This window comes from Salmo trutta, chromosome 34, assembly GCF_901001165.1.
Source record: "Salmo trutta chromosome 34, fSalTru1.1, whole genome shotgun sequence".
NCBI classification, from domain to species: Eukaryota; Metazoa; Chordata; class Actinopteri; order Salmoniformes; family Salmonidae; genus Salmo; species Salmo trutta.
In genome coordinates, this window is record NC_042990.1 from 14,022,937 (window position 1) to 14,095,025 (window position 72,089).

Sequence of the window (72,089 nt, forward strand, 5' to 3'; positions counted from 1 at the left end):
ATGTACTAACCAACTTGAAAAACTACAGTTTGTTAACAAGACATTTGTGGAGTGGTTGAAAAACGAGTTTTAATGACTCCAACCTAAGTGTATGTAAACTTCCAACTGTGTGTGTGTGTATATATATATATACTGTTCAAAAAAATAAAGGGAACACTTAAACAACACATCCTAGATCTGAATGAATAAAATAATCTTATTAAATACTTTTTTCTTTACATAGTTGAATGTGCTGACAACAAAATCACACAAAAAGAATCAATGGAAATCCAATTTATCAACCCATGGAGGTCTGGATTTGGAGTCACACTCAAAATTAAAGTGGAAAACCACACTACAAGCTGATCCAACTTTGATGTAATGTCCTTAAAACAAGTCAAAATGAGGCTCAGTAGTGTGTGTGGCCTCCACGTGCCTGTATGACCTCCCTACAACGCCTGGGCATGCTCCTGATGAGGTGGCGGATGGTCTCCTGAGGGATCTCCTCCCAGACCTGGACTAAAGCATCCGACAACTCCTGGACAGTCTGTGGTGCAACGTGGCGTTGGTGGATGGAGCGAGACATGATGTCCCAGATGTGCTCAATTGGATTCAGGTCTGGGGAACGGGCGGGCCAGTCCATAGCATCAATGCCTTCCTCTTGCAGGAACTGCTGACACACTCCAGCCACATGAGGTCTAGCATTGTCTTGCATTAGGAGGAACCCAGGGCCAACCGCAACAGCATATGGTCTCACAATGGGTCTGAGGATCTCATCTCGGTACCTAATGGCAGTCAGGCTACCTCTGGTGAGCACATGGAGGGCTGTGCGGCCCCCCAAAGAAATGCCACCCCACACCATGACTGACCCACTGCCAAACCGGTCATGCTGGAGGATGTTGCAGGCAGCAGAACGTTCTCCACGGCGTCTCCAGACTCTGTCACGTCTGTCACATGTGCTCAGTGTGAACCTGCTTTCATCTGTGAAGAGCACAGGGCGCCAGTGGTGAATTTGCCAATCTTGGTGTTCTCTGGCAAATGCCAAACGTCCTGTACGGTGTTGGGCTGTAAGCACAACCCCCACCTGTGGACGTCGGGCCCTCATACCACCCTCATGGAGTCTGTTTCTGACCTTTTGAGCAGACACATGCACATTTGTGGCTTGCTGGAGGTCATTTTGCAGGGCTCTGGCAGTGCTTCTCCTGCTCCTCCTTGCACAAAGGCGGAGGTAGCAGTCCTGCTGCTGGGTTGTTGCCCTCCTACGACCTCCTCCACGTCTCCTGATGTACTGGCCTGTCTCCTGGTAGCGCCTCCATGCTCTGGACACTACGCTGACAGACACAGGAAACCTTCTTGCCACAGCTCGCATTGATGTGCCATCCTGGATATGAGCTGCACTACCTGAGCCACTTGTGTGGGTTGCAGACTCCGTCTCATGCTACCACTAGAGTGAAAGCACCGCCAGCATTCAAAAGTGACCAAAACATCAGCCAGGAAGCATAGGAACTGAGAAGTGGTCTGTGGTCCCCACCTGCAGAACCACTCCTTTATTGGGGGTGTCTTGCTAATTGCCTATAATTTCCACCTGTTGTCTATTCCATTTGCACAACAGCATGTGAAATTTATTGTCAATCAGTGTTGCTTCCTAAGTGGACAGTTTGATTTCACAGAAGTGTGATTGACTTGGAGTTACATTGTGTTGTTTAAGTGTTCCCTTTATTTTTTTGAGCAGTATATATATATATATAAATAAACTCAGCAAATAAAGAAATATCACTTTTTCAGGACCCTGTCTTTCAAAGATAATTTGTAAAAATCCAAATAACTTTACAGATCTTCATTGTAAAGGGTTTAAACACTGTTTCCCATGCTTGTTCAATGAAACAAACAATTAATGAACATGCACCTGTGAAACGGTCGTTAAGCTTACAGACGTTAGGCCATTAAGGTCACAGTTATGAAAACTTAGGACACTAAAAGAGGCCTTTCAACTTACTCTGAAAAAACACCAAAAGAAAGATGTCCAGGGTCCCAGCTCATCTGTGTGAACGTGCCTTAGGCATGCTGCAAGGAGGCATGAGGACTGCAGATGTGGCCAGGGCAATAAATTGCAATGTCTGTACTGTGAGACACCTAAGACAGCGTTACAGGGAGACAGGATGGACAGCTGATGGTCCTCGCAGTGGCAGACCATGTGTAACAACACCTGCACAGGATCGGTACATCCGAACATCACACCTGCGGGACAGGTACAGGATGGCAACAACAACTGGCCGAGTTACACCAGGAACGCACAATCCCTCCATCAGTGCTCAGACTGTAATAGGCTGAGAGAGGCTGGACTGAGGGCTTGTAGGCCTGTTGTAAGGCAGGTCCTCACCAGACATCACCGGCAACAACATCGCCTATGGGCACAAACCCACTGTCACGGGACCAGACAGAACTGGCAAAAAGTGCTCTTCACTGACGAGTAGCGGTTTTGTCTCACCAGGGGTGATGGTCGTATTTCGCGTTTATCGTTGAAGGAATAAGCGTTACACCGAGGCCTGTACTATGGAGCGGGATCGATTTGGAGGTGGAGGGTCTGTTATGGTCTGGCGCAGTGTATCACAGCATCATCGGACTGAGCTTGTTGTCATTGCAGGCAATCTCAATGCTGTGCGATACAGGGAAGACATCCTCCTCCCTCACGTGCACCATTCCTGCAGTCTCATCCTGACATGACCCTCCAGCATGACAATGCCACCAGCCATACAGCTCGTTCTGTGCGTGATTTCCTGCAAGACAGGAATGTCAGTGTTCTGCCATGGTCAGCGAAGAGCCCGGATCTCAATCCCATTGAGCACGTCTGGGACCTGTTGGATCGGAGGGTGAGGGCTAGAGCCATTCCCCCCAGAAATGTCCGGGAACTTGCAGGTGCCTTGGTGGAAGAGTGGGGTAACATCTCACAGCAAGAACCAGCAAATCTGGTGCAGTCCATGAGGAGGAGATGCACTGCAGTACTTAATGCCTCTGGTGGCCACACCAGATACTGACTAACTTTTGATTTTGACCCCCCCCACCCTTGTTCAGGGATACTGTTAGTCACATGTCTGTGGAACTTGTTCAGTTTGTCTCAGTTGTTTAATCTGGTTATGTTCATACAAATATTTACATATGTTAAGTTTGCTCAAAATAAACGCAGTTAAACCGTGAGAGGACGTTTCTTTTTTTGCGGAGTTAAAACAATGCCAGAGAAATATCACCAATTTTTTTTTTTTATTTAACCTTTATAAAGAATGGACTGCTGTCATACCCTGTCCATAGACTGCTTAAAGGATAAGGAAACCAAAGTGTCATTTTGTAATTTGTAATTTCCATTTCAGAATGAATAATGTTAGAACTAAATGAGTATTTTACTCTTGATATGCTTGTTGTCTAAAAAACTAAAGTGAACTGAGAAAATATGGCACTCACTTCTTCAGAGTTTTAACTTTGATACTAGCAGAACAGAGATCTGGGTCACAATCACCCAGATGATCCTTGAATAAATAAAGCCAGTGTGTGTCGGTAATAGTGTGAACTCCCTAATACAAGGTTTTTCAAATGTTATGAGCAGATAAGGCAGCCAGTATATAGTTCAACCGGCTGGTGCATGGGTTATAGCCTCTGGTCAACAAACAGCCAACTATCTCAAAGTACTTTATAACACTGATAAACACTGTAAAAAACATTAGGGACACCTGCTCTTTCCATGACAGACTGACCAAGTGAATCCAGGTGAAATCTATGATCCCTTATTGATGTCACTTGTTAAATCCACTTCAATCAGTGTAGATGAAGGGGAGGAGACAGATTAAATAAGGATTTTTAAGCCTTGAGACAATAGAGACATGTATTGTGAATGTGTGCCATTCAGAGGGTGAATGGGCAAGACAAAAGATTTAAGTGTCTTTGAATGGGGTACGGTAGTAGGTGCGAGGCGCACCGGTTTGAGTGTGTCAAGAACTGAAACGCTGCAGGGTTTTTCAATCTCAACAGTTTCCTATCTGTATCAAGAATGGTCCACCACCCAAAGGACATCCAGCCAATTTGACACAACAGTGGGAAGCATTGGAGTCAACATGGGCCAGCATTCCTGTGGAATGCTTTGGACACATTGTATAGTCCTGTCCCGATGAATTGAGGCTGTTCTGAGGGCAAAAGGGAGTGCTACTCAATATTATGAAGGTGTTCCTAATGTTTTGTGCATTCAGTGTATAAACACTGATTTATTAGTAAAAAGTAAGTACAGATGTAGGATCTTAATTTGAGCCAGTTTGCTACAGCAGGAAAAGAATCCTGCAATGACAGGAAATGTGAATTATTATGTGGATTATAATTAATAGACATTTTTATAGGCGATACTTTTTTCATTATAACTATCAAGTCTGAAATTTCAACATGGAAATTACAAAATTTAGAAGCATTTTTGCATTTCCTAGATATCTTAAGATGAATGCACTAACTTTAAGTCGCTCTGGATAAGAGTGTGTGCTAAATGACAAATGTAAATGTATAGTGACAAGTCCTCAGGATAGGAAAGTCATCAGAGGAGACAATAAAAAAAACATTACTCCTTTGAGTGATGATCACTTCACTTCCCCTGGGTCCCTTTTTTCCATTCTTTACAAAGAGATTTGCCAATGGAAGCTTCCCTAAAGAACACTGTTCTGCATCCATGCAATCTTTCTTGTTCTCACAAAACTACCTTCCAGGGAAATGCATCTGGTTGGGCGATAAGGGGCTTCTGTTGGAGAGGAGCAACAGATCAAGTTTGGTTGATTACATCTTGTGCCCAGATTCCAGGCATGTGTGTGTCAAGGTTGGGCTCAGTTAGAATTGAATTGAATTGGAGAAGTAAACAGGATACAGAATTGCAATTCGAATTTGAATGAAAGGAAATAGAATTGAATTCAGTGAAATTTAATGAAACTCAAATGCCTCTTCTATTCTATATTAACTTGAACAAAAATATAAATGCAACATGTAAAGTGTTGGTCCCATTTTTCATCAGCTGAAAGAAAATGTCCCAGCAATGTTCCATATGCACAAAAAGCTTATTTCTCTTAAATGTTGTGCACAAATTTGTTTACGTCCATGTTAGTAAGCATTTCTCCTTTGCCAAGATAATCCATCCACCTGGCAGGTGTGGCATATCAAGAAGCTGATTAAACAGCATGATCATTACACATATGCACCTTGTGCTGGGAACAATAAAAGGGCACTCTAAAATGTGCAGTTTTGTCACAAAACACAATGCCATAGATGTCTGAAGTTTTGAGGGAGTGGGCAATTGGCATGCTGACTGCAGGAATGTCTAACAGAGCTGTTGCCAGATAAGTTCAAGTTAACTTATCTGGCAACAGAGGGGGGTGCTGAGGAGAATTTCTGTCTGTAATAAAGCTCTTTTGTTGGTAAAAATTCATTTTGATTGGCTGGGCCTGGCTCCCCAGTGGGTGGACATGGCTTCAAAGTGGGTGGGCATAGTTATATGAAATACATAGATTAGGGCCTAATGCATTCATTTCAGTTGACTGATTTCCTTCTATTAACTGTAACTCAGTAAAATCATTGAAATTGTTGAATGTTGTGTTCATGTTTTTGTTCAGCATAGATATACAAATATACATCTTATGCATAAAACAATTGAGTTTCAGGACAAACTCTTAAAACTAATTATAAAAGTTATTATATTTCATTAATCACTTACATTTTGTTCAATATGGGGAAAATACTACTTTTCCCAGAATGCATTAGCTTAACCCTCAAGTTGACCCTTAGTCCTTCAAAAAGAAGCCAAACAAATGATGTGGTTATTGGGAATATAAAGTACAGCAATTGGCTATTCTAAGCACTAAGGTTAAAAGAGTATATGAACATTGTTTCCAGAGAAAAGTGATATTCTTTGGTATCTGGAAGTGTGAACTGTCAGATACAGTGAAACTCTCATGTTCTATGACTGAGTGGAATTGATTTGAATTGCACTGAATTCAATTCTACTTCCTGCCACTCAAACTTAAATTCTACATCCTGTGGGGTGTGACCAATTCAATTCAAACCAACCCCGCTGTGTGTGTTTGTATGTGTGTGTGTGAGTGAGTGAGAGAGAGAGACAGAGAAAGAAAGAGACAGAGAGATGTGATGGGGGTTGGAGCTACTGCCCCTCCCCCAATGAGGACCAGCTTCCTCCATGCATCTTCAAAAAGCCCTGAACTTCCATGTGGGCATCCGTTGAAAAAAAGTGAGACAGGAAAAAACAAGACCAAATGTATCCAAACGAATATGCAAACTGACATGTTACATAATATTCAAAGAGTAACTACATTTCCTACATTGCTACTGATTATGTAGGAATGATATCCAGATCTGTTGGGAAAAAGTGAGAAAACAAAACTGAAAAATATATGGACACATGCACCTGAACTGATATACATTCATGACATGCTGCAAACCATTAGATTTACAACACTATCTACATACTACTGGTATTGTAGTAGATACAGTAATGGACTCTCCATATGAGTCTCAATGTAGTGTCAGATACACAGCTGCAAAACTACGCTCTACAACAGGGACGTAGGCACGGGTGGGTGCGGGCCCACCCATTCAGATTGAGAAAAAAACCGGGACATTATTTGGGATATACATTTACCGACCAGTTTATTAGGTAAACTCTCTTTTTCACTAAAATGGATCGCTCATGCAGACAGTGAAGCTCGTTGCCGTGGCTTGTTATATAAAGCAGGCAGACAGGCATTGAGGCATTACGCTACTGTTCGATTGAACGTTAGAATGGCCAAATGAGTGACCTAAGCGACTTTGAGCGTGGTATGATCGTCGGTTCCAGGCGCAACGGATCCAGTATCTCAGAAATGGCCGCCCTACTAGGCTTTTTCCGCACAACATTGTTTAGGGTTTTTCCAAGAATGGTGCGACAAACAAAAAAACATTCAGTCAGTGGCAGTCCTGTGGGCGAAAACAGCTCATTGATGAGAGAGGTTTAAGGAGAATCGTGCAAGCTAACAGGCCGGCCACAAACAGACAAATAACGGCGAAGTACAGTGGTGTGCAGAAAGACATCTAGGAACACACAACTCATTGATCCTTGTCACTGATGGGCTACTGCAGCAGATGACCACACCACACAGGGTTTCACTCCTATCAGCAAAAACAAATTCAGTTTACAGCAGCGAATTCAGTTTACTTGAGTGGCCAGTACAGACCTTAACCCAATAGAGCATCTATGGGATTAAATGGAACAAGCTGTTTGCAGCATTACTATACAGCCGTCCAATCTGCAGCAACCGCGTGATACCATCGCATCAACATGGGCCAACATCCCTGTGGAACGTTTCCGGCACCTTCACATATCCCGAAGAAGCCAGACTGTTCTGGAGGCAAAGGGGGATCTGACCCAGTACTAGATGGGGGTACCTAATAAAGTGTAAATTGACAATAATAATAATCAATTGTATTTGTTAGATGCCTTTCAGGATAGTCAAGAACATCTTACATAAAATATAGTGCTGAACATAAAATACATTTAATTTAGGCCTATGTAATGAATTAGAATTATGCTTGATTATTTACTGGGGAAAAAAACAGCAAACGAATTATAGCAAATTAACTTACCAATTTCAAAATAATGGGCAGGTTCTGGCATGTGTCACTTTGCACTGATACCATATGCAGAAAACAGTAGCTATCTCCTCATCGTTAGCTACAGCTGCAGCTAAGACTCAATAGCCAACTTGGCTAGCAAAAACAAGTAAAATGCCAAAACAAAGCTAAGTGTAAACAAAATTCAAGAGACCGTGTATAGAATAGGAGGTTGGAGCATTTGCAGAGTTATTTCATAGAAGTGATTTCGCCATGAAAGGCCTCCAGTCCCCCTCTATATCAATCACTGACTGCTTTTATCTAATTGAGGGCCTTAAATAAAGTTTCAATAGATTCAGAGACAATGATCAGCACTAGAAACACTTTTAGAAATCATAAAACACACTTCTCCACTTCCGACTCACATTCTCTCCTCCATCCACTGAGACATGACCATCAATCCAGTGAAATGTCAATTTATGCTCCAATGTGCCTCGCAAGTAATAGGCTAAAACGAATTACCTATTACCAGTGTTATCATATAGCCTAGCTTGAGACTCAAGTTTTGAAATATACTGTGAGACTCTACGTTCTTTATAATAAATCAGACCCGTCTTAATATACAGTGCCTTCAGAAAGTGTTCATTCCCGTTGACTTATTCCACATTCTGTTGTGTTACAGCCTGAATTCAAAATGGATGAAATGTATTTTTGCTCTCACCCATCTACACACAATACCCCATAATGACCAAGTGAAAATGTGTTTTTAGACATCTTTGCACATTTATCTAAAACGAAATACATAAATATATAATTTACATAAAAATTCACATCCCTGAGTCAATACTATGTAGAAGCATATTTGGCAGTGATTGCAGGTGGGAGTCTTTCTGCGTAATTCTCTAAGAGCTTTCCACACCTGGATTGTGCACCATTTGCCCACTGTTCTTTTCACAATTCTTCAAGCTCTGTCAAGTTGGTTGTTGATAATTGCTAGACAACCATTTTCAGGTCTTGCCATAGATTTTCAAGTAGATTTACAGTACCAGCCAAAAAGTCATTCCAGGGTTTGTCTTTTTTTTTCTACCATTGTAGAATAATAGTGAAGACATCAAACCTATTAAATAACACATATGGAATAATTTTTTTGCAAATTTCATTACATCCCTGTTAGTGAGCGCTTCTCCTTTGTCAAGATAATCCATCCACCTGACAGTTGTGGCATATCAAGAAGCTGATTAAACAGCATGATCATTACACAGGTGCACCATGTGCTGGGGATATTTAAAGGCAGCTGAAATGTGCAGTTTTATCACACAACACAATGCCAGAGATGTCTCAAGTTTTTAGGGAGTGTGCAAATTGCATGCTGACTGCGGGAATGATCACCAGAGCTGTAGCCAGACAAGTTAATGTTAATTTCTCTACCATAAGCCTCCTCCAACTTCAATTTAGAGAATTTGGAAGTTTGTTCACAACCCCAGACCACGTGTATAGTGTCTTGTGGGCGAGCGGTTTGCTGATGTCAAAGTTGTGAACAGAGTGCCCAATGGTGGCGGTGGGGTTATGTTATGGGCTGCCATAAGCTACAAACAACGAACACAATTGCATTTTATCAATGGCAATTTGAATGCACAGAGGTAACGTTACGAGATCCTGAGGCCCATTGTTGTGCCGTTCATCCGCCGCCATCACCTCATGTCACCCATTGAGCATGTTGGTGAGGCTCTGTATTGATGTGTGCAACAGCATGTTCCAGTACCGGTTAATATCCAGCAACTTCGCACAGTCTTTGAAGAGGAGTGGAACAACATTCCACAGGACACAATCAACAACATGATCAAATATATGCGAAGGAAATGTGTCACGCTGCATGAAGCAAATGATGGTCACACCAGATATTGACTGTTTCTTTGATCCACGCCCCTACCTTTTTTTTATGGTATCTGTGACCAACAGATGCATATCTGTATTCCAAGTCATGTGAAATCCATAGATTAGGGCCTAAATAATTTATTTCAATTTACTGATTTCCTTATATGAACTGTAACTCAGTAAGATCTTTGAAATTGTTGCATGTTGCATTTATATTTTTGTTCAGTATAAATAGCCTATCATTTTTACCAATTTAATTGAATTATAAATATAACTTCTCCGCCCATGCACTATAATTAGGCCCTATAAGCTATTAATAATTTAATTAATATCATTCAATACATTGTAGGCACACTTGATCTCTTGCGCCCAACAGAAAATTGCACTCACTTGCATTTTGACTCATGAAGTGATCTCGACTAACATGCTGACCAGACCGCTCGCGTGCGTGCTTGCATGCGTGCGTGCGTGCATCCGCCATCGCGCGCATGTTGATTTTGTCCACCCACACCAGACGTGATCAGGACACACAGGTTGAAAAATCTAACCAAACTCTGAACCAACTATATTAATATGGGGACAGGTCAAAAAGCATTAAACATTTATGGCAATTTAGCTAGCTAGCTTGCTCTTGCTAGCTAATTTGTCTTGGGATATAAACATTGTTATTTTACCTGAAATGCACAAGTTCCCCTACTTGAACAATGAATCCACAGATAACAGGGTAAACCGAGTTTGTTTCTAGTAATCTCTCCTCCTCAGGCTTCTTCTTCTTCTTCTTTGGACTTTATATGGCGGTTAGCAACCAACTTTAAGGTGCATTACCACCCCCAACTGGACTGGAGTGTGGACCTCAGTTCATCTTTCAATCACCCATGTGGGTATATGCTCCTAAAAAACAATGAGGAGATGGGAGAGGCAGGACTTGCAAGGCGTCAAGCTTCACAAATTGAACCAAGTCGCTACACAGGCGCTCATTGACGCGTGTGAGCATTGTGGGTGCAATGATGGAATAACATGTATGTGTACATTTATTTTGCAACACTCGCGCAAGCGACGTGAGTGGTGTGGTCAGCATGCTTCCCCGGGATGATCAGGGGGTTCTTCTCGTCATGTCCGAGTTTTGCTTCTGTGTTGCGACCCCCAACTCTCAGGCTATGGCTGCGTATTGTGATTATTACTGTTATATCAGGGCATTATGTTCTAGTATTAGTCTATTCATTATAGGCCGATGGTTTATAATGTGTAGGTGTACTGTCCTCCGTATGCGTTATTGCGCATATTTTGACAGCAAGATAAAACCCTTCACATCAATAATCCTCAAAGCATGATCTCCATGTTCACAAGATTTATTATTAAGTTGAAACAGCATGAAATGAAAAAGCTTCCTAAGTCATACAACATAAAGGATGGATGAAGATAGTAAGCAGACAACTAAAACAGAGCACTAAGCTCTACATGAGGCAACAATGACCAACTTCTTCCAAACAGGTCACATAACGGATCCTTTTCTAGGTAAAGTAAAATACTCCATATCAACACTAGGGGGAGCCAAATTCAAGGTAAGTAATATAGGTAAGTATTAGAACTAAAACAGAGCACTCCCCACCTGGCGTGATAGAACGCCACTCTGATAACTATGGAATGTCCATATAAGAGACCTTGTTTGTTTAGACCTCTGGAGGGAGGAGAAGGACCGTCTATGTGACGGGCCTAAGAAAGAGCTTAGTCCCTTTTTGCTTGCAGAGTCTAACCTCGACTTTACGGACTTTACCATCCTTGCTGGGAAAGACCTGAGTGATCAGTCCAACAGGCCATTAATTCCTCTTGACTTGTTTGTCTTTGAGGAGCACAATGCTTCCAGGCTCGAGGTTGGGCTGGTTTGACTGCCACTTCCTTCTTATCTGAAGTGAAAAGAGGTATTGTTTCCTCCACCTATCCCAGAAAGTATTTGCAAGATGTTGAACCTGAAGCCAATGCCGCTTAAAGAGGTCCTTGGCGCCGAAGGGGCACTCACTTTCTGTGTGAGGAGAGTAGCAGGTGTAAGTATGAGGAGGTCATCTGAATCTGTAGAGACTGGAACCAGAGGTCTGGCATTGATGATGGCAACCACTTCTGCCATAAGAGCAGTGAGTGTTTTGTGACTTAGCATTGAATGACCCTGTTGGAGGAACATAGAATCCAGGATTCTCCTTGCTACACCAATCATCTTCTCCCAGGCACCAACCATGTGAGAGGCATGAGGCAGGTTGAATATCCAGGTGCAGCCCTGTTCTGACAGGTAGGTATCCACAGAGTCGTCGTTGATTTTCGAGGGGATCTTAAGTTTCTTGCAGGCCTCAATGAAGTTGGTCCCATGGTCGGAACGAATCTGCTTTGCTGGGCCTCAGATCGAGAAGAAAGGCCTTAGGGCGTTGATAAAGCTTGATGTATCCAGTGACTCAAGGACTTCAATATGAACGTCTCTCACGCTCACACAGGTGAATATGACGGCCCACTGCTTACTGTGAGTGAGGCCTCTTCTTGTCCGGTGAGAGGCAACGGTCCATGGACCAAATACATCCAGGCCAACATGGGTGAAAGGCGGTTCGGGGGAGAGACGATCAGCAGGAAGGCTGGCCATCTTCTGTGCCTGTGGAGGACCGCGAAGTCTCCGACAGGTGACACACTGGTGGATGATGCTGTTCACACACCTTTTACCACCAACTATCTAAAGACTGGCTGTAGGAATGGCTCCCTCTTTGAAAAGGCGTCCCTGGTGTTGGATCCGTTTGTGGTAATGCCTCACCAGTATAGTTGCAACGTGTTGCTTCCCTGGGATGATCAGGGGGTTCTTCTCGTCATGTCCGAGTTTTGCTTCTGTGTTGCAACCTCAAACTCTCAGAAGGCCGTCTTTATCAATGAATGGATCTAAGGCTCTCAGAGAGCTTTCTATGGGAATTGTTTCCTGGTTCCTGATGCACTCAAACTCTCTTGGATAGGTTTCCTCTTGGACTGTTCGTATGATTATATCCTTTGACTGAGAGAATCCGTCTGGTGTGCATGCTGTCTGACAGTAGTGCCAGCCCTTACAGTTGCTGTTTTTTTTGTCGCTGTAGTGTTGTTGAAGAGACGAGCAATGTGGACGAGGTGAGTGATGGCACGAGTCAGCGACTTCCACGTGGAGAACCTTGAAAAGCGTAAGGATCCAAGCTGCTTGGGTGAAGTTGTTGTCTTCAGTGTGGACACTTGATGGCGAATGTCAGCATCTGAAGAGGGGTTGATGAGCTCAAAAGCATCCCTTTCAAGACTGAGAGATTGGCGTGTCAGAAACTCTGGGCCAGAGAGCCAGGTTGTGTCTGAGAGGTAAGCTGCAGGGATGAATGTCGTCACATGATCTGCAGGGTTCTGATCTGTAGGTACATAACGCCACTGTTCTGGACGAGTAGATCTCCTTATCCGATGGACTTGATTGCTGACATAGAGGTAGAAATGTTGGGTCTCGTTGTAGACGTAGCCTAACACCACCTTGGTGTCTGTGTGGAAGGTTGTATAGTCAAGCTCGATGTCTATTTCTGAGGTAATGAGCTTGGCCAACTCAACTGCCAAGACTGCTGCGCAGAGTTCCAACCTTGGAATCGTGTGTTCCCTTTCTTGTCTCGTCATCAGAGGACGGCTCTACTCCTGTGATTGGCTTGGGAGTGTAGTAGGATTTATCTTGCTCCATGAGAAACTCCTTAGTTCGCTGTGTGGGGTCGAGTTGGGTGGAGTCGAGCTTGAGTCTGCAGCTACTTTTCTGACTGCCAAAGTCAGCAGCGGCCTCTAGAGCCTCTGCTTTAGCCACTGCTGCTGCCGCTTCCTTTTCCTCTTTTAGCACATCCATAGATGCTTCTAATTGTGCTTTCTTTATTTTCATTCTCCTTTCTTTCTCCACAAAGGAGAAGCAAGCTTTTGCAGCTTCTGCTTTTGCCCTTGCTATAGCGTCTGCGGCTCCTGTAGGTGAGCTGTTTGAATGGTAAGATAAGGCTGAGGCACGAGACCTGGTCTTGAAGGTGCATGCCTGCTCCTCGGCCATAGTGTGTTGGAAGTTGTCTGTACACTGTCGTAATTATCGTAGGCCTCTCTTGGCGTTGTGACGGTTAGCCGTGTCTGTTGCTTGATCCAACTTGTGGTCCTGCTCACTAGAGACCTGTCATTTCATGATAGGCCGATGTTTTATAATGTGTAGGTGTACTGTCCTCCGTATGCGTTACTGTGCATATTTTGACAGCAAGATAAACGCCTTCACATCAATAATCCTCAAAGCATGATCACCATGTTCACAAGATTTATTGAGTTGAAACAGCGTAAAATGACAAAGCTTCCTAAGGCATACAACGTAAAGGATGTATGAAGATTGTAAGCGGACAACTAAAACAGAGCACTCTGAGTGTAACAGTATTGCTTCCGTCCCTCTCCTTGCCCCAGGGACCCTCTGCACACATCGACAACAGTCACCCTCTAAGCATCGTTACCCATCGCTCCACAAAAGCCGCGGCCCTTGCAGAGCAAGGGGAACAACTACTTCAAGGTCTCAGAGCGAGTGACGTTATCGATTGAAACGCTATTAGCGCACACCCCGCTAACTAGCTAGCCATTTCACATCGGTTACATGAGCTCACCATGATGCAACAATGACAAACTTCCTCCTAACAGGTCACATGACAGGTCATTTTCTAGCTAAAGGAAAATCTCCAGATCAACACAAGGGGAGCCAAATTCAAGGTAAGTAATACAGGTAAGTATTAGAACTAAAACAGAACAGTAGGTCTATGTGAGTTGCATTTTAAATGTTACGTAGGCCTACAAGTCTATTTGGTCTGTAATGCAAAATCACATGTTAGATGGTTTGTTGTGTGTGATCAATTACAGTAGGGTAGGCTTTTATGATAATTTAATAATAATTTGAGTTGCCCCATTTTTGCTGGCCCTGCCATCAACAGATTTCTGCATATGTCCCTGCCTACCTCTACAAAAACATGGTTACTTGGAAGCATATAAAGACATTTTGGGAATATTTGATTGTACGATAAAGTAATCGAAACCACTATTGATTATGACCAATGTGTGATTCTTGTTTTGTTTGACCCTCTCCATGGGACCATGGGTAACGCTCCCAGCTATTTGCCCAGTGATTGGGGGGTGGCTGGTGGGGGAGAGATTATGTTTCTGTGGGGTAATTGGAGATTAGGGGATCGTGTGGCATGTCTTTTCAGACACACACACAAAACTGGAGCATTTGCTTAATGGTAGGGCGAGACAGCGGAGTAGGCTTTGTCCTGTTCAAGCGACAGCTGTTGCCCACATTGGTGAAATGATATACTCAAATCTGTACACTCCCAACTGACATGGCAACCTCAGAAGGTTTCATGGACATTCTAGTTGTTGTGGTGTGTTACTTTCATTATTGGATTGTAACTTTGTATTTAACATAATAGCTTCATACTCACATAGACAATTTTATTGTTTCGTAAATCTAAGATGGAACCAAATATGTTCATGTTAATGAATACAAGTAATATTGGACCAGATGGGTGAATGTTATTGTCTTCTCCTTGTCCATTTCCACTGTTCAAATTGTCTTCTTTTGTGTTGGATTTTACATGCCAAGTGTTTGCCTCCTTTTACAAATGAATCTTAATAAAATAATATAATTCTACCTTGTGCTTTGTATTTATTTTCTAAACATTGAAATCAATGTTGCATCCGTGTTTGCACTTGTGACAATACAGTAGGTGAGATAATTGGAGGCATTATTTGAGCAGCTAGTGGCAATAGTAGGTAGCCTACATTTTTTAATTTTACATTTTAGTCATTTAGCAGACGCTCTTATCCAAAGCAATTTACAATGAGTGGATACAGATACATTTCTTGAGCGGTATGATTGGGAAAGTTATGTCGGTCTATTAAATAATTACATTATATTGACACACTAGTTTGAAAAACATTTGGCTTGTATAGCCAACAATGGAAACCCCCGAGTATTCTCCTGTGAAATTCCATTCAGCCCACATAGGATTGCTGAGAGCTGTTATTAGGCTACGTGAGTCAGGGTAGCTAGCCTACTTTATTACACATCCAAAACAGAGATAACGTAACTATCAGCCACTGTGGAGGTGGCGTCACGCAGACATCTTCACTTTGAAGTATGCCATCGATGCACAGTCATCTACCCTGCCCTTAGGTTTTTAATAACATCAACAACGTACAGGTAAGAAGAGAACGATTATAGGCTAACATTACCTACATTTACAAGCGTTTTTATAAATGGTGATGGGTTCGTGGGTTATTTTATATAATTATTTGTTTATTTATTAGCGGTGGATGTCCGTGTAGAGAGGCAGAGTGGAGGGATTATTTCAACAGCGCATTCCATTGAAGAAATTAGATCAAATCTAGCCTAATTTTGTCATAAAATGTTTTTATACCTAGGCTACAGAAACTACGGTCTGGTGGAAGCATAGGGCGGAGCTTAGCTCCTACTTTTTTGTTTTGATGCGTTTTTGTCTTGAAGCCTATTGCTTGTAACTGTTAAGTCTGTCGAGTACTAAGCCGATTCTATTTCAAGGGTAGCGAGTCGAAACGGGACATGGAGACCATGATTAAACGACCCGACTAAAATTTTGCACTTCGGGCATATTGAGCGCAGCAAGAAATCACGCCAGGAATTCATCTGGGAGCAGTAGGCTATAAACATATAATTGGAGGATTATCCCCGCTAAAATAATTGGGCAACTTTTAACGGATGTAGGCTACTGTCATCGTGTTTTTGTTTTTTTAACCTAGTGTGTTAGGCTACTGGAGGACAGAACAAATTCGTTTAGCCCTTGATTATAGTCAGGTAAGGGACTTTTTTAACTTCAAAGATGGAAACAGACTCAAGTGATATTAGGTTATGCAACGAAAGACCATATGCAAATATTTGCCATTGTTTTAATTATTGTTTTTCATGGTGTCCCCAAAACGGTTGAGCACAGTGCATTGTTCTGAAGAGGAGGGGATAAACCGTCCTTCAATGGTTAATTCATTCACAGTACGAACTTGATGTTCAACAGGCAGTTTGGAAGGTTCTATAATATCTATAATGTCTATTGAAGACAACTTGACTTGATTAGAGACAACGTTTCATTTTTCACTTGACTCCACAAGATAACGAAAACAGGCCAGGCCTACTCTGCTGTCACACAATTGCTTATCCTTTTCACATATCTTTCTGCCTCTTTACATTCATAAGGCCGACTATTGGTGCTATCATTGTCAGTGCACATACACAAACTTGTGTTTGTGAGTGGCCCTAACAAGAGACAAGGCGCCTATTGTACGAGACCAGCAGCAGATTACTAGAATTCCTTTTCTCTCCACTCGCTCAATGGCTTCTCAGTCTACTCCATCTGGACTGCCTAAAAACCCACACTGGCAACTTTAATATTTGAACGTCTTTGTCATTCTTCAACTGTTGCTGCTGTTTAACCTTCTCACCACAGTATGTTGGAGACCTATAACGAAGATTTGGACAGTTTGGATAAAGACAGTTAGACCATCTCCATGTTGAGATGTATTTCTGTATTGCAGGTAGGTATCCACACAGCATGCTGTAGAATGGTCAGCCAGGGCCAGAGACACTAAAACACCACTTTCAAATCTAAGTCTCGTGACTAGGGAAAATGTACAAAATCTTTGGTCACCCAAGTAACAATGGCTTGGATGACTTGCCTCCTGGATAGCCCTGCACTTTGAAAGAAAGCATAACAGGGAAGGCCTGATGCAGTGGACATCAAGCTTGGCAAAATAGGATGTGACATATAGTAATCTGATGATTAGAGGTCTGTAAAAGTAATGATGTGTGTGTGTGTGTGTGTGTATATATAGATAGAGAAAGATGCCTGTAGATGGATCTGGATGGTTGAAAGAATGTCTGTCTTGTCTGTCTATCTCCAGGCCATCAGACTGTTAAACAGTCACCACAAGCCGGCCTCCGCCCAGTACCCTGCCCTGAACATAGTCACTGTTACTAGCTGACTACCACCCTGTACTCTACCCTGCACCTTATAGACTGCTGCACTATGTACATAGTCATTGAACACTGGTCACTTTAGTAATGTTTACATACTGTTTTACCCACTTCATCTGTATATCCTTTATTCTAGTCAAAGCTAATCCTATATAACTACTGCTGTACACACCTTTTCTATTCATATATTGTCCATAATGTCTATATACACCATCATGTATGTGTGTATTTACATTTTTGGGATTTGTGTGTATTGTTAGGTATTACTGCACTGTTGGAGCTAGAAACAAGTATTTCGTTGCACCTGCAATATCGGCAAAATATGTGTACGCGACCAATAACATTTCATTTGATTTGACAGACAGATTTTTTTGTACAGACAGATGCAGACATACATATATTGTAGGTAGACAGATACATAGTAACTAGAGATAGATGGATGGATGGGTAGATAATTATTGAAAATACCCCCCCACCCCATACACACACACCATCCCCCCGCGTGTGGCCAACATGTGGGGAGGTAATCCGCTGCTATTAGGGTAATCTTCTCAGCATGGCGATCAATCGGGAGTATGCTCAGCAACTATCAGGCAGGCAGAGTATTGCCGTCCCCAACAAAATTAGGGGCAAGGAAAAATGATTTAATCATACAGATTAAGTGGGAGAGACATGGCGGCGGCGGGGGGGGTTGGGCGGAGACATGGCGGAGGGAGGTTGTGTGTTGAGATTGTTCAGTGATAGGGTTTATCTTGAAAGAGTTGTTTTGAAACCATGTGGATAGGTAGGATCTTGAAATCATTGCAGTCGTGTGTTATTACCACGATGGGGGTATTCATGACGCTTAGTGCTGCGGTCAATGTATGGTACAGGACAACCTGCTTAAAAAAAAGATAACCTCATATTATCAATAACCAAATGGTAATGGTTAACCCCCATCTAAGTCATTGTTATTATGCTGAATAGAAGTAGGATCCAATCTACAGCATTGTAGAAATGTACTGCACTTTACTGTAGGGTCAGTTATCTGAATAACCCACCTCCCGTATCAGGCACAGGGTACAGTAGTGGCATCATTAGTAGTATGCAAATTCTCTGCTGTGCCACTGTGGACCACTAACTGGGAAAACACCACTCATAGTCAAGAATGACAGTTTAGCATAACATCGTTGACATGTTTCAAACTCAAACTGTGAGTGTGCTTTTGCTTAATGTTCTTTGTGCAATAATGTGTGTAAAGGCTGTAGAGAAAATAAGAGGGGTTTTGGTGTGTGTAAGTAGAAGTGTGTTATTTTTACATGCTAATGACAGTGGGCAGTCAACATATTGTAGGTAAGAGAGAGAGTGTGTGTGTGTGTGTGTGTGTGGAGAGCTCACTTGCGGCAGCTGTGTTTAGAACACACATGCTGGTGTCTGGTGAAGACCTTGGCTCTGGTCAGTTGGCAATGCCACAACTGAGAGCAATGTGGGCAGGGGACTTTGTCCTGGCATGGTGTGTGTTTTTTGTTTGTTTGTGTGTGCTTGTGCATCCGTTAGTGTGTATGTGCATCAGAGAGATTTTGCTGAAGGTGCATCTTCTCTTTGGATGTTGGTACTAAATAGAGTGACACAGAAGGATCGACTATCTAACCATAGAGGCTGTTCATGTAACGGTCTTGGCAGCATTCAGGATGCTTACTGTCCCTGTTTTTGGCTTTCTAATTTTGGGATAATTTGAGCATTACCATGCTTCAAATGAAGTCCTGGTACAGAGCTTTCAATCAGGTTAAACAAATAACCAGATGGGTTTGAGCACAATGTATACGCAGTACACAATGGCACTTAAGGGCCAATATTAGGCATCTTTAATAATAAAAAAAATCACTAAGGTCTCCCACTCTATACAGATGGGGAACATGTTGCCTGATTAGTGAATGGATATAGGTGCCAACATTTGTTCTTCTACTTGTTATTCTGAAAATTAGGCCTAGTCATTTAAGAGAACTATATTGGGAGGTGTCATGTAGTTTTAAGCTATTTATTATTCATATGGTTTCATGCAAGTGGTTGCATTGTTACTTTTTAAATCTGCAAATTGTCTTGTGCTACTGCTAATACCAGGGGTGGGAAAACTACAGCCTGTGGGTTTTTGTGGTAAATTATTATTTTGGGTAAAAAAAAACACTCCAGGCCACACTTGAACGTCTACAACTAGATAGAAAGCATGTAGAAATTATAATGGAACAATATAGTTTCAAAATAACTGCCCCTTTTCTGACCCTCATTGATTTTGACCAAAAAATCAGTCCCCAAAAAATCTGTGCAGCACTCTGTTGAATTTCAAAATCCCGACGTGGCCCTCGAGCCAAAAGTTTGCCCACCCCTGACCTATGTGGTACATTGTAGAGACTTTTGGGGCTCTATCCAATCTGTATTGCTGAAGCGTTACGGATTGCGCGATAGAAATGAAAGGTCATTTCTGATTGAGCCTCCGCTAACGCTGGAACATTGCCTTTAAATTTCAATCCCACTGTAATGCTGAACTTCCGCAATACGGATTGAAAAAAGCCCTTTGTCACGAAGGCCGTTATTGTAGCTACACTTCATATGATGAAGTTAATATTCATATCTCTGACTTAATATAGCATTTAATGTGTTATTCATCCATTGCAAATGTGATTACAAACCATTCAGTTGAGTTGGTTATGTTGTTTGGGTTGAAAAGTGACATTGCGTTTACACAAACTAACTCCATCACCCCATTGATTCACAGTCTGCTATAAAAACTAGACTTGAATAAAACCAATGTCCTCTGGAGTTTATTTTTTTTTACCTTTATCTAACTAGGCAAGTCAGTTAAGAACAAATTCTTATTTTCAATGACGGCCTAGGAACAGTGGGTTAACCGCCTTGTTCAGGGGCAGAACGGCAGATTTTGTACCTTGTCAGCTCGGGGATTCGAACGTGCAACCTTTCGGTTACTAGCCCAACGCTCTAACCACTCTAACCACTAGGCTACCCTGCCGTTGCTGAGCAACTGTTCTTTTTTTTCGTCCCATTTGAAATCAAGCTTATGTCACCTTTTCATATCTGAGTTCCTGCCTATTCTGTGTCAGTGCTTCATTCTTTTCTGTGTCTGGCATTAATTGATCGATAAAATACCAAGGGAAGTCAATAAAGCAGTAAGACATGAGTTTACTCATTAAGGCCTGGAGTTGTGCAGCTCCGATCTGTAGTGTTTCCCATTTGAGTGGTAATGTTCTCTTGGTCTGTCTGACTGTGGGTAGATACAAACTAACCAAGATTGATCAGCTGGGAAAACTCATACTCCCATCGTTCTCCTCTCTCCTCCCACTATTTCTGTAGTATTGAGCCCTTAGATGAATTGTCTTCCGACAGGTGGCGTTACTTCTACGTGACGCTCGTCCCTCAACCGACCTGTCTTGAAAAACATGGAACTCGTACTAAAATGTTTGTATTCCCGAGCATCTGCCATTCAAAAGTTTTTTTTTTCCTAATTTGAGATATCACAGCACTCTCGCATGACTCTCCATGAAATAACCAGAATAACTAGCTATATTATTACAGACGTTGTGACAGTGATGAAATAGTTTTCAATTGTGAGAAAATAAAAACAAAGCGGAGCTATCCCCTGCAAAAGTTATGTACAAGGACGTCAGTCGCCAGTGCAGTGACTTACTTGACCAGCGGCTTAGCTAACTATTGTAGCTAGCTTACTGACATATTTACCTAGCTAGCTAGCTCTACATAAAAACCTTGCTTAGCCTTTTTAAATTACCATGAAGTTGTAGACATGCAGGCCCAAAATTAAGAGGGACAGTTATCAGAAATCAGTCCTTTTCTCAGCAATCGCTAACATTACGTTGTATCGTTGGGTCAGCTGAGCACAGCAGCTTCATGAAAACTCATAGTGTAAGCATTAGTACCACTACAGTATATTGCTAGCTAGATTTTATTTGAAAGATTCAATATTGTGTATGTAGCACTAAATAGGTAGCTAGTTGGTTAGCAGCAGGACACATTTATGATAGCTTTCATGCCCATAGTCAAAATTCTGAAATACTGCCCATTGAAGCACAATAATCCTTAGCTACATGTAAAACTGGGTGACTTTCTCCCCCAAAAACATCCAACATTATTTACATATTCATTGTTTTAGCTTAGATTAACTGTTTTGAGGGAGAAATGGGGATCAGCAGACAATGTTACCTACCGTAGGTAACATTTTCAGATCTTATATAGCACATTGTAGCCAAACTACTTTTGATCTATCCCATTACTCTTTGTGAGATACGAGACATATCACTGCAGGCGCAAACGTTGAGTTATCTGAAGTAAGACAATGCCCTTAGATTCTTATTTTCAGAATCACCATCCATTACAGCCAACATAAAACAAGACTTGAAACCAACTGAAGCCAAATTCTCTGAGGTAGGGGAGGGAAACATATTGAGGGGGGTGGGCTGCCTTGTCTGTATTTCAATATACAGATGTAAAATCTTAATTTGATCATCCTGTTGCAGGAGAACTTTCCTGCATGTCAGGACATGTAAAACCTGTAGTGTATTTGAGGTTTACAAAGGCTTTTGAAGGTTGTAATTTCCACTTTGAAATGTCAGACTTGATTTTCAACCCCTACAAAAAGGTCCATGAATTCTAATCCACATAATTCAAATTTCTTATTGCTGCAATATTATTTTCCTGCTGTAGCAAACTGGCTCAAATTAAGATCTCACATCTGTATTGAAAACACTGGTAATTTGTCCAGATGGGAGATGAGGAGGCGAGGCAGTCCTAGATCCCTTCTGTTCAGTCCTCTGAGACAGGGAGAAGACAAGATTGGATGGGTGTCCAGTTACTTATACTATAGTCTTCCAATGAGGCGGTGTTGGAAAAGATGCTGCACCACCTCAGGGAACATGATCCCGATGCAGCCAGCTGTAATTAAATGCACACAGGAAATGAGGACCTATTGGATACCACTTCATTAGAATGGTCCCCCACAAATGATGTGTACATTTAACATTTACATTTAAGTCATTTAGCAGACGCTCTTATCCAGAGCGACTTACTAAATGTGTAAATGCTCAAAGTGTCAACAAACTATACATTTTAAAGCCCCAATATGAATCTTTTTTGGGAGACCCAACCAAATTCACATAGACAGATCTATAATGCACATTTCTTTCTCATTGAAAGCAAGTCTAAGAAGCTGTAGATCTATTCTATGTGCGCTATGTTTATGCTTCCTGTTTTTAAGTTTTTGCATCTTTTACTTTCGGTTTTATACACTAGCTGAAAATACAGTATTTTTGGTTATTGAACATGTATTTCACAGCAGTTTAGATGGTACAATGATTCTCTACATTGCTTGTTTTGTCACATTAACTGAAATTAGGCTAACTATTATAATTTTAGCAACCAGGAAATGGTGGAGGGTTTTCTGCATATTGCACTTTTAAAAATGCAAGGAGGATCAAGGCACTCTAATTAAAATGCATTTATTTGTATGGCATGTTGAAGGGAACAAGGATTAAAGACTGACACGTTTCGGCAGCATGGCCTTCATCAGGGAGTACGCAGATGTACTTTGCACTCAATGGCCAAAGAGCACCTTCTATTTACAAAAATACCTACTATTGTGTACCCTAGCAGTGATCCCATTCCTTCTTTTTTCTACAAACTATTGGTTTTATTTAGTGACTGCAAGACTGCAAATGATTTAATAATACTGTTTTTAACCTTGTATTTAGGCCTAACTATTGACCAACTACTGTTTGTTGTGAAAGGTCGTGATATACTGGGTGACATATATATATATATATATATATATATATATATATTATTTTTTTAATGGGGGTTTTGTCTGTAAAAATGTTTCAGATACAGCATTTTATGATGTTTGAAAAACTCCTGTCCTACATATTGACAATAGGATTTAATGATTTGGTTTATTTCAAGTAGAATTCACATTTGTTGACAACTCAATCCAATGCTAAACAAAATTGGTTGTTTAATCTGTTGTCTTTGTGGGTAGTTACTTCCTGGATAAAGCTACATAAGAGTGATAGCTTAGATGTAGCCTACACAGCCTTAGGCTATATGTTTTACCGGCTTTAGACTGCGTGCCTTTCATTTCATAATTATGTAAGCTTTCCTTACTCTTTACTCTTACCATGACAGAGATGCATCTGAAAATGTTGTGCTTATTGCCAGGCTATACGATACTAGGATTATCACCATGTTTAGCACCATTTCAGCGTCAATTTCACCTACAATTTTGATCAATCAGGAAATTGGCACTTATACTATTATAAGTATACAATTAGCACATTTACGCTCGTTGTAATCTCTGTATAGTATTCTACAAAACATTAACCTGCCAGGCTACCACTAATTAAATGTGAAAGATGTGCAGTCTGCGAAATTTAATGAACTTGGATGAGATGGATCATATGTGTTGGCCATATTACTTTAGATATTCTCATTTGGGTATTCGACCCTTGTAGCATTTCACATTATTATATTCACTATGTTTGACAGAGAAACAGACAGAGGGTTGGATGGAGAGAGAGGGAGTCTGAGCTGACCTTACCATGATAATCTAATCCCTGTCGAGAGTGCTTTTTTTAGAGAGCAAGTTAATGCCACCAGATTATACTCCAGTGTCTCCCACACCGACCAATCGAGGCTGTAGAGATGGAGAGGTCTGTGCTGCACTGTCAGGCCCACCAGGAAAATACAGGAAACACCGCCTCGTATACACAACATTCTGGAATTGCTCAAAATCGGGCTTTAAGCTCACCTAGGGGAGCAATATGTGTGTGTGCTTGTGTGTCTGTGTGCATTTGCGTGCATTTTCTTCATTCCCTCGATCTCCATGCTCAAGATCCCTCCCTGGTTTACCTCCAGCACATTTCAGTGGTGTAGCAGGCCTGGAATGTTAAAAGGCAGGTCATTGAGCAGCTCATCACATGCTATCAAGAGTAATCCCTGTGTATTTGTTGTGTAACCGGGTGGAGAGTTGAACACACACACACACACACACACACACACACACACACACACACACACACACACACGCAGCAGCATAACCACACCAGCTGCTGGTTGCTTTAAGGGCCAGACATGCTGTGTGTTTGTACTAGTGCACATTTTGCACCTCTTATGCCATAATGTTAAATCAAAGAAGGAACATGAGACTTCATCATATATCTTACTCATAGTTTAACAATTGCTTGAACCTTTTTGCTTTTCTGAGGGATATAGACTAGATCTTTTTGTTGATTTGGGAAAGCGGTGTTTCACTGTAGAATTAAGTTATAGTCGCAATGGCGACAAGACATCCTTCCTCATGTCTGTTAAGCTGATAGAGATACTGTTTATAGATGTGGTCCACACAATATGAGTGATTGACATCTATAAACAGTGTTTCTTACCCAGACATGCAGTTTCTTGTTTCCACACAATATTTGACACGTCTACTCAGTGGGCGTGTGTTTCCGACACGTCTATAACACAGTGTTTCCGACACTTCTATAACACAGTGTTTCCGACACGTCTATAACACAGTGTTTCCGACACGTCTATAACACAGTGTTTCCGACACGTCTATAACACAGTGTTTCCGACACGTCTATAACACAGTGTTTCCGACACGTCTATAACACAGTGTTTCCGACACGTCTATAACAGTGTTTCCGGCACGTCTATAACAGTGTTTCCGGCACGTCTATAACACAGTGTTTCCGGCACGTCTATAACACAGTGGGCCTCCAGGACGGGGATTAGGCAGACAGTGTAGAGAGTGTTAGTCAGTGTGGCGGTTGCTGGAGCTGCAGCGCGGCCCGGTAAACAACACCTCGTTTAAAGGGCCTCTACACTGTGACCTCACCACGACAGACGGCTGTCATCCTCGTCGCCTCACATCTCTGTCTCTTTTTAGCTGGACATTGGAGCGGACCCTCTGTGGCCAAAATAGGGACACTTTGGGACCAAAGAGCATCCCTTTGTGATCAAAGTGGAGGCGTCCCCCTGCCTATCTCAGTTGCTCAATTTACTATTGTTCTTGTGTTTTATGTTGTCTTGTCTCTTGTTTTGTCTGCTGTCTTATGTATTTAAAAAAATATATCTTCCACCTACAAAATAATCAAAGTGAATCACTGGGATAATTTCACCCAATCCCTAATTGACCCAAAGTCTTTATGCATCTGAATGACTTGGATAGTTGTAAGCAATATCTTAATAGCTGCACCTTGCCTTTTGATAAACTCACAGGAATTGTGTACTCCAATTCTTACAGATCTAGGAGGGAGTAGAGGCTAGAGGTTGATTTGGGATTGGGCAAGACACAAATTTGGATCACTGACAGAAGCACACTGTATAGCATAACATTAGCATAAGGACTGTCACATGCTAGCACTAGTGGCTATGTTGGCACAGCTTGCAGTTGGTTGAGAGAGCATATGTGGGTGACTTAATCATCACACACAGACAACATACTCACATACTCAGACACAGGTTCACTGGTGCGTGCACGCATAGCTGCACACATGCATGTATTCACGTACTGTCTCTTTCTCTCACGTACCACTCTCTCTCTCACTCTCACACACACACACACACACACACACACACACACACACACACACACACACACACACACACACACACACACACACACACACACAGGCTCTTAGCTCAGCACCAGAGCCCTGGCCATGGGGAGTTTATGCTGAGCTGGTTTGGACGTCAGGCTGAATAAATGTGAGGACAGCTGACTGGACATGGCTATTCATCTGCCAAAGAAAAGAGAGAGGGAGAGAGGGACTGTACCAAAAAAGTCAGCTCATAGCAACATATTTGGCTATCTGTGTGTGTGTATCATCCATCGCCGTGTCCTCTGTTTTTTGTGTGTGTGTTTGTCTGAAGCATCACACTTCCACTATTTTGAAGTCAATGTTACATCTCTGTTTTCATTGAATGAGTTATCTAGCTAGGCTATAGCCTATTTCAGGGCTCTCCAGCCCTGTTCCTGGAGAGCTATCCTCCTGTAGGTTTTCAATCCAACCCCAGTTGTAACTAACCTGATCAATCAGCTAATTATTAGAATCAGGTGCGCTAGGTTAGGGTTGGAGTGAAAACCGACAGGATGGTAGCTCCCCGGGAACAGGGTTGGAAACCCCTGGCCCATATTATGTATTGCCTTCCTTTATGCAGATCATCTGAGAGAACACTGCCCCTCTCATCTTCAATAGAGCTTACCCTCTTTGTAAGGTTCAACATAGAGCTAATACATCTTTAAAGGCACACTCCTAAATTTGTTTTGAATTGTAAATATTGCAGATTCTACCTTTTTTTTCCCCAATAGCCTCTTTTTGCTCTTTGTTTGTATTGCTATGTTGTCTAAAGAACAAATCAATGATCATTCAAGATCATGGTCTTCTCTATTAGGCCATTTCTGTTTAGTTTGGACTTTTGAATAACACAGAGATTTATACGAACAGAGACAATAAAGGAACAGCCACACAGCGCACTGTCAGACGCCTTCTCACTCCACTAAATGACACAGCATGTGTTTAAACCCTCTCATAGAAAGACTGTTTGGTTTGTTTTTGTGTGTGTGTTTTCAATTCAGTAAAGTTTGGTGGAGATGTGGCGAAGTCCACGGAAACAGAATTATGTTGAGACTCTGATTTTTTTACTCTAAAATGTATGTCAAACAAAAACCAATGATTGTTGAACTTTGCAAACTGTACAGCTCTATGAACAAGGGCTATTTGGAAGAATTTCCAGAACATTTTACAAAAACACATTTACTTGAACAGTACAGATGCAAAAGTTTGGTAACAGAATGCCGGCACAAACAGTCATTCTGTTACCAAACTTTGCATCTGCACTGTTCTTCAAGTAAATATGTTTTTTCAAAATGTTCGGTGGAAATTGTTAAGTCTGACCATGGAGTTGCTCATGTCTGTCAAACATTTTGTGAGAGTTTATAAAAAGATGGTGTTGCTGCCTATTAGGATAGTTAAGGTTGCTATATGGCATTTTAAGACCCCAAACCTAACAATGACCTAGTTGGAAACACTTCATACCCTCCAAAAAACTTTACCGGGGGTGACTCATTTAGTCTGCTTGTAAGACACACACACACACAGGCCTGATGGCCCTCCACTACCATCTGTTGCCTCCTTTCGCTCTGACATCATCCCACCATCCCCCATTGTGTTAACCCATCATCACCCGGCCCGGCCGTCACCTTAACCCCTTAATTTCCACTAACCACCCCCTTCCTTGTCTCCCCCCCCCATACAGAGCCACTGTGCCACTCGGTCTGTACGCTAATCCCTCAGCGTCTGCCCTCTTAACACCTGCCACCACACTCGTCTAACTCAACTCCCATTCTGGAGCCCATGCCAGTTTCTTGGCTGTTTTGCTGGAAGAGCACACACATTGAAAAAGCCCATAGCAGAACGCGCACACACACACACACACACACACACACACACATGCTGAGACGCGCGCGCACGCACACACACACGGCTCAGAGTGGCCTGAGACGGGACAGATAGGTCTCTTTTGTCATCCCCCCCCGCCACTGCTCTCTCACCCCTAGACATCTTTTGCAGGCCCCATTGCACAACAATGGCCACTGTAGGACCCCCTGGTAATGGTTGGAGGGCGAGACGTGACCAAATGTGACAGTTCTGGTGCAGCTGACACAATGGTGTTTCTTTCCCGCGGCTGCCTGTACTGCGTTGGCTTTAAGAGAGCCTGGGCACTTTGCGCACTGTTATAGTTTTTGAGAAGGAAGTTACCATCTTCTGTGGTCTGGGAAACCACCCCCCTGCCGCCAATTACTTGGCCATAAAGGATGTGTGTGTGTATCATCCACAAAAATAAAAAAAACACAACTTGGAACAGATGCCCCTTAGACATAAATACTTTAAAAAAAAATGTATTCTGAAGTTGTTTGATATAGGAACAGCTCACATTTTATTTTACTTTAGGGTATCTATAGTGCTGGAGGAGTTGACTATGAAAATATGTATCATATTTTTCTCTTAACTATACTGATGCCACCTGCCCCATTTTTATAATTATTTTATCTGTGCTTTTCTCAGTGTCTTTTGTATGAGTGAGGTTAACTACTGTTCGTTTATGACATTTCCCTTCATATTAATAACCACTCGATGTGACCTTGACGTTCACTGTTAGTATTGTGAGTGTGTGTGTGTCTGTCTGCGTGTGTGTGACTGTCTCAGCCTGTTTGTTTGTCTGTGAGATAAAGAAATGTAGTTTGTTGATAATGGTGTATTGATGGGGTTTGGAGTGGACTGGCCCTGAGGCCTCATCCTGACTGGTCAGTACTGAATGCACCTCTTCATGCTTCAGTACACACATGCAATTAAGGCATGGGGAACAGAGGACACTCACACACATACACACTTTCAGTATAAGCTTCCTTTAAGGACAACCATCAATCATCCTGTTGTGGACAATAGCCATTCAAAAGTAAGTGTAATGCAAATTCTCTCCCTCTCCTCTCTTTCTAACACACGCCGTTACATTTATAAAACTTAAATTCGCACAGACGTAACACTCTTTTACGTTGTGACACTGAAACATACACATTCAAAAACCAACTATATGTGGAAATTATGGTTGTTAGTAATAGTAGTCCTATGTAAACTCTTTACACTTGGGCCCAATGAATGCAAACTTAAGGTGTGGTTGAAATCATTTTAAATATACCAGGGAATGGGATGTGTATTTTCTATTTATTAGCAACCATCATTGTATAGAGGCTAGTCCTTTAGACAAACTTGTTGATGCTCTTTTTATGGTCATTTTGTTGTTGATGACTGCAGCAGGATAGCATTTCCCCTCTGTTTGACCTCCTGGTGACTGTCAAATCAAATCAAATTGTATTTGTCACATGCACCGAATACAACCGGTGTAGACCTTACAGTGAAATGCATACTTACAAACCCTTAACCAACAATGCGATTTTTAAGAAAAATATGTGTTAAGTAAATAATAGATATGTAAAAAAAAATTGAAATTAAAGTAACAAATAATTAAAGAGCAGCAGTAAAATAACAATCGCGAGGCTATATACAGGGGGTAACGGTACAGAGTCAATGTGCAGGGGCGCAGGTTAGTCAGGGTAATTGAGGTAATATGTACATGTAGGTAGAGTTAAAGTGACTATGCATAGATAATAAACAGAGAGTAGCAGAAGCTTAAAAGGGGGGGGGGCAATGCAAATAGTCTGGATAGCCATTTGATTAGCTGTTCAGAAGTCTTGTGGCTTGTGGGTAGAAGCTGTGAAGAAGCCTTTTGGACTTCCACTTGCTGTGCGGTAGCAGAGAGAACAGTTCATGACTGACAATTTTTAGGGCCTTCTTTTGACACCGCCTGGTATAGAGGTCCTGGATGGCAGGAAGCTTGGCCCAAGTGATGTACTGGGCCATACGCACTATGTGGTGCCTTGCAGTCGGAGGCCGAGCAGTTGCCATACCAGGCAGTGATGCAACCAGTCAGTGTTCTCTCTGTCCCCGTCTGTGCCTGTCTGCCTCTGTCTGTCTCTTGGTTGAATATATAGCCTACCAGATGTCAGTTATTGTATTGGTTGTGTGGTTATAATAAAACCTATTATTAGATTTATAATATGGCCTAATAGTTTTTTCTTGTTTTTTTAGGTGATTTTAATGATAATCTCTCCAGTCTTAATGATTGCTAAAGAAAATCCCTCCAACAACATAAGTAAAGCAGCATCTACAAACCTATCACAATCACTATGAGAACCTTATGACTTTGGAGCGCACGGGTCAGTTTTCTTCATCAGGGATCAACAGACACTTGAGCTGCCACAGCCCATGGAGGTGGTGTCGAAGCAGGAGCGGGCGGACCAAAGCAAAGCTGACGCTTTCAAGAGTGACCAGGAGGGGGACAATGCGATGGCCTCAGGCCACACCTGTGGTCTCTGCGGACGGAGCTTCCCTCTCCTTAGCTCGCTGTCCCAGCACATGCGCAGGCACACTGGAGAGAAGCCGTACAAGTGTCCTTACTGCGAACACCGGGCAGCCCAGAAGGGCAGCCTGAAAGTCCACATCCGCAGCCACAAGCTGGGCCTGTTCAGCCGAAGCTTGGGCAAGAAAGAAGAAGAGGGCAAGAAAAGGGAGGGGGAAGTGGAGGAGGAGGATGTGGAGCAAGGACAAACACAGAGAGACCCCCAGCAACTGGTTAGTCCCGACAACAACCTTGCCAAAGGCACCTCGGCCAAGAAGCACAAAGTCAATGGCAAGACAAAAAAGAAAAGCTCCAAGAAGAAAGATGACGACGCAGTCATCCAGGATGGCGGCAAGGAGGACAAGTCACAAACCACAGCTGAGGGCAACTCATTTCCGGGAGGAACCAACTGGGTGGATGAACGGGATGAGGAGGCCAGTGCTGGCTCCTTCCCCTGCGGGTCTTGCAGCCAAGTCTTCCCCCAGGCCCTGCTCCTCAAGGCCCACATGAAGAAGCATCGCGGTTCCCTAGACCACGGCTGCCGCATCTGCGGCCGGCGCTTCCGCCAGGCCTGGTTCCTCCAGAGCCACATGCGGATTCATCGGGCCAAAAGCCAGCTGCGGGGTGGGGGTGGAGACAGCGGCAAGTCCCCAACCACCCTCAACGGGGTCCCACGGGAGCCGGCGTCCCTGGTGAACGATGACTGTCTCTACGAGCTGTGTGCCGGCTGCGGCAACTTCTTTTACGACCGCAAGACCCTCCGGCTGCACGAGAGGGTCCACAAGCAGAGCCATACCCCCAACAAGCCGCTGCAGCAAGACCCCAACAACGGCTCGTCATCCCCCGCCGCCAAGAGTCGCTTCCTGGAATGCCTTAACCTTAGGGCAGCTGGGGCTGGAGAGGCAGCTATGGAGGGGAGTCTTGGAAGACGGATCCCCGAGCTGGACCCGGTATGCAGTTACCAGGCCTGGCAGTTGGTCACCCGGGGGCATGTGGTTGAGGTGACAGATAAAAGTCTAGGCTGGGAGGAGAGGCTGGCGGATGCCGATGTGGCGTTTGACCAGGAGAAGGGCGAGTATGTGCCGCTGAAACAGGAGAAGCGGAAGAGGCAGCTGGACTCCTCCCAAAGCAAGAAGAAGAAAGGATCCCAGGATGTTGTTGTTAATGGTGGCTGCGGTGGGATCTCCCACCAGCAGGGTGACCGTAGAAATAGCCGCACCTTGTTGAATGGGCTCAGCCCAGAGACGTTTGGAATATTGCAGAAAAAGGTGAAATATGGTCATCAATCCAGCAAGCAAGCCACCAAACCAAACTCTTCCAGTCAGCCCAGCACACCAAGACAAGAAAATTCTCTGTCTGCCTCTTCCATAAAGAGGAATAATATCAGGGACCCAACCTATGAAGGTAAGACAAAACCACACTATCACCTAGATTAGCAACAATAATTTGATTTTGTGCTAGAGGTGCTAGAGGCGTCACTACAGACAAGGGTTTGATCACAGGTTGTGTCGCAGCCAGCCGTGACCGGGAGACCCATGAGGGGGCGCACAATTGGCCCAGCGTTGTCTGGGTTAGGGGAGGGTTTGGCTGGCCGGGATGTCCTTGTCCCATCGAGCTCTAGCGACTCCTTGTGGCGGGCTGGGCACATGCACGCTGACTTCGGTCGCCAGCTGTAAGGTGTTTCCTCCAACACATTGGTGCATCTGGCTTCCGGGTCAAGAAGCAGTGCGGCTTGGCGGGGTCATGTTTCAGAGGACACATGACTCTTGACCTTCGCCTCTCCCGAGTCTGTATGGGAGTTGCGACGATGGGACAATACTGTAACTACCAATTGGATATCACAAAAAGGGTAAAAAAATGAAAAAACAGGACCATTTTTCTTACTCTCACAGCAATAATAATGAAATAATCCCCCCAAAAATTCAGACATTACCACATTACAATATTTCACTGGTCATCCCCAAAGCCAACACCTACTTTGGCCGCCTTTCCTTCCAGTTCTCTGCTGCCAATGACTGGAACGAATTGCAAAAATCACTGAAGCTGGAGACTTATATCTTCCTCTCCAACTTTAAGCATCAGCTGTCAGAGCAGCTTACCGATCACTGTACCTGTACACAGCCCATCTGTAAACTGCACACCCAACTACCTCATCCCCATATTGTTATTTATTTTTGCTCTTTTGCACCCCAGTATCTCTACTTGCACATCATCATCTGCACATCTATCACTCCAGTGTCAATGCTAAATTATAATTATTTCTCCTCTATGGCCTATTTATTGCCTTACCTCTCTAATCTTACTACATTTGCACACACTGTACATAGACCTTTTGTATTGTGTTATTGACTACGTTTGTTTATCCCATGTGTAACGGTTTTGTTTTTGCCGCACTGCTATGCTTTGTCTTGGCCAGGTCGCAGTTGTAAATGAGAACTTGTTCTCAACTGGCCTACCTGGTTAAATAAAGCTGAAAAAAACATGCTTACATGGTAAATATGCCCATAACTAGCAACTCAGAAGTTTGTAATAGTCTTGTAATGTTTGAAATTACACTCATGACATTGACAAGCAAAAAGTGATGGATATATTTATTATTCTGTAGCACTTTTCTCACATTTTGAAGTAGTATGGAAGTGGATGTCTTAGTTCAGTTTTCCAGTTAAAAGCTGGTGTTCAGTTGTCATGGAGCAGTACTCATACAGGTCAAATGGGTGTTCAACAGTTGCCTTTAGGGTGCCACTGCAAATGATATGGCTATGGCGCCATCGTGTGGCATGGATTGCCCATTCCACCCTTCATCCTACATAAAGGAATATGAAAGGCCCTTACATCTGGTACTGTGAGGCCTAAACCTTTCTGTACCATTCATATAGCTTGACATTTGTTGGAATGTTTTCTGGAATATACTTAAGGGTTCATGAAGGCTTCATTCAACGGTAAAAGTTAAGTTGGACGTGAACACGGTTGAATTTAGCATGTATTGAAAATAGTTGAGTTGTTAGGGTAAAGGACTGATGAAAAGTAGCATTACAATGTCCTCCTCTCTCATCCACATGTTTGTGAAAGCATGTTACCACTTATTAAGTCTTCATACCTTGCTGAAGCTCATTTTCTTAAAATGTCTGTTTTTCAATGTGAGCTTAGTCTATCTGTACTCTGCTATCCACAGATACCAAGCCATACTTCTGCGAGCACTGTGACTTCCACACCAGCGACCCCTCTTGCCTCACGTTCCACATGCACAAGCTGCACAAGCACATCAGGGATGCACGTCATCACGTACTGGAAGCTGTTATGGAAGACCCGAGCCACGGCACTCCCAAAGTCTCAGGTTACATGGAATATCTCCGGCTGAAGAGCACACTGCTCAGCCAGCCCTATTGGAATCCTCCTGGCCAGGAGAGGGCGGCATCGAGCGGACAGTCTGAAAAGTCGAGGAGCCTAAAGGTCAAAGGGCAATCCTCTCAGGATGCTATCATCAACGCCAGCCTCCTCAACCTGTCTGCCCCGCCCGAGGGCCAGCAGGAGGATAGTGGTGCGAACCCTGTGGCAGCGCTGTCCGAGGGTAAGCTGGTCAGACACCAGTGTCCGTTCTGCACCCACACCACCCATTACCTGGAGGTGCTGTGGATCCACCAGCGTGTGGCCCACAGGGTGGATAGTGGCAGCTCCCTGGCCCCCAAGTGGGCCCCCTACGTCACCTGTTTCAAGGGCTCCAAGGCTGCTGGACGACGCACGGGGCCCCCGCCTTTCCTGGAAGGAAAAGACTGCCCAGCGCTCCCAGTGCCCCGGTCCCAGCGCACCAAAGCCCCAGGTTCCACTGCCATGCAACCTTCAGGTGGAGGCACCAAGAGGCCAAAGACCCACACAAGCACTACAACTACTACTGCCCAGTCCAACACCAGCCAGGCCATGGTGTCAGGGTCGCGTACCTCCACAAGGTCACCCCCTGGTGATGGGAAGTCGCTCCTACCTCAAAAGAAGAAGTCGTCAAGCCTCCCAAACCACACGGGGGAGGTGGCAAATAAAAGCGCCCGATCTAAAACAGAAGCCCACCCTAAAGTTCCTGCCGCCACCACCGCCGCCTCAACCAGCATCCGAGGCTTCTCCCAGCAGTCGACAAGCAGACCCAAATCTGGAAGCCATCATCGGGCGGCTGCCGAGGGAAGCCTGCTTCCGCAAGAGGGTCTCGGCTTTATTCTCGCCAGGAACCATGGCAGGGCCGACCACACATCCCATCTTACCCCAGACAGAACTCACCTACACCCCCAGTCCCGTCCACACCCACACAGCCATCCACAGGATCCCCCTGCAGCCCTAAAAGGTCAAGACCTTTGGTCAGTCACAAACATGTTTGGGGCGCAGGGCAGCAGTGGGTACCTGGCACCCACCACCGTCTTCGGCCATGGGAAGAGGGAGTCGACTGCTGGGGATAGCAGAGACACCCCGATGGACATGGACATCCTGGGTCTGTTGAAGAACTACAACCCCCACGACCTGGCAGCTCTCTACCAGCACTGGGGCTTTGTAGATCCCAGGCTTGACCAACAAGGTAAGGGGGGATTGAGTGTTGGGTAATGTAGTCCTTTTTTACCTTTATTTAACTAGGCAAGTTAGTTAAGAACAAATTCTTATTTACAATGACAGCACAGTGCCTTGTTCAGGGGCAGAACGACAGATTTTTACCTTGTCAGCTTAGGGATTTGATCTAGCAACCTTTCCGTTACTGGCCATACGCTCTAACCACTAGGCTACCTGCGGCCCCAATGCCATTAATAACAATGGCATTGATTTTGTATTTTTATATTGTTCACCACAGCCCTACATAATTCAGCATGTAGAGGAAGAGAAGGATACATTCACAAAACTGACCATGTACTCTACACTGTACACTAAGGTCACTTTTGAGAGTAGCAGATCTAACCTGCAGCTTGTCGTCGTAGATACCATCATCATCCTCTTTAGCCCTTTGAGTCACATGTAATAACGTGACCTTTTGTAGTATGAGTTTTTCATTTTATTTGTCCTCCGCCTTTTCTGTTTTTCTACGAGTGTTTTGGCATGAATGCTAATAGCTTGGGGGAAACATGTTTACCAAGGCCGACAGAAGGACAGTGCATGTTTCTGCCGGTGATAGTACCAGTCAAGGAATAGGTCTCTCTGTCTGCTGTCGACCTGTGTGTGTGTGTGTGTGTGTGTCACAGTGGACAGGGAGGACGGCTCATATTAATGGCTGGAACAGAGTATTTTGGCTGGAATGGAGTGATTGGAATGGTATCAAACACATTAATGTGTTTTAATAGCATTACAGTGACTCCATTCCAGCCATTATTATGAGCCGTCCTCCCCTCAGCAACCTCCGCCGGTGTACCAGTATGTGCGTGCATGGATCACAGTGACACAGATGGGCAGTGGGCACCCAGTACTGTGTGACAAGGATAAGGGTGTGTGTGTCTGAGAAAGGGAGAATGAAAGAGGTGGCATTGAGACTACACACACACAGACACACACACAGTAAATTCCACTCCCAGAACATCAGAGACCTGACACAATTGGGGTGACAGCAGGAGAAAGAGCAGTGAGCAAGTACAGGGAAAGAGAGGGAGAAACAACAAGGAGCGAAAGAGTGACCTAGTGAGAGGGATATGCAGACATAGAGAGAGGAAAAGAGCGAGAGGAGTACATCTGACATGTGACACGGGAGCGCTGGCCAAAGGCATCGGCCGGGCAGTTTAATTTGCAGTAATATATGCGTTACTTCCCAGGCAGCCAGGGGCTGTGTCAGGGCTGTCAGATTTGGTACGAAAGTTGTTACCCACTGCCCTGAATGAAGCCCACCCCTCCCCCATCTTAATGACACATCGGAAGTACTAATGAGCCCAATACTCTGTGGCTTAGGTGTTCTAGCGGTTAGCGTCACTGTCTCCAGCACACATGTATACCTGTGTCTGCATGGGTTCAAATCTAACCCACAGCCCTTTTGACACTCTCCTATTCTTTACACACTATCACTCTGACTTTATTCTGTTCATTAAAAAATCTGAAAGGAAAAACCCAATAAACTAACTAGCTAGCTACTGTTTCTGCATAATACGTGCCTACCGCACAGCGCCGGTGAGTAAAAAGATTGGATAAGTTAAAATTGCGTGAGATAAACAATTTATCAATGGAACAGGTTAGCTACCTATCCAACACTGCAATTAGAGCTAGCTGGCTAGCTAACGTTAGCATACTTTAGCAGGTCAGCTGCAATGGTAGATAGCTAGCTAGCATATACTCCATGAACAAAGCAAACTTTCTAGCGAGAAAAATAGAGGAAAGAGAGTGGTGTTAATGATTTTAGAAAACTGTTCATTAGATAATCCAGCTGGTCGGCATTGTTTCCTATGCATTCTTGTGTTCAGACTTCCGATGGTAACAACTCAGAATTGGATTGGTGCAAGTGTAACCGTTGTGAAACGGCTAGTTAGTTAGCCGGGTCACGGCACCAATGTAACAGTGTAGGTTCCGTCCCTCTCTTCGCCCCAACCTGGGCTCGAACCAGGGACCCTTGCACACATCAACAACTGACACCCATGAAGCATCGTTACCCATCGCGCCACAAAAGCCGCGGCCCTTGCAACGCAAGGGGAACAACCACTTCAGGTCTCAGAGCGAGTGACGTCACTGATTGAAATACTATTAGCGCGCACCACCGCTAACTAACTAGCCATTTCACATCGGTTACACAAGCAGAGGCTGAATGGATTGGTGCAAGCACAGATTTGCACGCACACAAACACATACCCACACACATGAAAAAACATAATTTACATTTCTTTACAAAGTGTGTATTGTGCCTGTGAATGCCAGTCTGCCTGTGTGTGTGCTTTTGACCTTGGATGGCAGTCCCTCAACTTTGAACAAACACATTTGCTTGTGATGTCAGTTATGGGGATGTACAGTAATTGGTGTGTGTGCATGCTAATGAGATGCCTGACCACCAGCACAGTGACCATTGGTCCTCTGTAGCTCAGTTGGTAGAGCATGGTGCTTGCAAAGCCAGGATAATGGGTTTGATTCCCTGGACCACACATATGTAAAATGTATGCACTTATAACTGACTAAGTTGCTTTTGATAAAAGTGTCTGCTAAATGGCATATTTTATATAAGTGCATACATTTTACATATGTGTGGTCCAGGGAATCAAACCCATTATTCTGGCTTTGCAAGCACCATTATCCTTGCTTTTCTTTCAAAAACAAGGACATTTCTAAGTGACCCCAAACTTTGTGTGTGTGTGTGTGTGTGTGTGTGTGTGTGTGTGTGTGTGTGTGTGTGTGTGTGTGTGTGTGTGTGTGTATAGCCCACAAATCAATTGAAGACCAAAAACTAGAACAAGCAGAAAAGCCATCGCTTTTTCCCGCTCGTCACTCCAAGGCAATATTACCCTGAAATCTAAACGGAATATTGCCCTAAAAATACAACAGATACCTTAACTTACTGTGATATTATTAGGTTCAGTTTTTTTCTTGTAACTCTTAGTTGTGAAGGTCTTGGGATTCTAAAGTGTTGCTCTGTCTCTCTTGTTTCTACAGCAATGCTGCAGTACAATGGACATTTTGGAAATGAAGTCCATTCCTCCACGGAGGCCTCCAAACAAGTATGCTACTTTCCATGTTTGGGTTTTGTTTTGCTAGAAGTAGAATCCGTCTCCTTACTGTGTGCCCTTCGATGTATATCTCCCTCTGCATTCCCCCTATCCTGTCAATAACAAAAAACTAAAGGTATTTAGACCTTTAAAATAATCCCTCATCACTCCTTTCTGCTCCCAGCTCTGAGAATCCAAAAGAGAAATCAGTGTATGAAACACTAAAGGCGAGGCAGTGATACTTGAGCGTCTGTGTCAGACTGCTGTCTCCCTCTTTCTCTGTTTGGTACGAGGAGCTGACAGGAAAACAAAAAATAAAAAAGCCTTGACATCCCCCTTGGGGTAACAGTCGTGTGTCTCCATATGGCATGTCAACATCCTGCCAATCATGACCACACGCAGGCCCTCCTGGACTCTCTCTACCTACCTGTCTGTTGTTCTCTTCTTATATTCTTCCTCTTCTGTTGCCTTTGTAATGTGTGAGACGTGAGGACACACTGACACACACTGAAAGATTAACTCACACACAGTCACACAAACTGACATTTTTGCACAATCAGAAACACACTTTCAGACACAGAAGTATACTTGCACACACACAAATACACTCATAGAAAGACAACTGACACTCAGCAACACAAACGTGTCTTGGTATGATCTGTGATCTGACTCCATTTTGCCCCTTGTATCTGTCCTCTACAGGCGAGCGGCCGTTCCTCTGCTTCCACAACCTCTCTTAGGAAGGGGACATGAGAACTCTGCATGCCACATGCCCTGAAAACTCGACTTCCCAAAATGCACTGTTGCAAGATGAGAAGCCTGCAGTCCCTCACAGGAACCAAGCCATGACTACAGGAGAACAGTGGCACTTCACTTGTGGGGCCCAATTGTCTCAAGGGACACTCTTTGTCTACAATTAACTAACCCTCCTGGACTGATAAAGCTACCATTACATGTGGACGTGACAGAGTGGAAATTCTTCCCCAACTGGGGTGTGAACTCACAACCCTCTACACTGTAACTCAACATACACAAGAAGCACCGTCAATACCTCGGGACACAGAAAGGACAAGGCATTTCTGCATCCAGAGTGACAGAACTTCTCAGGAATGCAGTAGCGATGCACTTAACCATCTGCTACATCACAGGGCCAGGCTTAGATGTTTATGTGGTGACAATATACTGACCTAGAGATGGTGTAGTTGTTCAGCTCATGGTGATTGAGTTCAGGCTGGGTTAGTGATAACTGATTCTAAATCAGTTGTTAAAGGGCAGAAAACCAGGATCCCCCAGGGTGTTTTATGTAACCTTTAATGCAAACCCTTTAAATCCATGTCAGAGCAAAAAGACAAGCAAAGACTGAAACTTTCATATTGTATCCCTCCAGAGAATTGATAGAACATTTTGAAATAATCGGATTGGTACGTGTGTTTACTGTGAATGTGTGTTAGTGTTTTAGTCATCTGTTTATTTTAGCTTTTGACACTTTTTTTTGTGTTATTTGGAAACTGTTTGGATTGGTCAGCCAGCTCACACAAGCAAAGTTACCATCCACCTTGAAAGCTGGAATCTTTAATAGTAAAACTGCCACGTCCATTTGTGATATTACAACAAGAAACACATTTTTTTCTCTCGGACATCATCGCGATAGAACAGCAGCATATATTCAGAATTAATAATTTTTTTACCTTGATGCACGACGCTCCCCACCTCTTGATGCACGACGCTCCCCACCTCTTGATGCACGACGCTCCCCACCTCTTGATGCACGACGCTCCCCACCTCTTGATGCACGACGCTCCCCACCTCTTGATGCACGACGCTCCCCACCTCTTGATGCACGACGCTCCCCACCTCTTGATGCACGACGCTCCCCACCTCTTGATGCACGACGCTCCCCACCTCTTGATGCACGACGCTCCCCACCTCTTGATGCACGACGCTCCCCACCTCTTGATGCACGACGCTCCCCACCCCTTGATGCACGACGCTCCCCACCTCTTGATGCACGACGCTCCCCACCTCTTGATGCACGACGCTCCCCACCTCTTGATGCACGACGCTCCCCACCTCTTGATGCACGACGCTCCCCACCTCTGCTTCGTCCAACAAACAAAATCAATAACAATGGCCATGGCCATGGGGTGGACAGTGGTATGGTTTCTCCCATCTTTAAGCAACAGTAATGAGGCAGCTGTTTGTGACTTACCGTCCATCTCCAGCCATGTTTACATGAACAACAACTATGCTAGACTCTGCTGACCAGGGATGTAGTGGAGGGTAAACGCACACAATTCTGGCAAGTAGCCTCAAGGTTGGAGCGTTGGGCCAGTAACCGAAAGGAATACGAATACTGGAGCCAACAATGTGTCGGGTGTGCCCTTGAGCAAGGCACTTAACCCTAATTGCTCCAGGGGCGCTGTACAACAGCAACCCTGGTCGTGACCCAACTCCCAGCGAGTGACTTGAGGAGTCGGGATATGCAAAGAAATATATATATAATCCTAATCATTATAAACTTGTGTAAGCACCCTCCAAATGATTATTTACTCACCTTTTAATTAGTGAAATTACGTTTACCCACTTATTATTGCGTTCCCAGCGTAGATCAAAGCTCAGAACGCTTATTTTCTTGGTATGAGTTCTACTCGCGACTTCCTTCTTTTAGCGAACGGCTAAACTCTGCCCTCTCGCGAATCGCAGCACAGACCGATGGCCAGTGAAACAAACTACCCCAGCAGACCAACGACAAGTGGCTATAAAAGTAGGCAACTAGAGACGCCGCTGACAGACTAGTGGGTTTGCGAGATGCCGTACATAATTGTATTATTTTTTCCTAAACGTACGCTACTCCTGCCGTGTCTACAGACATCCCCCAAACAAACATAAAACCTGACTCTTGGAGAATGTGTGTACAGCTGGCAAATAGTTGCGTATAGATATGTCAGTCAGGTGGCAGAGACTTCTAGTATTGCCATAACATTAAAGGGATCTGGCTAGTGTTAGCCAGCTAGCTAGCTGGATGAAGAAAGAAGCTAATGTTAAATGGCGCTTGACCAGAGCAGGGGCAAAATATAGGCTACTAAGTTCTCATCATAAATTTGCTTTACAGAGAGTACTAGTAAAGATGTTTATAACTAACCGAAGATAGACCAGAGCCTGTCGTTTCCAATGGGAGCAAATTAATCATAGTTGGCAGAATAAGTAAGGAGGTGGGCAGAGCCAAGCACAAGTTAGTTTGATCCTACAGGCGCGTTCTAGCATTTATTTGCATATGTCCATTAGGGAACGCATATTCTGAAGTGCGCGTGTGCAATAACTACATTTGCCCTTGCCCCCCTACTAAACAACACAACTTTGGGAAAGGTTAAAGTCTACAAAACAGTCCACTCTGTTACAGATTCTAGTTTTGGAAACAGAAAACTGTATGGAAATCAAATGTTTACTCAATGATTTATTTTTGCGGAATGTCGGCCAAAATCCATCTCGCTCTATCTTCTTCCACTGCCGGCAACTAGGCTTCCTCTCATCACCATATTTGGCAATGGGTGGAAATGCCAACCGGATGCTTCACATTTATACATCAGGTGAAATATCTGGCTCATACTTCTATCTGTGGGACTAGTCAGACAGACAGTGGTGTGGCAGACAGTGGTGAGGCTGCGGCAGGCTGCGAAGCATGCAGGAGGAGGCAGAGGAGACAGAGAGAGGCTAGTACAGTGGTTCCCAAACTTGGGGTCGGGGCACCCTGTGGGGTCCCCTGAGAAAATCTGTACTAATCTTATTATACAAATTAAGAACATACAAAAATAAGAAATGTCAATATCTCCCCATATCCTATAGGCCTACAGTAAAATGCGAACAATACAGATACAAAAATGTAACACTTCTTCCTTTATTTCGTTAGTCTTATCTTGATCGCCCACTGGACTTTATAGTTTACCCACCCTTTGTTTTACCACTATATCAATGCTGCTGACTATGTATGTTCTGTCACATTACGTTTGTATATCCACTCAAGTGGATATCCCAACATTGAAAGACTGGCTTCCATTGCTAGGGAGCACTGACCATGTGGAACATTTCAAACATTGTGTTTCTCAGACCTCAGAAAGTTGTCTTCTGTTGAGGTAAGTCCACGTCCCAGGCTATGTGATCCAGATGGAATGGAAAATGAATCCAAAACAAATGCATGGAAAAGAAAAGCACTATGTAACTTACAGATTTGCAGTGCTTCATGCGTATAGCTGGATCTACACAACCAATGGTGTTGTGGACTTGAACAGAAGGCCACTTTTGAGGTCTGAGAACAGAAAATGTCCCTTTTAGAAGGTAGATGTGCAGTTTGACTCCATGAAAATGACTACTCTTCAATGAGGAGGATTGTGGGTCAGTCTTGGATTGTCTGTTTCGAAAAACACTGTTCTTTAGTTCCTTTTTGCTGTGTTTTTTACTTTTTGTGTTTTGCTGGATCACTGGATATCTGTCTTAGAAATGGCTTCTGCAGTTTTTTTCAAGTTATTTTAGCTGCGCACAAGGAAAGAAAGCCATCCATGTTAAAAAGTACCAATCTGATGTTATTACTACGTTATTTATTGAATATTATATGATAGTTATCCACCTTGATCGATTGTCGGTATGTTCAAATTAAAATAAAAAAAGGTTTTATGAATTGAAGTCAGAATTATATAGATTGTAAAACGATAGATGTTTGTAATAAAAGATTGGGGCTTAGATGGAGATGTTAATCAGACCGCTTCATGATGATTTGCAATGTTCACTCAGTGCTCAGATATTCTGTGACTTTTAGGACTTTAGATGATGAGGCTGTATTTTCAAAGTATTTATATTGCATAATACCTGTTAGTACGAATAAAACTTGATATATTTACATGGGCTTGATATTGGTCATTTCCTTATCCCAGAGGCTCTTTCATCAGCCTTTGAGGTGGTATGTTTATGACAGTCACACACATGAAAATGTAGTATAAATGGTTGTGATTATGTAACATGAAAAGTTCATACAATTACAGGTATTTGTAATAGGCTTAATTTATCTCTCATAATTGTTCAACAGTGCTTGGTAAAGCTCTTACACCAATTATTCTTGCTCATATAGTTATATTACAAAGTAAAAAGTGTTACAAAGCAATATGGAAGGAATTTGACGTTCATTTTCTGAGAGGATGGATATACAGCGAGTGTACAAAACATTAGGAACACCTTACTAATATTGAGTCGCACCCTCCTTTGCCCTCAGAACAGCCTCAATTTGTCAGGCATGGACTTTACAAGGTGTCAAGTGTTCCACAGGGATGCTGGCCCTGTTAAAAATCCTTTAACATGTCTCCTCACCTTCATCTACACTAACTTCAGTGTATATTTGGCCTTGCGTTTTCAGTAATTACCCTGCTGAAAAGTGGATTTGTCTCCCAGTGTCTGTTGGAAAGCAGAATGAACCAAGTTTTCCTCCTGTGCTTCGCTCTATTCCTTTTATTTGTATCCTAAAAAAAACTCCCTAGTCCTTGCCGATTACAAGAATACCCATAACATGATGCAGCCACCACCATGCTTGAAAATATGAAGAGTGGTACTCAGTGATGTTTTGTGTTGGATTTGCTCCAAACACTATGCTTTGTATTCAGGAAAAAAACTTTCTTTGACACTTTTTTTCAGTATTTTTTGAGTGCCTTATTGCAAACAGGATGCATGTTTGGAGTATTTGTATTCTGTACAGGCTTCCTTTTTTTCCCCACTGTCATTTCAGTTAATATTGTGGAGTAACAACAATGCTGTTGATCCATCCTCAGTTTTCTCCTATCCCAGCCATTTAACTCTGTAATTGGTTTAATATCACCATTGGTGAAATCCCTGAGCAGTTTCCTTCATCTCCTGCAACTGAGTTAGGAAGGTCGCCTGTAACTTTGTAGTCACTGGGTGTATTGATACACCATCCAAAGTGTAATTAATAACTTTGCCATGCTCAAAGGGATATTCCATGTCTGCTTTCTTTTTCCCCCCCCCATCTACCAATAGATGCCCTTCTTCGCGAAGCATTGGAAAACCTTTGGTGTTTGTCCTTGAATCTGTGCTTGAAATTCACTGCTCGACTGAGGGACATTACGGGTAATTGTATGTGTGGGGCACAGAGATGGGGTAGTAATTAAAAAATAAAGTTAAACACCATTATTTCACACGTAGTCCATGCAACTTATTATCTGACTTGTTAAGCACATTTTTACTCTGGAACTTATTTAGACTTGACATAACAAATACTTATTGAATGAAGACATTTTAGCTTTTATTAATTTGTAAACATTTCTAAAACCATAATTCCACTTTGATATTATGGAGTATTGTGTGTAGATCAGTGACACAAATCTAAATGTAATCCATTTTAAATTCAGGTTGTAACACAACAAAATGTGGAAAAAGTCAAGGGGTGTGAATACTTTCTGAAGGCACTGTATGTTGTTCCAAGATAAACCATGTTCAAATTAAAATGTTAAGTTATAATCATAAACATGAACATAAATCATTTGCTCAAAGAATAGAAAAGCATAGGCAATAAAATCTCAAGATGGCGTTCAGCAAGGCTCTAACCTCTTCCACAGGTCACACCACATTCCCTGACATTGTGCCCTGGAGGTTGTGCCAACAGCCAAGGTTTCCCTTGAATGGAAACATTCAAGGGTTTTTCTTTATTTTTGCTATTTTCTACCTTGTAGAATAATAGTGAAGACATAAAAACTATGAAATAACACACATGGTATCATGTAGTTACCAAAAAAGTGTTAAACAAATGAAAATATATTTTAGATTCTTCAAAGCTGTCATCAAGGCAAATAGTGGCAACTTTGAAGAATTTCAAATATAAAATGTATCTTGATTTGTTTAGTACTTTTTTTGGTCACTACATGATTCCATATGTGTTATTTCATAGTTTGATCTATTCACTATTATTCTACAATGTAGAAAATAGTAACAATAAAGAAAAACCCTTGAATGTGTGTCCAAACCTTTGACTGGTACTGTATGTAAATAAGATATTTATATTTTTTATTTATAATAAATCCTCCAAAAATGCAAAACATTTTTTTCGCTTTGTCATTATATGTGAAGATTAATGAGGAAACATTTTTATTGAATTGATTTTAGAATAAGGCTGTAACCTACCAAAATGTGGAAAAAGTCAAGGTGTCTGAATACTTTCCGAATGCACTGTAAATGGTTAATTTGCCGCAAAATCAACATTTTCCATTGGCCATTTCAGTCTCCGTGAAACACATTGAAAACCTGTGGTCTGAATGCAAGAGGGCAGTCCATAAACGCAGATGAAGGATCTGGAAGGATTATGTACGGAAGAACGGTCTAAGATCCCTCACAATGTGTTCTCCAACTCCTCTTAAAACATTTGAGAAAAAGGCTCAGTGCTGTTATCCTCGCAAGGTGTGGTATTGAAGGGTATTGAAAATAGGGTGTCAATAACTCTGACCCCTTCCTTTTTGAGATTTTTTAAATGACTTGTTAAACACAATTGCTTTCTCTGAGCAATTGTATTAGTATAAAATAATATAGATTTTTTTAGTATACATACATTTTTGCTCATCTTTATCAAGGTTGTCAATAATTTCAGACCCCCCTTTTCTCATTGATTCTTGAAGAATTTAACTTATAAATGCCTCATGAGCTTAATTCAACTTTCGTGCCACAGCGGAACCCAAAAAATAAACTTGTTTTACTCAAATGAATGTAAACACTTTATAGCCTAAAAACATGGTTAAAACTATAATGTTGATATCATGGATGGTCAGTCGTTGCATCCATTGCTTTGTCTTTGAATTTGAGATTGGTTACAATTTTCCAGGCCCATCCTTCAGCTTTCACCGAAACAGAGGGCGGTTGGATCCTACCCTAACCCTAACTTTATTTCCACATCTCAGTTCAACCCTAACCCTAGCCTCAAGCCTAACTTCATATCCATATCCACATCTACATCTCAGTTGAACCCTAACCCTAGCCTCAACCCTAACTTCATATACACATCCCAGTTCAACCCTAACCCTGGCCTCAAGCCTAACTTCATATCCATATCCACATCCCAGTTCAACTCTAACCCTAGCCTCAACCCTAACTTCATATCCACATCCCAGTTCAACCCTAACCCTAGCCTCAACTCTAACTTCATATCCACATCCCAGTTCAACCCTAACCCTAGCCTCAACTCTAACTTCATATCCACATCTGTTCAACCCTAACCCTAGCCTCAACCCTAACTTCATATCCATATCCCAGTTCAACCCTAACCCTAGCCTCAAACCTAACTTCATATCCCAGTTCAACTCTAACCCTAGCCTCAACCCTAACTTCATATCCACATCCCAGTTCAACTCTAACCCTAGCCTCAAACCTAACTTCATACCCACATCCCAGTTCAACCCTAACCCTAGCCTCAACTCTAACTTCATATCCACATCTGTTCAACCCTAACCCTAGCCTCAACCCTAACTTCATATCCATATCCCAGTTCAACCCTAACCCTAGCCTCAACCCTAACTTCATATCCACATCCCAGTTCAACTCTAACCCTAGCCTCAAACCTAACTTCATATCCACATCCCAGTTCAACTCTAACCCTAGCCTCAACCCTAACTTCATATCCATATCCCAGTTCAACTCTAACCCTAGCCTCAACCCTAACTTCATATCCACATCCCAGTTCAACTCTAACCCTAGCCTCAACCCTAACTTCATATCCACATCCCAGTTCAACTCTAACCCTAGCCTCAACCCTAACTTCATATCCACATCCCAGTTCAACTCTAACCCTGGCCTCAACCCTAACTTCATATCCATATCCCAGTTCAACTCTAACCCTAGCCTCAAACCTAACTTCATATCCATATCCCAGTTCAACTCTAACCCTAGCCTCAACTCTAACTTCATACCCACATCCCAGTTCAACTCTAACCCTAGCCTCAAACCTAACTTCATATCCATATCCCAGTTCAACTCTAACCCTAGCCTCAACCCTAACTTCATATCCACATCTCAGTTGAACTCTAACCCTAGCCTCAACCCTAACTTCATATCCATATCCCAGTTCAACTCTAACCCTAGCCTCAACCCTAACTTCATATCCACATCCCAGTTCAACTCTAACCCTAGCCTCAAATCTAACTTCATATCCATATCCCAGTTCAACTCTAACCCTAGCCTCAACCCTAACTTCATATCCATATCCCAGTTCAACTCTAACCCTAGCCTCAACCCTAACTTCATATCCATATCCCAGTTCAACCCTAACCCTAGCCTCAAACCTAACTTCATACCCACATCCCAGTTCAACCCTAACCCTAGCCTCAACCCTAACTTCATATCCATATCCCAGTTCAACCCTAACCCTAGCCTCAACCCTAACTTCATATCCATATCCCAGTTCAACCCTAACCCTAGCCTCAACCCTAACTTCATACCCACATCCCAGTTCAACTCTAACCCTAGCCTCAACCCTAACTTCATATCCATATCCCAGTTCAACTCTAACCCTAGCCTCAACCCTAACTTCATATCCACATCCCAGTTCAACTCTAACCCTAGCCTCAACCCTAACTTCATATCCATATCCCAGTTCAACTCTAACCCTAGCCTCAACTCTAACTTCATACCCACATCCCAGTTCAACTCTAACCCTAGCCTCAACTCTAACTTCATACCCACATCCCAGTTCAACTCTAACCCTAGCCTCAACCCTAACTTCATATCCACATCCCAGTTCAACTCTAACCCTAGCCTCAACCCTAACTTCATATCCATATCCCAGTTCAACTCTAACCCTAGCCTCAAACCTAACTTCATATCCACATCCCAGTTCAACCCTAAACCTCTAAACGTATGCATGGTGTAAGTACAATTTCTATCAGGAGATGGCGCACAATACCAAGGATTGGGTGGAGAAGAGTTCAGCCGCAAAGAATGAAAGGCATAAAATAATATTACTGTCCATTTAGGATAAATTATGGCTCATTTATAGACAAAAGTTAGAAAACGTAACCACATCATATAATACAAGGAATAAAAATGCCATAGCAACCTTATTAAATATATAGTTAAGTGTGGATTGTCAAAATACATCAGTAACAAGCCTCGGTATAGCCATCCGCTTAAACAATGGGCATCATTTGGGCAGCTAAGCACAGATCCATTATCAGTTTTGCTCTTTTAATCAAATGATTTGGATTGGGTTTAAGCTGAGGTAAACTGGCCCCGCTCAGGTGTGAAAATTCAGGTGAAAAATGTTTGTTTACCAAGCACAAAACATCCTAAATCTAAATCAACAGTTTCCATCCATGCTTCAAATCCTTACATCCTTTCTGTTCCGTCGCATCCTCTGGCATCACTTCGGTGAACTCCTTCCGATGCTTTTTGAACACACAAACACACAGCAGCGTGCACCTATCACATCCTGTTTGTCAATGGGACCGCATCATCTCTAGGCCTGGTGACAGTGTCAGTCATCCGCCTAAAATACACAGATCATGGCTAGAGCCACGAGCAGAGGGCCAGTGAGTTTTGTGTTGGCCGTAGGGCCCAGAGAGTAGATCATGTCATCAGTCAGGCTGGGAGAGGGAGAAGGAGATGGGTTGGCATATGTTCTTTGACGGGAAACTGCCTCGCTTTAGTTCAGCCTTCTTGCAGGCAAGAGGAGAGACAGACTGGTGGTTGATTGGAGTGACAGGCGTCTCCTGTCCTGTCGGTCCTTGTGAGGAGGATCTCTCTCTCTCTCTCTCTCTCTCTCTCTCTCTCTCTGTCTCTGTCTCTGTGTGTTGGGGTCATATGCACACAGCTCGATTACTGCAGAGAGAAGCTGTCTATTGTGGGAGGTAATATCACATGTGCGCACACACACACACACCCTTAAGGCAGTCCATGGTGTGTATATAGACATTATGGACAGTATATGATAGAAAAGGTATGTACTGCAATAGTTATACAGTATATACATATGAAACTCTCTTCAATAGCCGTCCAAAGGAGGATGGGCCTGGATATCTGGATATCCTGGTCAATGATGCAGTCTCCCGAGAGGATACTTTCAAGATATTTAAAGTGTGGTGCAATGGCAAGTGAGGAGAGATGGAGAGTGTGGGTGTTTCAAGTGGAGGATCAGATGACCACTGACATAGACAGCCCCATTCTGCTCTGTGCTCTCACAACTGCTGTGAAGTTGGCTTGCAGAACTTCTGGGGTATGGGCCACAAGAGTACAATCATCTGCGTACTGGTACGCGTTCAGATTTTAGCTTTGTGGCAGCTTGGAGCCTTTACATTTTAGTCATTTAGCAGACGCTCTTATCCAGAGCGACTTACAGTAGTGAATACATACATTTAATTTTAATGCATTTTTTTCTTTTTTTCTTATATTTTTTTGTACTGGCCCCCCGTGGGAATCAAACCCACAACCCTGGCGTTGCACACACCATGCTGGTGTTACAAACACCATGCTCTACCAACTGAGCCACAGAGAAGCCTCCTAATGTTGAAGAGGTTCCTGGTCAATCTGAAGTCCAGTGTCACCCCACTTTCTGTTTTCATGTCCTTGTGCAGGAATGTTGTGACACTCAGGAGGAAGAAATTGAATAGGACCGGCGCTAGCACATACCCTTGCCTCACACCAGTGCCAACTCCAAAGGGTTCAGACTGCTGACTGCCAACTGTAACTCTGGCCACTATCCCCTCATGGAACTGATGCAGGATATTCACACATTTCCCAGGGGTAGCCATAATGCAGGAGGACCTTCCAAAGAAGTTCACGGTGTACTGTGTTGAATGCTTTGGAGAGGTCCACAAAGGCCATGAACAGGTCTTGTTTCTGTTCAAGGCACTTTTCCTGCAGATCGTGTGTACTGAAGATCATGTCCACTGTGCTTCTGTTCTTTCTGAAGCCGCACTGGGACTCAGTTATCAGGTCCTAAGTGATGGTGTCGATGAGTCTGCGGAGCATGATCTTTGCCAAGACTTTGCCAGCAACTGCAAGGAGGGATATGCCCCTGCTGTTGCCGCAGACGGATTTGTCCCCCTTGCTTTTGCATATGGTGACAATGTTTGCATCCCTCCATTGATGGGGGATGCTCTCTTGTCTCTATATCTCAGAGATGAACAGGTGAACTGCTCTGGTACAGAGATATCCCCTCTGTTTTAGGATCTCAGCAGGGATGGGGTCAGGTCCAGAAGTTTTGTTGTTCTTCAGTGACCTGATGGCGGCGCAGACCTCAGAAAAGGTGGTTGGGAGATCAAGCCTTTGGATGGTGGTCAGGGTTGGGAGCTCATCCAGGACTGGGTAGTCAATTGGGTTTGTCTGGTTAAGAGCGCTTCAAAGTGTTCACCCCACCTCTGACCTATCTTAGTTTGGTCTTTTATGAGAGTGGACCCACCGGCATTTCTGAGAGAGCAACTTCTTGGGCCGTGGGGTGGTCTTCAGTGGATCATAAAAGTTGTGCATGTCATATCTGTCCGCACAAGATTGGATTTCTTATGCTTTGGAGATCCACCACTCATTTTGTAGTTGTAGTAGAATACTCTGTGCCTCCTTCCGCTGCTCTTGCCATTGCTTTTTTAGGGCCTCAGAAGCTTGTTGATTTTTCGTCTAACCATGCCTGATGTTTATTGCTGCTGTAGCTGATGGGGTGGGCTGCTGACTCAGTGATGTGCTTAGGGAGGCCCATTTGCCTTCAGTCGCACCCTCCGCATTCAGGAGAGTCCTTCTTGTTCTTTAGTTTTTCTGCTAGAGAGCGACGTAGGTTCTTACATGCCTCTGTTTCCTGAAGTCGAGCATAGTGCAGCCTTTTTTGGTTGACTTCTTGGGGCGGATGGCTGGGCGAACATTCATTCTGACCTTGGTTAAGATCATTCAATGATCTGTCCAGCATTCCGCTCCTCTCATTGCTCGCGTAATGAGGAAATCCCTGATATCAGAGCCCCTGACAATCATGTAGTCTATAATATGCCAGTGCTTTGATCGTGGGTGCATCCAGGTTTTGTATTTGTTTTTCATTTGGAGCATGGTGCTGGTAATGGTGAGTTCATGTTCAGCACAAAGGCTTAGCAATCTCAATACATTTGCATTGGCATGACTAAAGCTGTGCTGTCCTATCACATGACTCCATATCTCACAATCTTTCCCCAGTCTTTCCCCAATAACACTCTGTGGAGGGCCTCATCCAGCATCTCTTAAAAAAGCAGTCTTTTGCATCACCTTCTGATGGTAGAGTTGGTGTATAAGCACTGGTACATAAGCATGCCGGCTTTCAACGAGGAGAATGCGGAGTGACATTAGCCTTTCGCTTATGCCAGTTGGTGTTTCTGTGAGATTTGGGAGGAGGCAGGTCTTCACAACAATGCCCATTCCATGCAGATGCTGCTTTTCTGAGAGGTATCCCTTCCAGAAGAATGTGTAGCCCTCTCCTTCCTCGCTGAGCGACCCTTCACCCAGGAGTCTGGGCTCACTGAGAGCAGCGATGACAATGTTATATCGCTTTAGCTGCTGCGATGAGTGCAGTCCTTCGTTTGGGCCTATTGGTGAGAGTCCTTATGTTCCATGTTGCAAGTCAAAAAGAGGACATATTTCTTATTATTTTGTTTTCTATCGCTGAAACGGAAAGTCCTGGTAGGTGCAGTAGCCTATCCAGAAGAGTTAGAGTGGGTACTGTTTAGGTCACCTTTTTAGGCCTTTCCCCAGCTGGGGTGAACAGTGTAGTTCCTAAATAGGGCTGCTCAGATGTACAGGGTTCTGCCGGGAGCAGCTCCCACTCAAATCTCAGCTGCTGACGACCTGTGCTTCTACCATGGAGGGACCTGGATAGGAGCTTCCAGATCATTCAGCCCTGCCCCCGTTACCAAGCACCTCATCGCCAGTAGACTTTAACCTCTCTCGGGTATGTGGGACGAAATCGTCCCACCCTATTCAACAGCCAGTGAGAAATCAGAGCGCCAAATTTAAAACCACAAAATGTCATAATTCAAAGTTCTCAAACATAGGACTATTTTACACCATTTTATAGATACACTTCTCCTGAATCAAACCACGTTGTCCGATTTCCAAAAGGCTTTACAACGAAAGCAAAACATTAGATTATGTTAGGAGAGTTCATCGACACAATAACCACACAGCCATTTTCTAAGCAACTAGCATGCATCACAAATACCCAAAACACAGCTAAATGAAGCACTAACCTTTGACGATCTTCATCAGATGACACTCCTAGGACATTATGTTATACAATACATGCATTTTTTTGTTCAATAAAGTTCATATTTATATCTAAAAACAGCATTTTACATCGGCGGGTGACGTTCAGAAAATATTTTCCCTCAAATACTGCCGGTGAATCAGCGCCACAATTTACAAAAATACTTGTCATAAATGTTGATACAAAATTAAACTGTCATTCAAAGAATTATAGATGAACATCTCCTTTATGCAAACGCTATGAAAGATTTCAAAAAAGCTTCAAGAGGAAAGCACTCTTTGCAATAATCTGAGTACTGCGCTCAGAAAAATACACTAGGCTATACAGATAGCCGCCATCTTGGAGTCATCTAAAATCATAATTTGCATTAGAAATATTCCCTTACCTTTGATGATCTTCATCAGAAGGCACTTCCAGGAATCCCAGGTCCACAACAAATGTTGTTTTGTTCGATAAAGTCCATAATTTATGTCCAAATAACTCCTTGTTGTTCGCGCGTTCAGTAAGCTACTCCAAATGTAGAAAGCGCGCGGACGATGTCGCGACGAAAAGTAAAAATAAGTTGTATTTACGTTCGTTCAAACATGTCAAACGTTATGAAACATAAATCTTTAGGGCCTTCAGAACGTGAAGATTCAGTAATATTTCAACCGGACGGTTCCTGTGTCTTGAAAAAGGTTTTGGAACGGGAGGATCCTTCTCATGAACGCACGCCAAGAAGTGATGTTATTTTCTGGGTGACAAATTTCCCAGGCTTCTCATTTGGTCTCTGTTCATCGTAGACGCTTCAAACAACTTTCTAAAGACTGTTGACATCTAGTGGACGCCTTAGGAAGTGCACAATGAACCCTAACTCACCGTGTGTTCGGTTGGCAATGACTTGAAAGGACTACAAGCACCAGAATTCTCACTTCCTGCTTAGATTTTTCTCAGGATTTTGCCTGCCATATGAGTTCTGTTATACTCACAGACATCATTCAAACAGTTTTAGAAACCTCAGTGTTTTCTATCCAAATCTACTAATAATATGCATATTCCAGTTCCTGGGCCCGAGTAGTAGGCCGTTTAATTTGGGTACGTTTTTCATCCGGCAGTGAAAATACTGCCCCCTACCCTAGTGAAGTTAATGGTGCAGGAAATCTAGCTGGGACTTGCTGAACACACACACACATACCTGATAAATGCACAACTTCTTCAATACAACGACATAACCATCTCCCATGTGATTGACACGGCATGGTGACTGGTAGACACAGTCATTAACGGGAGCTGTATTCATTTCAGGAAACAACGTTTCTCTCAGACCCTGTTTATGAATCATTAGTTAAAACCACGTAACACACAAGGTTAATGATGCTCGCACTGCTACATTACCCGCAGAGCTAGAACACAGTTGTGTGTGTCATGAACAGCCCATAGTCTATTCTACTATGGATTTGAAGGGTCTGACTGGGGAGACACCAAATACAATCTGCCCACACACATTTGGGGTATTTTTTATTTATTTTTGTTGCAATTCAAATGCCATTTTATTTTCAACCAGGGCCTTTGAATTTAAGGATATCATGTTTTGTGATGAACAACAGGATGAGTTACAGTGTCCGTATTGGGACAGACTCAGAGAAGGTGTCAGGCTCCTAATATGGACATAGAAGTTTTATAGCTTTACTGTACATTTTGTGCTGGTTATGCTCTGGTACATGCAGCATGTGTAAATTGTGTGTCCTTTCTCTCATCTCAGGAGAGCAATGGGGACAGGTGGCCATCTTGACAATAACAGATGCTGAACCAACAACACGTTGATGAAATTGTGTGGAAAGTAAGACAAGGGTTGTGAAAATCAAGTCAGCACTTTTTTTTCGGAGTGGGGGGGGGGGCTCCTCCTCAAGGCAGGGTCCTCCATGTTATTAAGCGTGTAAGCAGTTTATTCCCCCGTGACAAAGAACCAAACAACAGCATCCGTGTCGTATTATGTATCGGTCGCCTTTTGAAATAGAAACGGTGACGATGGGTTATAAATCGAACTTAAAGTCAATAGATAATTCACAGAATTATGTGGCTTCTTCGTGTGAACACTACTGCGTACTCATTGTTCAACAAACAACTATGGAAGTCGAGGAACAATATGTGGAGAACAATGGGACAAAGTGGGCCTTTGTTTGTTTTTGCTGAGGGGTGGAATTGTGTTCTGGCATTAGGGCTGTGTAGCATCCAATTTAGGGTGTAAAAGTCTCCTCGTACTGGAAAGCTTAGCTTCATTGTGTGTGTGTGTGCGTGCATGTGCGCGTGTGCAGCTAGTTTATCTTAGAGTCTGAGAATTCACAACAAATTCTTTCCTATTCCACCCACAATGTGCAGACAACAAGGACATAACATACCTCTATTCAGAGGAGAACCAGTCATTCCATGCATGCTTTAGAGAGCGTTAGATACGCCCTGAATTTGAACTTGAGGCCAGGCAAGGATCAGTTCGACCTCAACTCAAGACACTTCAGTGGATTGATAAAACGTTTAAGAATGATCCACTGTGGGTTCCATCGGGGTTGTTAATTCATGGGACAAATCAAATGTGTTGAATTAACAAAGTGAATCTGAAATGGACCCAAACCCTTATTTTGGCCTCACCTTCTAGCCATTTAATTTAGCTGTTAAACTTGTTATAATACCTTTTGCTACTGTGTGCTCTACTGAACATGACCCAGGTCTTGGGGCTGCACACCTGTGGGTCTTGAGGACCAGGATTGAAGAGCACTGTACAGCAGGGCCTCACCTTTACTCAGTGTATTCTAGTCTAGTTTGATTCCATTCGGTTGTTTCTTTATATATTTTTTGGTCTCTTTAAGGGTCCCATCATTATGCGATGTAGTTCGTTGTAGATACTTAGTAAATGTAGCTAACTCAATTGAGATTCCAAAGCTGCACCATACAAAGAGTATGAATCCTTCTGGCAAATGTCATAAATGTAAAATATATTTTGTTATCTAACCACTGCAATTTAGTTGGACAGTGTAAAGGAGTACTTTGCATCTTGGCTTGTTTTACATTCATGGAGAAGACCAGTCATGAATGGTTCATGTTACAGTTGTGAAGGCCTTATGACCATTTAACTGAAGTGTAATGTCTCATTTGAAACCCCTTGCAAAGAAATGGATCACATTTGTTTTCCCTATTTGTGGCCGTTCCTGGACCATTTCAGTACCTAGACACTCTCTCGCTTTCTCATTACACCCCCCCCCCCCCCACACACACACACACACACACATCTCCCCCTCAGGAGTGCAGAGAAGTGATGGATGGACATGTGTCTGCATCACAAAAGCACCTATCCACGCTCCGGTGTCAGCTCGCCTTTATCAAACGGCGGCCTGGGTATATTCTGCTGTGATGCCTCATTACCCAGTGCCACTGAGGCGTCGTGCCTGAAATGTTTGAGCTGCTCCCGTCGCTTCCTCAACACATTCACCCCTCCTCCCTCCCTCATCCTCCCTCTATCATCACCGCTCCTTATTGTCCTCTCTTTCTCATAGAGATATCTCCTATTCTCCGCTCCACTCTTCTTCTCTCCTTCTGTGTTCAGTATTTTCTCTCAAACCGACCTCACCCTTCCCTCCATTCTCTTCCTTCCTCCCTTCCTTCCCCCCTTTCCATCCCCTCTACCCCCGATGACTGCATCGCCCTGTTCTCTGTCTGGGGACTTTGTCACACCTCTTGAGGTATGGACGACAATCAGTGGCAGCCGTTACAGGGCACAGCAGCGGCAGTTGCAGCGCTCTCGCTGGGCCGAGTGATGGATCTCACTGCGACTGACGCCGTCTCTCCGGCTCAAGCACTCAGTGATCGCATTGCTAATGAGGGCGCCATCACTTTAGCCCCAACCGGGGTGAAGGATGGCAATCGGCGGCCGTTGGTATTGGAAAACGATTGACGGGGACAGGGTGATTAGAGGACCCCTGAAAGCCCCCTTACCCCATGACCCCTCTTTAGACCACTCTCCCGCCCCCTCACTCACTGCCACTGACCGCTGTTTGACATCCTAAGACAGGAAATTGAAGTGGGTTCGGGGACGTGACAGAGAACGATGATTCTAGGTAGAGTCACCTGTACACCTGGGCCATGTTCATTAGGGCATGGAATGTTTGGCAGCATTGTGATCTAATATTTTTATGGCATCCAGTGTCAAGACATTTCAGTTACTACAACTTGTGTGATGTCGAACCATCAATCCCGTTGAAATAGTTGCCATTTCCGAGAAATGGGCTGTGTTCATTAGGCTCAAAACGGGTGACAAAAAAAACAGAAACACACATTTTTCTTTGTGTGCCTGACCCTGTTCAATGCTGTGATGCGTTACCCCAGAGCAGAGTGGCATCAATTTTGACCCCCTGTAATTGGTCAGCTTCGCAAATGTTTCCAGGAGAAGGAAATAAAGAGAGCGAAGGAGAGAGGAGGGAAAGAAAATGTAAAAACTCATCTTGTTAGAGAAAAACAAACAGCCTTGAGTCTCCTGGTTAGCAGTGCAGCACTATTACTCTCCTGATAAAGAGCCATCACCACACCACGCGAGGAGAACACTCCATCTTTATAGAGGGAAAAAAGCTGCTTTTTTCAGCCTCTTTCCTCCCTAGTGGTGTTTGCTTACTGTAACTCTTATTCTACTCAGGTCCATATACCAGGGACCGCAAGAAGCCCAGATATAATGTTTGACTAAAACATAATCATTTCAAACCTCGCTTACATTTGTATATGGTCTCTATTATGCGTGGGAATACTTGGGAACAGATTTCTTAAATTAAAATCCCTTGGAGCTGACTTCCTAGTGTTTTCACAGTCTTTTATGTTCAACAATAAAAAAAAATATGCTTTTTAATTATTATTTATTTATTACAATTTTTGGGGGGCCACCCAAAACCCCCCGCAGGCTGCCAGTTTGGGAACCCTGCCATATACTATGACATATATACGATGGTTAGCTAACAACGTCAAAAAACAATGCACACGCTTCAAAGGGGGTGAAGGATGTGTGTTGTTATGGTTCTGGATGGCCAGATAGCTAGCAGCATTGACAAGAGGCTGCCATGTGGTGAATCGTTAGTGGCTCATTTCAGCTTGTTTGATCTTCTTCTTGATACCATGTCTTGTTTTGAGGTGTTTTGACTGATGTCACGTCTAGGCTAATATGTCAAAAAAATTGCTGTAACAATGTATTTGAGAGACAACTACATTGTGCAACTTTATTTATGTTTTCAATAAACTTCGGAGACAAAATATAGTTTACATGTTCTCAACAATCTAAGCCAACCCCGTCTGTTTTGCCCGATAGTTGCGCACGCTTCGGTTTTGTTGCTAAACAACCAACCCGTCTATATTACATTCTTAAACATATGACTGAAGCCATACTCATATCAGTGCTGCCTCTACAGGATCGGTGTCCCCTCTCCCCCCGCAGGACAATTTAGCTAACGCAGGCTAATGTGATTAGCATGAGGTTGTAAGTAACAAGAACATTTCCCAGGACATAGACATATCTGATATGGGCAGAAAGCTTAAATTCTTGTTAATCTAACTTCACTGTTCAATTTACAGTAGCCATTACAGTGAAGTAATACCATGCTATGTTTGAGGAGAGTGCACAGTTATGAACTTGTAAATGTATCAATAAACCAATTAGGCACATTTGGGCAGATTGCTATCATTTTGAACAGAAATACAATGGTTCATTGGATCAGTCTAAACTTTGCACATACACTGCTGCCATCTAGTGGACAAAATCAAAATGGTGCATAAATGGAAATAATACAATGTGACCTTTGTCTTGCATTTCAAAAATGTTGATTTATAAACACGTTTTTTTCTTTGTATTGTCTTTTACCAGATCACTCCTACAATTTACTTTTTGCTCTTTTGCACACTAGTATTTCTACTTGCATATCATCATCTGCACATCTATCACTCCAGTGTTAATTTGCTAAATTGTAATTACTTCGCTACTATGGCCTATTTATTGCCTTACCTCCTTACGCAATTTGCACACACTGTATATAGACTTTTTCTATTGTGTTATTGACTGTACGTTTGTTTATTCCTTGTGTAACTCTGTGTTGTTGTTTGTGTCACACTGCTTTGCTTTATCTTGGCCAGGTCGCAGTTGTAAATGAGAACTTGGCCTACCTGGTTAAATAAAGGTGAAATAAAAAAATATTTAAAAAATACATTAATTTCACATTTCCACAAACTTCAGTGTTTCCTTTCAAATGGTATCAATGTCCTTGCTTCAGGTCCTGAGCTACAGGCAGTTAGACTTGGGTATGTCATTTTAGGCGAAAATTGAAAAAAAGAGTCCAATCCTTATTGAACCATTAAGTTTTGCATCTACAACAGCAGCCCACTTAACTCTTTGAAAGTACTCGCTTCAAACCCAAGAGGTGTGATTTGGTTTGTGTGTTTAAATTGACCATACATGTTTGTTCCATGTATTGTATGATTATGGGTTTGTAACATATAAAAAGCAGGAAGAAGTGTCCCACTTGGCAAAAACTGGTTGAATCAATGTTGTTTCCATGTCATTTCAACACACAAATACAATGTGATGACGTTTAATCAACGTGGAAAATGGATGGGATTTGAAAATGTAATCAACATAAGGGAATTTGGTCTTTGTTTCACCAAACTTTTAGCTTAAATCCAGTGACATTAAGTTTTATGTTGATTTCACATTGAATTCACGTTAGTTGACAACTCAACCAAACTAGACGTTGAACTGAAGTCTGCCCAGTGGCATGAAATATCTATGAAGAATACTGCTAGTCACAGAATTGTGATTATGTTGTTATCTGGTTCAACTACATGGCTATTGTTGGCCAAACGAGGGGACCCACATACAAATATAGTATATTCAATGTTAGTGTTTCATCTCATCAGACTCCTATAAAATCAAATCAAATGTAGCCACTGACTTCAATCCAAACTCCTCTCTCTCAACATTTGAGTGCCTATCGTCGACCACTGGGTCGTGTTTATTAGGCACCAAACAGAAGCAAACTGGGTCAAACAGAGAGTTACTACTTGTACTTGTTCAATTCGAAACGTGTTCCCTTGTGTGCCCTAATGAACACAACCTGGATACATGCAATGGCTTGGGACTAACTAAGTCATGCAGATACAGAGCAGGGAAACATAATGGATTTGGGACTGTGGCACTGCTGAACTTCTTAATTTGAGATTATAAACAACAGTACGGTAGGGCACTGTGAAAAGCATATCCATTATTGGTTATGATATGCTCTTAATAATAGTAATTGGACTTTGAAAAGGCTAATTACATTTGAGCAAAACAGTTTGTACCAGTAACCAATTGTGTTGAATTTGTTGGAGGTATTAGAGTGTCAATATTGGCGTGTGTGTGTGTGTGTGTGTGTGTGTGTGTGTGTGTGTGTGTGTGTGTGTGTGCGCGCGCGCGCGTGCGTGCGTGCGCGTTAGAGAGAGAAAGAGACTGAGGGCTGAGTTAGGTAATGGACAGCCATAAATACTGCACAAATGCGATTTGTACTGAGCCATTGTTATGAAACTGTGTTCCCGAGACTAAGAGAGATGGAGAGAGAGACAGAGCGAGCCAGCTAAGAGACACAGAAGAGAAATAAGACATATCAATCAAATTAACACATGGGCGACTTGATTGTTATCTCCCCCAACTCTATTGTAGCCAGCCGCGGTCATGGCCGAGCCCCAGGCCAGGGTGATTTATCAATGCAAAGCTAATAGCATCAATATGAATCTAACTAAAAATCTATATTTCATTACCAAATTGTTAGCGGGAATGAAGAGGGATGAGCGGGAGCCGACTCCATTCTCCCGGGTGGGAGCATCTGGAGTTCACGGAGAAAGCATGAGTGATGGGCGACTTCAGGGTCGTGGGGAAGGACACTGTGAGGACATGAAGCTTGAGGCTTGGCCTGCAGTGGCCTGAACGTGAACACTCCCTTTCTGGTACAACTAAACGCAACACACAGACCATTGTCATCTGATGTAGCCTAGCTTGTAGTTTTTGTTGGACGTCTGATGTAGCTTGTACTGTATGTCCTAACGTAGGTTTGTCGTGACTGAACCTATAACAGCACACAGGCAGATCCTGAAGTACACTGAACAATCCTCCATGTGCTCTATTTCAGTTGAACTGTAAGGTACAGGCTGAGTACCTTCCATACCACAGTGGCCTGAACATTCTGTTGTCTCCCACTCTATTTCAGCTAAACACACAAGCACAGGCTGGCATTCACTCTTTTGGCTTCTCTTAGACAGAACACACATTCTGCATTCTCATCTCCATCACACATTCTGTCTTTCTTTGCATTGCTCTGATCCCATCTTCTCTTTGCTCCTCTCCTTTTACCATAGACCCCCTCCAGTTCCGAATAGCTCACACACCTTCCACCTTTTTTTGGACTCCATCCCAACCAGAGGTTGATGTCACCTTAATTGGGGGAGACGGGCTTGTGGTAATGGCTGGAGTGGAATTAGTGGAATGGTATCAAATACATCATGCACATGGTCTCCATGTGTTTGATGACATTCCATTCGCTCCATTCCAGCCATTATTATGAGCCGTCCTCCACTGATCCCCACCTGTTCCTAGCTTTCGCTCTCTCCTCACCCTCTCATCTTCCTCTTTCCAGGCTTTTCTCTTTTACTCCCTGTGTCGATTTTGAGTGCAATTTAAACAAACAACTACTTCTGAATCATCTTCATCCAGCATGCACGTCTTTGGTCTTCAAACCAATGGCAAAACATTTCGATTACTCACTATTTAAATGGTGTTTTATTTTACTTCCCTTGTAAGTGAGCTTTTGATGAGCACAGATCGAAGTCCCCCTATGTTTATAAAGCCCCGGGCAAAAGCTCCGGAGTTACAGTAAAACTAACAGACTTTTCTCTGGATGTCGGGAAACATCATTTGATCTAAAAGAAGCAGCTCCAGTGGTATATGATGATATGATTGCACTGACTGACTTCAGGAAGAAAGCAATAGATTATGAGTCCCTAAGGTGGTCTCTGGGAGTGACTTGCCAGTGTGCATCCTTCAGAGTCTGAGATAATTTCTTCCTTTGGTTGGACGGTAATTGGGTGCACATAAGGCCGTCAAGATGTCTTACATAAACATTGCATGACACACATGTTCACTACGGTTTCCACAGGAAAATACATACACTTCAACTTTCATTACAAAATACTTTCAGGTTTGTGTTCAGTGGAAAATACCAGGTGTATTAGAATCACATTCCCTAAAAAAAGGCATTTTAAGGTTAGTTTTAAAAAGCAAATATTTCCATCACAACAATCTTAATTTGTATTTCCTTTGATCTTAAGCTATGATACACAGTACATTATCACAGCATCTACAGTTGCTGTCGGAAGTTTACATACACCTTAGCCAAATACATTTAAACTGAGTTTTTCACAATTCCTGACAATTAATCCTAGTAAAAATCCCCTGTTTTAGGTCAGTTAGGATCACCACTTTATTTTAAGAATGTGAAATGTCAGAATGAGAGTAGAAAGAACGATTTATTTCAGCTTTTATTTCATCGAATTCCCAGTTGGTCAGAAGTTTACATACACTCAATTAGTATTTGGTAGCATTACCTTTAAATTGTTTATCTTGGGTCAAACATTTCGGGGAGCCTTCCACAAGCTTCCCACAATAAGTTGGGTGAATTTTGGCCCATTCCTCCTGACAGAGCTGGTGTAACTGAGTCAGGTTTGTAGGCCTCCTTGCTCGCACACGCTTTTTCAGTTCTGCCCACAAATTTTCTATAGGATTGAGGTCAGGGCTTTGTGATGGCCACTCCAATACATTGACTTTGTTGTCCTTAAGCCATTTTACCACAACTTTGGAAATATGCTTGGGGTCATTGTCCATTTGGAAGACCCATTTGCGACCAAGCTTTAACTTCCTGACTGATGTCTTGAGATGTTGCTTCAATATATCCACATGATGTTCCTGCCTCATGATGCCATCTATTTTGTGAACTGCACCAGTCCCTCCTGCAGCAAAACACCCCCACAACATGATGCTTCACGGTTGGGATGGTGTTCTTCGGCTTGCAAGCCTCCCCCTTTTTCCTCCAAACATAACGATGGTCATTATGGCCAAACAGTTATATTTCTGTTTCATCAGACCAGAGGACATTTCTCCAAAAAGTATGATCTTTGTCCCCATGTGCAGATGCAAACCGTAGTCTGGCTTTTTTATGGCAGTTTTGGAGCAGTGGCTTCTTCCTTGCTGAACGGCCTTTCAGGTTAGGTCGATATAGGACTCGTTTTACTGTGGATATAGATATTTTTGTACATGTTTCCTCCAGCATCTTCACAAGGTCCTTTGCTGTTGTTCTGGGATTGATTTGCACTTTTCGCACCAAAGTACATTCATCTCTAGGAGACAGAACGCATCTCCTTCCTGAGCGGTATGACAGCTGCGTGGTCCCATGGTGTTTATACTGGCGTACTATTGTTTGTACAGATGAACGTGGTACTTTCAGGTGTTTGGAAATTGCTCCCAAGGAAGAACCAGACTTGTGGAGGTCTACAATTCTTTTCCGAGGTTTTGGCTGATTTCTTTTGATTTTCCCATTTTGATTTTCCCAAAGAGGCACTGAGTTTGAAGGTAGGCCTTGAAATACATCCACAGGTACACCTCCATTTGACTCAAATGATGTCAATTTGCCTATCAGAAGCTTCAAAAGCCATGACATCATTTTGTGGAATTTTCCAAGCTGTTTAAAGGCACAGTCAATTTAGTGTATGTAAACTTCTGACCCACTGGAATTGTGATACAGTGAATTCTAAGTGAAATAATCTGTCTGTAAACAATTGTTGGAAAAATGACTTGTGTCATGCACATAATAGATGTCCTAACCGACTTGCCAAAACTATAGTTTGTTATCAAGAAATTTGTGAAGTGGTTGAAAAACGAGTTTTAATGACTCCAACCTAAGTGTATGTAAACTTTCGACTTCTGTACGTTAAGTGTCCTATTCGACAACATAGCTGATTCTGTAATTTAATCTGGACCCTAAACAATCTACAGAAATTGGCTTTTTCTGAAGTTATCTTTCTTCATTTCCTCGGGTCCCCTCTCCTTCCCGCTTTCTCAAACTGCATAGGAGGAGAACACCCAAGGTCTGTGCCCTAAGACCTTCTCCTCCAATGTGTTTGAAGAAGGAAGTGAAGAGAGAGGACTTGAGGAAACATTAAAGAAAGAGCCCAGCTCTTCTACCGCAGCTCAGGGATTGTGGTTATTCCAAAAGGTATCGAATCAAACTCGTCCTACCCAGAGACGACCAAAACAACCTTTGCTGGTGAGTATCATTAGTAGCTCCGAACCAACTCAGCTTGAACACTATTAGAGCGCAATAAGAAGTGCTCCATTTGTAATTATCAAAGGAGAGGAGAAACAGGTGTTTAAGGTCTCTGAGACTGAAGGAACAGTGGATTTGTGGGGAACAGCTCTGCGAACAAAGCCAAGAGAGAGAACCAAGAGAGAACAGCAGTGTCCCAATGGTTTTCAACAATCGTGTACCATCCCTCGTTAACTTTCATTCGTGACCAATGATATAAAAAAAAAATCCTTAGGTAATGCAATAGTTACCTTGGCCATCATCCATTTTGTTTTCAACTGCATGTAGTCCCTTAAGATCATTGTTCATAACGACAAGAAGATTAGTAAAAGGAATAGCCAAAATGGAGATTGAGACACACATGCAAAACAAAGATAATTTTAACAATGGCGTGTTTAAGAAAACTACATTGACGCTATTTCGATCCAATTTGCAGCTTTTTTTCCACAACGTCCCTTGACTGTCACGCTTGCTGTGCATGTGATTATAGTGGTGAGGATCTGTTAAGAAGGAACAGTGTGGAGGGAGGTCCCTTGGGTATCCTGGTAGATGTTTGCATTCAGGAGGACGCTATGTGAGGCTTGGGCATTTTACCCCCTGGAGGAAAAGCCTGTTCTGACTACTCAGTTGTTGGAATAGCTGGAACTGAGGCTGTTTTAGTACAATACAAGACACATTTGTTACTAGCCCCGTAGAGAGTAAAATAAGCCACTATGGGAGACAAGGCAGATTGCTGGGTATTGTGGCTGTGGATCTGTCTTTTACTTTACACACATTTGGTGTCTCCAAAAAGATGGCCAGATTAAATTGACATATTGTTGCCAAGAAAACAAACGATTGGGTTTGTTCCACAAAAAGGTTGTTTGGCTTACTATGCCTATTCAGTTCCTTCTATGACCATCACTTTCCATATTTAAGTGTCTGTTCTTGTTGCCCAGGTAACATCAATGGTGTATTCATTCCGCTGATTCTGTTGAAAAAACGTTTCTTAATAAGCAAACGGAACAAAAACGGGGATAAACATAGCTGAATTTGTCGAATAGAAAACCCTTGTTTGCAACTGTTGGACTAATGATTATACCCTATATCAGCTAGATGCAGGCAAGAGTGTGCAAGGCGGTATTGAAGGTCCCTGTCTGTCCCTCTGTCTGTGTCCCTCTGTCTGTCAAATTTGTCTCTCAACCTGTATGCACCTACGTTGTAAACTGTCATTCATAGGCTAGGTTGTAGCAACCTCATGATGGGTATAGGGAAAATGTTTGTATCATATAGTAGCTTAAACCTATCGATGTTAATTTGAACAGGGTGAATGGAATATGAATGAGAGTCATCCAATATGCTGTAATAGTAATAAGGCCATGGTCATGAAAAATAATCATCCTACCTCATCTTAAACGGCACTGACTGCCACTGCACTATACTGTGTAAATTATCATGAATTGAAATGTGTTCATAGCGATTTCTTTATTTGCCTAGCATCATCCTATCAAGCCAAACTTATAATTTGGGTCAGGGCAAGGAGTTTGAGTAGAATCTTTGACTGACTCACCACCCCTGTCGTTAGTTACCCTCCCCGGGGCATCCCAAGAGAACAAGTCCTCACACTACAGTGTTACATTCACTTGGTAGATCGTGCACACTCCTGTGCCCACATTCGCAATCTCTAACCTTGGCCCACCTGCTTGTGTGTCACTGCTGTCAAGAGGGGCTGTGAACCTGGCCTGATGGGGACGGGGCCTTGACCAAGGGGTGACCGTTTCAATGGCGATACACACACTATCCCCTCAGGGTTACCCCTTCATCCCTATAGCGAAAGGATATGCACTCTCTCACCTCACCGCCTATGTTTTTCATTTCTGTTTTTGATGTGCGTAACAGAGGTTAGGAGCAAATGAACAGTAGGATAAGCCCACTGGCTGGCCAGGGACCAGTTATATGGAAACTCTACATCTAACTGTTGAACTCTTAACCCGTACGACCCAACACACACAAACAGACACTCTGAGAAATGATCTGTATTGATGTTATGTCCCCTTGTGAAACTCATTTGAAAACGGTTGACATTTGTTATTCTGTTTCAGCGTTGTTTTAACAGTACATAGTGTGCTCTACATTCAGTGGATGGTTCTAAATGTGCACATGTAGTCCCGTTCAATTATTATTTAGTCCCATGCATTAATACACTCTTAGAAAAAAAGTTTATTTGAGGACAGGTAGGGTTTGGGGTCAGGTTCTATGTAGAACCTTTGTAGAATAAAAAAGTGTTTTCCTACAGGGACAAGCCTAAGAACCCTTTCAGGTTATAGCTCTAAGAGTGTAGGAGTGTAACAGCATGCATGATACACAACAGCGCTCAACAAAATGACTTCTCAGAGAAGCGTACCAGTAAGAGGACATAATGAGTGTTTTTCACCTCCGCTGCCAACTCTCACATCCCTCCTCTCAGGAGGATGTAGAGATGGATAGCACGTCCTCCACTCTTCTGTGGCGAGAGAAGAGGAGAGGAGGTGAGAGCCACATATTGGATCAGGGTTTCCAAACACAATCAATCTTTGTTTGAACAAATGTTTAGCAGATGGCTCTGAGTTTTTGACAAGGGGCCTCCCACGTAGCTCATTGACTCTTTGTCATATCTTTACAATGGATTGTTATGAGTAGAGATCTATTGAGAGAAGACAAAGCTGTGTGCAGTTAAAAAGGAATGGTTACTGTGTTATGGGCATCATTATTATCTAAAACTTGAGATACTTGCAGTTTGACAAAAGCTAGTTATTCACCTGTCAGTCATAGAAATACAATGAATTTTGTGTAAAAACAGTATAAGCATAAAATTGGCATGCTCTATATGACCAGCGTACAAAGCTCATGAGCCACAAAACATTTTTTAATTCACATAGATTTGAGAAGAAATTTAGTGGGGGAGGGACCGAAGGTAAGCCAGAGGAGAGATATATGATGGCAATCTCTATCAATTCTCTCCATCAGTTATTTACTGTCCTCAGCTGGATATCCTCCAAACTGCTTTGCCACTCAGTCATATGTGGCTCTGAAATCTCCTTATCACCAATGTCCACCTGTCTGGCTCAGCAGTCTGTCTTTTGCCCGCTGTCCAACCATTACTGGCACAGTAGGGTCTGTTAAGCAGGTATGAGCGACAGCCGCCTCTACTGCTCTAGCAAAACTTTGAAAAAGACAACAATGGTAACTACCACATACTGTAACTGCAATTTTGGTTTGAGGTAGACTTGGCTCAAGTTGAAAAGGTGGGAAAGCAAACAGTTAAAATCACAGTACAGATATAGCTGAGGCAAATAAGATATTGGTATAATGGAGGAATGTCTTGCCTCTGTTGGTCTGACTTTGATGATATTCAGTACCATCTCAGGCATGAATACCTGACAAAATTTACATTTACAAAATCATCCTACTAGGGTAATTTTTTGGTTTAAATAGTCTTACTATAACCCTGCTTTAGTGGTACCAGATTTAATAGAACTACGTAAGCAAATATCACCCAAAATGTGATTTACTTAACCCCCACATTCAATTGTGAGGCCAATATTTACTTGCCCTCTCTGTAAGTGTAACAGCTACTGTTCCCCCCTCAGGACAAGGCTGGCATGCAAGTGGCAAACACTGCCACCACGTCGCCACCCGTTAAGGCAGCTTCTCACACATCTTCTCGGATTGACTAGGCGAATTAAACTTGTTTACCCGGATACCTCCTGTCCTCCCTCCGATGTATCCCTCCGAACAGAATGAGGTCAGACGTGCATTAGGAGACATACAGGGGGAGATCAGCAAGATTAGATTAGTTGAAGCGCTTCGCAAGGCCACCGTTTTGACAATGTATATCCCCGAGCCACCCGGTGATGGCTACTCGGTTAGCTGCTCTCGACGTTGCCGAAACAATGTGTTGATTTGAATTTCCTGTTGCTGGACGCTCTGTGTCCATACAGTTTATGGAAATGAACATGTCATTGCGTTGGGGTTAAATTCATTCCAGCCCCCACTATTTTAGATTAAGTCAAAAGAGGGAAAGGCAGAAAAACATGGAGATGACCTCTAAGCTTAGGCCTCTGCGGTTCATGTACGTAGCACCAAGTTCAAGTCGCTAATGTGTGTCACTAATGTGGATGTGGCGGTGTTCATTCTATTGTCGGTTTCACTCTGGAACATTCTGCATTTGGAAAAAGGAACACAGTGATAGTTTGACCTTGGAGGTGTCTAAAAAATAAGTGCTCTCTTATGTTACCATGAAACATAGCCAAAAGGAATGAACTGTATTGCACTCTATCACTATGCTTGTGTAACCTTTTAACCCTTTAACATGTGTGATTACAGCAAAGTGATGTGGGGTGTGGGTGTGTGTAGCTATGGGAATGCGTAACCAGATCTTTTCTCCTTTGCACAACCAACTTGGCTTTACTACCCAGGAAAAACTTGCTTTGCATTCGTTCTTCCATTCTTTTGTTGTTTTCCTCTAAAGAGAGATTTGTCTGGGCCTATTGTCTTCCTCTCCCATCTCTTTTGTTCTCTACCCCCTTTTGATTCCTCAGGATCGAGGAGGAAAACCATGATTGTATAGCCTCAGGTAAAGATTTGGTAGGTTTACATATCAAAGCTGCTCATTTTTTTCTCTCCCTGTCTTTCAGTTTCACAGAAGATTGTTTGCCTTACCACATGAGAAGAGCAAATCCGCCGAAACAAAAGGGATTATCCGCGCTCTGACGGCGTTGTCTCATTTATCTGTTTTAACTCCTTGCCAGGGTGACATGTCAGTGTCATGACAACCCTGCACGATGCACACAAGGTAAACATGTGAACAAAACAGGGTATTTGTAAATGGCAAAGCAAGTAAATGCTCTCTCAACTGATTGTCTTGTGGGTTCCGTTTGGAGTTCTCTCGGTTTCCCAATATTTCTATTGTGTTGAATAAGAAGTTTGCCTTCTATAAAATATATCTCATATTGGAGAAATGATTTGTATTTAAGGCTGCAAACTACTGACATATCCTTAACTTCTGTTATGTGTAGCAATTGACAAACAACATTTTGTTTTTTGGCCCGTATTAACTTGATATTATCACAGACATTATTGATTTTAAATGTTTTCCATTGAGCGCTGTAATGAACATGACCCTGGAGGTTGAATTTGCTCTGTTAGGAGAGGGGAGCTAAAGGCAGAGACAATGCTACTGATGGGTGCCATCCGCGAGCACATGTTCCAATCTGGAGCAACATCCCTGAGGGGACTAAATGGACATGACAGTTATTGAATACAGTCATCATGCGCTTCTACCCTGATGCTCTGGAATGCACAGCATCTTTTAGTATTGTTGCCATAACTCGGGGAGAGAAGAAGGCTATAGAAGTAGGGACGTGAAAAGGAGGAGTCCGACTGTAAGAACGGGGGAGAGAGATAGAGGGTAAGCAAATGTAGCATGATGGGGACAGACGAAAGGAGGATAACCGTTGAATCAGAACTGTACATCTACTGTCCAATGTCTTCAAAATACTATACTGTTATAAATATACATGCTGAACATATACTGTATGTTTATAGATATATTTATGTATACATCAAATACGGTATATCGAAAAGGCATGAAACAAAGTTCCTCACCCTTGTGCCATCCTCTTGATCATCAACCTCAGACTATATGGACTTTTTCTTCAAATGATCCTCATCAGAAGTTGAAACCCTACTGCGTCTACACTTGACACTTACATGCGACTTCTGCTATCCGAATATGAAGATCGCAATGAAAAGACAGGTCGGATTGTGTTCAGATCTGGCTGACCACTTCAGGTGGCGGTCAGGGACGTATTGTGTTTGGATTTGTCCTCAATCTGGATGCAATCAGGCTACCGAAAGCGCATACCGTGGGCGACGTTATCAGCACTCTGACCACAAGTCTCCATAAAACGTGTGTTTTGGGAGCGAGGGGCACCTTTTTTTAATTAAACATTGGAGTAAATATGTTCCTAGCGTGTAACGTTTTTTTCTGTCTTCATAAATGGTAGCGAGCTTATTTAGAAAAAAAAAGTTACGCTAACCTGTTTGCAATCCCCTTACAGTGAGGGAAAAAAGTATTTCATCCCCTGCTGATTTTGTACGTTTGCCCACTGACAAAGAAATGATCAGTCTATCATTTTAATGGTAGGTTTATTTGAACAGTGAGAGACAGAATAACAACAAAAAAATCCAGAAAAACGCATGTCAAAAATGTTATAAATTGATTTGCATTTTAATGAGGGAAATAAGTATTTGACCCCTCTGCAAAACATGACTTAGTACTTGGTGGCAAAACCCTTGTTGGCAATCACAGAGGTCAGACGTTTCTTGTAGTTGGCCACCAGGTTTGCACACATCTCAGGAGGGATTTTGTCCCACTCTTCTTTGCAGATCTTCTCCAAGTCATTAAGGTTTCGAGGCTGACGTTTGACAACTCGAACCTTCAGCTCCCTCCACAGATTTTCTATGGGATTAAGGTCTGGAGACTGGCTAGGCCACTCCAGGACCTTAATGTGCTTCTTCTTGAGCCACTCCTTTGTTGCCTTGGCTGTGTGTTTTGGGTCATTGTCATGCTGGAATACCCATCCAGAACCCATTTTCAATGCCCTGGCTGAGGGAAGGAGGTTCTCACCCAAGATTTGACGGTACATGGCCCCGTCCATCGTTCCTTTGATGCGGTGAAGTTGTCCTGTCCCCTTAGCAGAAAAACACCCCCAAAGCATAATGTTTCTACCTCCATGTTTGACGGTGGGGATGGTGTTCTTGGGGTCATAGGCAGCATTCCTCCTCCAAACACAGCGAGTTGAGTTGATGCCAAAGAGCTCCATTTTGGTCTCATCTGACCACAACACTTTCACCCAGTTGTCCACTGAATCATTCAGATGTTCATTGGCAAACTTCAGACGGGCATGTATATGTGGTTTCTTGAGCAGGGGGACCTTGCGGGCGCTGCAGGATTTCAGTCCTTCACGGCGTAATGTGTTACCAATTGTTTTCTTGGTGACTATGGTCCCAGCTGCCTTGAGATCATTGACACGATCCTCCCATGTAGTTCTGGGCTGATTCCTCACCGTTCTCATGATCATGGCAACTCCACGAGGTGAGATCTTGCATGGAGCCCCAGGCCGAGGGAGATTGACAGTTCTTTTGTGTTTCTTCCATTTGCGAATAATCACACCAACTGTTGTCACCTTCTCACCAAGCTGCTTGGCGATGGTCTTGTAGCCCATTCCAGCCTTGTGTAGGTCTACAATCTTGTCCCTGACATCCTTGGAGAGCTCTTTGGTCTTGGCCACAGTGGAGAGTTTGGAATCGGATTGATTGATTGCTTCTGTGGACAGGTGTCTTTTATACAGGTAACAAACTGAGATTAGGAGCACTCCCTTTAAGAGTGTGCTCCTAATCTCAGCTCGTTACCTGTATAAAAGACACCTGGGAGCCAGAAATCTTTCTGATTGAGAGGGGGTCAAATACTTATTTCCCTCATTAAAATGCAAATCAATTTATAACATTTTTGACGTGTTTTTCTGGATTTTATTGTTGTTATTCTGTCTCTCACTGTTCAAATAAACCTACCATTGAAATTATAGACTGATCATTTCTTTGTCAGTGGGCAAACGTACAAAATCAGCAGGGGATCAAATACTTTTTTCCCTCACTGTAGCTTTGCTAGCTAGCTTGCTTGCTAGTTTTCTCCAGTAGTTGGCTACTGCCCTCAGTAGTTGTTGGCTACTGCCATGTTGTTCTGTTATTATCAGATTTAGCATGTTTCACCGTTTGCAGAATGCATACTGGAATTTGAGTATAGTGCTGGAAAATGGAATCCAGACACAATGTGGACACGGTGGATATTTAAATGTAGGTGTAGACACATGATGTGTCCAGAATTCCATCATCAGAACTTCACGATCAGAATTCAAAAGCTGCATGAACTGTCAAACCTAGACATGGCCATTGAGTATTCCCCGTGACCTGTCACCTCTCTTTCCATCAAAACACAGCGACTAGAGAGAGAGAGCACGAGGGACATGGGAGAATTAGAGGGAGCATACTTAAGCTCACACAGGACACAAGACAAGACAGGATAATTACACCAGATAGGACAGCTTGACCCTAGCACCCCTGCACACAGACTATTGTAGCATAGATACTGGAGACTGAGACCGGGGGGCACAGCCCCCACTCCACTAGAGGGATATCAAGAGACCACCAACTTACTACCCTGAGACAAGGCTGAGTATAGCCCACAAAGATCTCCTCCGTCGCACAATCCCGAGGGA

General features: G+C 43.0%; 1 protein-coding gene across 4 annotated transcripts; it reads left to right on the top strand.

Annotated features, from left to right (window-relative positions):
• Window positions 1-15,536: 15,536 nt before the first annotated feature.
• On the top strand, window positions 15,537-43,045 carry LOC115173657 (zinc finger protein 516). 4 transcript variants are annotated; one of them, XM_029731960.1, is made up of 6 exons: window positions 15,537-16,333; window positions 16,977-17,064; window positions 30,211-31,924; window positions 33,693-35,075; window positions 38,102-38,166; window positions 38,857-43,045. In XM_029731960.1, exons 3-6 carry the CDS (start codon window positions 30,388-30,390, stop codon window positions 38,905-38,907), a joined length of 3,036 nt encoding a protein of 1,011 aa, XP_029587820.1. In that variant the 5' UTR covers window positions 15,537-16,333; window positions 16,977-17,064; window positions 30,211-30,387; the 3' UTR covers window positions 38,908-43,045. The 4 variants fall into 4 exon arrangements, with proteins under 4 accessions (XP_029587820.1, XP_029587819.1, XP_029587817.1 ...); XM_029731959.1 differs by lacking the exon at window positions 16,977-17,064; XM_029731957.1 differs by lacking the exon at window positions 16,977-17,064 and having other exon boundaries at window positions 15,537-15,703.
• The last annotated feature ends 29,044 nt before the right edge of the window (window positions 43,046-72,089 follow it).

Bases quoted from the DNA above. Each gene is read 5' to 3' on its own strand.
- LOC115173657 (XM_029731960.1), top strand. From the start codon at position 30,388: ATGGAGGTGGTGTCGAAGCAGGAGCGGGCGGACCAAAGCAAAGCTGAC. The intron at 31,925-33,692 runs GTAAGACAAAAC...TGCTATCCACAG, and splicing joins CAGGGACCCAACCTATGAAG to ATACCAAGCCATACTTCTGC. The intron at 35,076-38,101 runs GTAAGGGGGGAT...TTGTTTCTACAG, and splicing joins TCCCAGGCTTGACCAACAAG to CAATGCTGCAGTACAATGGA.